Source organism: Bidens hawaiensis, unplaced genomic scaffold, assembly GCF_021521415.1.
Source record: "Bidens hawaiensis isolate Kalapana, Puna unplaced genomic scaffold, B.hawaiensis_p1.1 tig00023273_1, whole genome shotgun sequence".
NCBI classification, from domain to species: Eukaryota; Viridiplantae; Streptophyta; class Magnoliopsida; order Asterales; family Asteraceae; genus Bidens; species Bidens hawaiensis.
Window position 1 is genome coordinate 18,837 of NW_027493653.1, and position 72,089 is coordinate 90,925.

General features: G+C 37.0%; 3 protein-coding genes across 3 annotated transcripts; 1 reads left to right on the forward strand and 2 right to left on the reverse strand.

Moving 5' to 3' along the window:
* Window positions 1-36,189: 36,189 nt before the first annotated feature.
* On the forward strand, window positions 36,190-37,762 carry LOC143567249 (abscisic acid receptor PYL3-like). Its single transcript, XM_077053713.1, has 3 exons — window positions 36,190-36,343; window positions 37,107-37,322; window positions 37,392-37,762. The coding sequence occupies exons 1-3, from the start codon at window positions 36,215-36,217 to the stop codon at window positions 37,608-37,610; spliced, it is 564 nt and encodes a 187-aa protein (XP_076909828.1). The 5' UTR covers window positions 36,190-36,214; the 3' UTR covers window positions 37,611-37,762.
* A 7,112-nt stretch (window positions 37,763-44,874) lies between these two features.
* On the reverse strand, window positions 44,875-47,521 carry LOC143567243 (uncharacterized). The gene is made up of 4 exons (XM_077053707.1): window positions 47,170-47,521; window positions 46,257-46,274; window positions 45,891-46,144; window positions 44,875-44,913 (listed from the first exon to the last, which is right to left on the reverse strand). Exons 1-3 carry the CDS (start codon window positions 47,519-47,521, stop codon window positions 45,981-45,983), a joined length of 534 nt encoding a protein of 177 aa, XP_076909822.1. The 3' UTR covers window positions 44,875-44,913; window positions 45,891-45,980.
* Window positions 47,522-66,882: 19,361 nt separating this feature from the next.
* LOC143567250 (putative GABA transporter 2) lies at window positions 66,883-70,130 on the reverse strand. Its single transcript, XM_077053714.1, has 7 exons — window positions 70,018-70,130; window positions 69,618-69,848; window positions 69,309-69,406; window positions 69,021-69,207; window positions 68,377-68,507; window positions 68,066-68,302; window positions 66,883-67,304 (listed from the first exon to the last, which is right to left on the reverse strand). Exons 1-7 carry the CDS (start codon window positions 70,097-70,099, stop codon window positions 66,915-66,917), a joined length of 1,356 nt encoding a protein of 451 aa, XP_076909829.1. The 5' UTR covers window positions 70,100-70,130; the 3' UTR covers window positions 66,883-66,914.
* Between the last annotated feature and the right edge of the window lie 1,959 nt (window positions 70,131-72,089).

Here is a 72,089-nt window from a genome sequence, read left to right on the forward strand (position 1 = left end):
ATTTTGGGGGAATTCAGAATTTCAATATGAATGGGTTGATGCGACGGGACGGTCGGGTGGATTGGTTTCATTATGGGATCCGAAGCTGCTGGTGAACACAGTGGTGGTCAAGCACAGGAACTTTCTAGCCGTTTCAGGTGTGATTAAAGAAAGTGGAAAGGAAGTTACGTTCATCAATGTTTATGCCCCTCATAAGTTGGTAGACAAACGGTTGGTATGGAACGATTTAAAGAGCATTATGGAGGCGGATGACAAGTACTGGATCGTGGGTGGTGACTTCAACTGTGTTAGACACCGAGACGAGAGGAGGAACTCAAAGTTCAATGCGGTTGCTTCTTCGGAATTTAATGAATTTATTGAAGAATCGGGTTTATGTGAATTTGTTTTGAGAGACCGTAAGTTTACTTTTCTTGCAGGAGATAAGTTAAGCCGAATCGACCGAATTTTTGTTTCGTGGAACTTTTTTAATGATTGGCCCAATGCGGAGTATCGGGCATTGGCTAGGGAGAAATCGGATCATTGCCCGTTAGTTTTAAAGGTTGTGTCTCGGAACTTCGGTGCGAAACCTTTTCGTTTTTTCAATTCTTGGCTGCACAGGAACGGTATCGAAGAGGTTGTTAGCCGGTCCTTGTTGAGGTTCAATGGAATGGTGGGAAAGCCAGATGAGGTGTTTATGTCTAAGTTAAAGAAGATAAGGAGAGGAATTCAATTGTGGATAAAAGATGTTTTGACTAATGAAGTGGAGGAGGAATTTTGTTTAAAAAAAGAGGTGAACGACCTGGAGGTTATATTGGAGAGTAGGGAGTTGTCTGCAGAGGAATCTTGGATTTTTGAGGAAGGTAAAAAGCGATTGAAGGAAATTGAGGATTTCAAGAATAAAGATCTCAGACAGAAGGCTCGGATCAAGTGGGCGAAAGATGGAGACGAAAACACCAGTTTTTTCCACGGTTCGATTAATATTAGGAAAGCTCGTAATTCGATTCCTGGCCTCATGATCAATGGGAGATGGGAGACGAAACCGAGTGCAATAAAAAAAGAGGTATTCGGTTTTTTTAGAAAAAAGTTTACTGAAGATATGGGTGAGCGACCGTACCTCGCATGTTACGGGTTAAAGCAAATCAAGGCGGCTGATGCAGATGAGATGGTGATTCCTTTTTCTGAAAAGGAAATTAAGGATGCGGTGTTCGGTTGCGGGAGTGATAAAGCACCGGGTCCAGATGGATTCAATTTTCGGTTTGTGAAAAAGTTTTGGTCTTATTTTTCACAAGATTTTCGTAGTATTTTTCAACATTTCTTTAACAATGGGGTGATTAGTCGTAGGGCGGGGTCGTCTTTCATAACTCTGATCCCTAAAGTGAGCGACCCTGTGGAATTGGGAGAATATCGGCCTATTAACTTAATTGGGATTGTTAGCAAAGTTATATCTAAAGTCTTAGCCAACAGATTAAAGAAGGTAATGGATTCTCTGATTAATGAAACTCAATCGGCTTTTATTGCGGGAAGATATATTTTAGATGGGCCATTAGTCGTCAGTGAAGTTTTGTCTTGGGCTAGAAGAAGTGGTAAAGAGTTCTTTATGTTTAAAATTGATTTCGAAAAAGCCTACGACAATGTGAATTGGGGATTTCTATTGATGGTGATGCGGCAAATGAGGTTTCCAGAACCTTGGTGTATGTGGATTTATGGGGTGCTGTCATCGGCTAGGTCTTCTATTCTTGTTAACGGGTCTCCTACTTTTGAGTTCGCTTGTGGGAAAGGTATGCGCCAAGGAGATCCTATTTCCCCTTTTTTGTTTATTATAGCTATGGAGGCACTCTCAGGTCTTATCAAAAAGGCGTGTGATGTTGGTCTATTCAAGGGCGTTGATCTTCCTAATGAAGGTCCTAGAATTTCTCATTTGCTGTATGCGGATGACGCAATGGTTATGGGTGAATGGTCGGATTCGAATTTCCGGACGCTTAAAAGAATTTTGCGGATTTTCCATTTGTGTTCGGGCCTAAAAATTAATATTAACAAGTCGACCCTTTTTGAAGTTGGGAAAAATGGGGAAGAGGTTAGGGTGAAGGCGGGAGAGTTGGGATGTCGTCCGGGAGTAACCCCGTTCAAGTATCTTGGGATTCAAGTTGGTGCTAATATGAACAGAATTAATAATTGGGAGCCGGTGGTGCAAGTGTTCAAGAACAGGCTTTCGAAGTGGAGATCTAGAGTCCTCTCAATTGGTGGAAGGGTTGTTTTGATAAAAGCCGTTTTGGAGAGTCTCCCGTCATATTATTTTTCATTGTTTAAAGCCCCGGTTGCGGTTATCCAAAAGCTTGAGGTGATGATTAAAAAGTTTCTGTGGGGAGGAAACTTGGAAGCTAATAAAGTCCACTGGGTTGGATGGGATGTAGTTACTCGCTCAAAAAAGGATGGTGGGTTAGGCTTGAGTAAGTTGGATGATTGCAACAATGCGTTATTACTCAAAAGGATATGGAGATACCGAATGGAGGGCGATGCTTTATGGAGGAAAGTAGTTGATGCTGTTCATGGGTCTAAACGACGGTGGCAATCTGTTCCGTGTAATAGGAATGTTTCGGGTACTTGGTCAAAGATTGTTAAAAGTGGTTCTCGGCTTATAGTGAATGGATCTAGCTTTAGTAGTTTGATGCAAGGTAAGGTCGGGAACGGATTGAGTATTAAATTCTGGATTGATCCTTGGATAAATCCCCTTCCTTTGAAGACTTTATTCCCTGCACTCTTCCGTCTCGAAAAGAATAAATGGTGTATGGTCGCGGATAGAGTCGGCAATAATGACTTTGTTGGTGCAATGACTTGGGAATGGAAGAAGTATCCGGCCACTGTCCAAGAAATAGCTGAGGTTGTTGAGTGTTCTCAGATGGTTTCAGGTACTACACTCGACTCGAGCCGGGATTTGTGGGAATGGAATAAGGGTCGATTGCAGCAACTAACGGTACAGGAAACTAAGTCGTGGATTAAAAGTTTCAATTCAGATGCTGTTGGGCATACGTTTCGATGGAGTAGTTGGCTACCGGCTAAGTGCAACATTTTTATGTGGCGAACTTTATTAGATCGGATTCCTACAAAGGTTGCCCTTAGAAGACGGAATATCTTGGTAGGAGACTGCAAGTGTGTCCTATGTGGAGAAGTTGAAGAGACGGCTGAACATGTGTTCACGGTGTGTCGATTCGCTGACGGAGTTTGGAATGGAATCGCTCGGTGGTGTCACATTCCTCCGATCTTCTTATTCTCAATTAATGATATACAGACTATTGTTGATCAGTCGGGGAGTTCGAACCGGAAAAAGGAGCTGCTTCATGGCATCTTGGTGCTAACATGTTGGCGCATTTGGAAGGCGAGAAACGAGAAGGTGTTTACGAAGAATAATACAAAGATTACTGAGATTATTTCGGACGTAAAGTCGATGGGTTTCCTTTGGTATAAAAGTAGGGGTAAATGTGATGTAGATTGGAAGGGTTGGCATTCTTCCAATCTTTCAATTTTTTGATGTAATTTAGCCGTTTTTCCTTGTTGTGGCTTGGAACTATCTCCGTCTTGGAGTTAGTTCGTTTTTTGGGTGTTTAATGAAATTTGCCATTCAAAAAAAATCAAAATACACAAAGAAACATGAACCTGTAAACCAACTAATCAATTAATTAGACTCCAGGGTGTATTCGGTGATCAATTCATTATTTTTTCACCTTATCACGTTAGTGTTACATTAGCCCACTCCACTTTTCTTTTACATAATATCAAAGAAATACTCCTCAAATTGCTTCGCTTTTAAATAAAATAATTATTTTAATATATTAAAATTCTAAATATACCTAAAATTATTAAAATAAAAAAGAACATAATATATATATATATATACACACACACTAGGCTAAGGACCCGTGTGTTACACGGGTTGATCAATTTAAATTGTATAAGTCATAGCTATATAAATAAAAAAAAATGATAAATAAAGTCGTCTAATTCATTTTCAAGGCGAGGTGTTATCTTAAAAATGATTTTTAGGGGGAAAAAAGGCAATATGGGCAATAAGAGAACAATTTACCCTTTAAAGTGTGGAGCCAACGAACTGAAAAGCTTGCTAAATTTTATCTTATTAATTATCCAGTTGAGCATGATTTACTTTAAAACTGTAAATGTTACACATTAACAAACATATACCTATTGCATATTTGAATAAACTATAGTATGGCGAAAGTAAATGAAATATACAAACATTATAATGTAGACTTTAAGTATTTGATTCAAATCAAAACAATGATATGCCAATCAAACTACTCTTGCAGCAAAGGCATCTGTTGACTCTTAATTCTTTTTGTAGTCTTCAACTATATGATCTGCAATGCAAATACAGATCCCACTATTGCACTTGTATTATTTGTTGCTTTGACCTAACCCAAATTTATTGAACGGTTTGAACCGTATAATTCAAAATGCTCCAAGTATAATTTGAAGATGACCAATGTGTGTTGTGTAACTTGCAACCATCAATTTTCACATTCAAGTCTAATTTTCAATTAAGTGTGCATGATTTTGCACACTCTTTTTTATATATATAAGTTGGTTTATATATAAATCTTTTCATTATTATTTTGACCTTAATGATTCCACTATAAATCATTATCCTGGGTACCATCATCACAAGCATCTGGAATAGAAGATGTTTAAAAGCATTTGAAAGCTTTTTACCCTTATATAAGGCTTTATAAGTAGAAACAAATATTCACCTCCAAAGCAAACCGATTGAAAGAAAGAACAGTCAAGAAGCTACAATAATGATCTATGACCAAATTATGCATCTTGATTCTAAGAAAGAAGGCATGCATGGACTATTAGTAATTTAGTATATGTTTCTAAGTTATAGTTCTTTTTATAAAACGGCAAATTTCAGCTTCTTCCTTGTGCCTATGATCTAGCAACATGATTAACTCCAATCCATATATTTACTGTATTTCTAGTAGAATTCCTTATATTCATTTCAAAGAGCACAAATTATGAACATTTAGACTTTTATCAATTTGTCCTTTATCCCCAAAGTAAACTGTTGTTTTGACATTTTATTTCTACCTCAGTTGACTTGTTAGTCAAAACCGTTTTGTGAGTCAATATGTAATGATACTATATAATTCTGGTAATTTTAGAAAATTCCCTGATAATTTCAAAGATCTCAAATTAAGGATAAAATGAAATGCATATAAAATATAGAAAAAAAAACGCTCACAGTTCAACCCAAAGCAGCCCACTTGCTACCCAACCTGGCTGAACTCGTGACCCATCTAGTATGTCAAGACTAAGAGGCTAAATAAATAAAATTAGTTATAATAATGAAACACGTTGAAAGAAATTAAACTTTTGTTTTGCAAACATAATAATGTAAATTAAATAGCCTAACCTTAGCAAATTCGGTTGTTGATATTCAACAATTTCTTTAGAATCTTCAGCTTGTTTCTTGTAGAATTGATTCAGAAATCTTGCTAATAAAACATAAATTGTAAAAGATATTAGGTAAAATTGAAATGCATATAATATCATTATGTCGTCTAACGGCAAATAACTTGTCACCGATTAATGCATAATTTAATTGTTTTAATTTTCATATTAAATGGAAGTTAGATCACAAAAGAAGCAAATCAATTTTGCAATAAAAATTTGACTTTTAAAACAATCAAATTCACAATGAACACATATATAAAAATATAAAAACAAAAACAAACCTCAATGGCAACATTTTTCCATTTCCAGCATAACTTATCGGAGTTAGCCCCAATTTCTTTTCAGATTGAAGTCTTCACCATCATTACCGATCACCACCATATATAACAATCTAAAAATCGAAAACCTTCACCAAATTGTCCAAACATTTTGTTTGAGAGAGAAATCGATTGATCAATTGTATAATATCGATTAAGAGGTGGTTTGATATTATTCGTTATCAATCGAAACCCTTCACCAAATCGACCAAGCAAAACATTTGTATGAAAAAGAAATAGCATATAGGACGTAGCCTTCTGAGATGCAAGCCGGAGATGGAAAACCCGTAGATTGTGTATTGTTTATTTTGTGAATAAACCCTAAAAAATACATGGGCGGGAAAATAAGAAGTTAGATGATCATTAGAATGACAGGTGGCTACGGAAGAGAGGCGGCGACGGCGGTGGCGATGAAGGAGGCGACGGCGGTGGCTGTTCAGCAGAATGAAGGCGATGGCGATGGCACAAAAAGAACCAGATCCGATTTTGATTTTGATAAAATCAAGCTGGAATTAAGGTAGGTGATGGCGTAGATGCTAGCAGGAGAGAGGAACTGGAATTAGGGTTGATAGAAAACGAAAAAAAAGAATGAAAAAACTGGATCTAGTTATTTCTATTGGAGCGGGTTAAATCGAATGAGATACCATTTGATGAAAATGGGTTACAATTGATGAAAATGGCTAAGAAGATGACAAGTGGCATCTTGAAGTACTTATTTATTAGTATAGACTAGGTTATAACCCGTGTAATACACGGATTGGTAATAAAAGAAAAACAATTAAAAAAAAGTTAAAAACATAGAGAAAAAACAGATATATATTAGCAAACACTTAAAAAATAAATTGTATCTTAAGCAACATAAAACTTGATATAGATACAACACAAATAATTACAAATTAACTCGAAATGAAAATAAAAATGGGTTTATGAACTAATTCATAACTCAAGACTAATGGCTTGAATTAACCTGGAACAAATTCGTTTGGCAAACCATTTAATTTTCCGAAATTAAATCCATAAAAAGTATTTTTTATGTAACTAACTTTAATCTTAGCCTGTTTCAATACCTGAAAGTCCTTTGCAAAAGTTTAGCACTTGCAGGTTGACTTTTCTTTGTCAACCGCCAATCTATAATCTAAATTTACCTATTAACCAATTAACCTTGTGCAAAATGAACCTTTTTACAGTGTTTTAGTCAAAACTTCTGAAATTGCTACACCAGATTATTGTATTAATCTTCCATCAAATAATGCATCTTCAACTTGGTTAACTTGTTTTGACCCACGGATAGACCGTAACTTAAATTGACCGGTTGACAAACAGAGTTTTCATAAAGTTCTTTTCTGGCCCGTTAACATTTTTGTTAAAGAATTTTAATATGATTAATCCATTTTAGTCGTTGTCCCGTAATGAAATTCCAGAAGTACTGTTGCCTGCAAATCTTCAAAACCAATCACATAGCTAATGTGTATCACACTCGTAAACACATCAGAACTGTTCCGTAGCAAATAGGAACTCGACCCGCAACCTACTAGTTAACCAGTTTGAAACTCCTTTTAGAATTTAGTGAACCTATTTAAAAAAATCTAATAAAAATATAATCAAATAAATAGCATAAACTTATAAATTGTAGTATTAAAAAAGTCAACAAATCATCACCTTTAGAGTGTTGAAGCTCCATAAGGTTAGTAATCTTGATTTTGATATGAAATTGTCAGGTAACTCGTTAGAAATTCCATTCAGAAAATTACCACAAGCAATTTGCAACAGAATTTCATAAAACAAAATTCCAACAAACACAAAATTATGGTGTTCAAATTATGAACCAAATTAACCATCTGAATCAATTAAAATATGAATAGGAATCAATATATGTATCATCAATTTCAATGGTTTAATTTTTATCGATTGAACTTAAGTTGATCATTTATTTGCAATAATTAATCAAACTTCTGTTCGTTTTGATGATGAAAACGATGATACGATAAATATTTCTGGAATTTAAACAAAATCGTTCACTACGATGATGAAGACGATAATACGAATATGTATAATAGGATTACATATTAAAAAGGGTATAATCATAAATGACTAAAGTTGTATGCTAGATAATACAAATAATTAAGGTTGTTGGCCTAATCCCTAAACCCAAGGTTCTTTCTTCATCTACCAAAGACATCTTTAATTTTTTAAAAATTATAAAGAACCTGGTTGACAATTTATAAAGCAAAAAATGACAAAGAGCTTGATCGATCATTGATAAAATAACAATAATGATATGGTAGAACTTTAAGTCCCTTAAAACACATGACACATATAGTGTTGCCAACATCACCTAATCAAAGGAACAAAGATCGGATTACACGTATAAAACCAAAAAAAAAAAAACAATATAATAAATGTTTCAAATCTTAGTAAACGATTTGGTTTGCGATTTGTATAATGGTTCATAGCAGGTTAGATAGAAGTGAACATTGCAGATTAGAAGCAGGTTAGTCAAAATAAAAGGGCATAAATTTAATAGAATAGATGGTCTAAAAACACACTAAATCATACAAACATAAGCTGAACCGACCAAAAGCAATTTCAAATGGTATGAACTCAAGTGTGTTCACAAGTAAAAACAACCATGTAGGTTAAATTTAAGTGATCACAATGAGTATTCATGAAAACCAAAACCTTAACAACACAAAATTAAGCCATCTTTAAAAAAATTAGGATTCATAATTCAAGCATATAGCTTTACAGATTAGTAATCAAATGCAATTATTTATGCAAGATATTCAATAATCTGATTAATTGAATCTTTATATTGGCATAATCGGATTATTGTATAATTGAATTATGGTATAATCAGATTATATAATCGAATTAGGGTTGAGGAGTATATGAATCAGATTACTAAGATTAAATGAATCGGATTAACGATTGACATCAGATGTTGAAGATTGATCAATTGTTTAACGATCTACATCAGCTTTGATACATACCGTTTAAAGTTGAAGATTTACCAATTTCAATATCTATTCTATAATGACGAAGATGGATTCTGTAGAGGCATGATTTGAGTTTGGATTTTGATTTTGAAAAGATACTAAAAAAATGGAAAAAAAAAAGTAGGAAATGACACGTGGCACTTTGAAGAGATTTGGTGAAAAACCCACTCTTTTATTAGATAGGTATATATATATATATATAAACATTACATTACACTTAAAATACTAAATAAAAAACATGACTCCAAGCATTCCCGGGAAACCGTGTTTAGATTCACGCGTTTCGTATAACTGTTGAATGTCATTTCGATTGGGTTTTCTCATATATTTTTGCCCATAAAGCCGGACAATATACTTACAGAATTTGTGCGTACTTTCTCATACGGATCTCTTGGGAGTTCTTAAGTATTCATCCCAAGCGCCTGATGTTGTTCGGCACCCTAATTGACATATTGCAGCGGTGCACTTTTGGTAAGTAATAAAACCTCAGCGTTCTCTTACATCCATTGCTAATCTAAAAAACGGGAGGTAGGCTTCTAAATCCTTAGTTGTGTTTATGAATAACTTTTTGCTCAAACGAAAACGTATCTTAAACATTTTTTCGTCATATACCGAATTGTCGGCAAAGTAATAAGCTACTAGGCACTCGTGAACTACTTCACGTTCTTTGTTCAAAGCAGTTTTTCTCATTATGATAGCGACCGCATCAAGCACGATCGTATGTATAAAAAGCGGAACGACAAAAGTAGATTCGTCATCAGATGAAAAATCCATAATAAAATTGAATTGAGGGTTTGAGTTGAGAGAAAGAGTTAATGGCCATTTTCGTCCCTGTGGTTTGCTACTTTCGCCACTTCAGTTCAAAGTTTGAAAATTTGTCAATTTAGTCCTTATAGTTTTAAACTTTAGCCAATTACGTCCCCCCGTCTAACAGCATCCAACTATGCCGTTAGTTTAAGGGGTATTTTTGTCTTTCTCTTGTTTATTTTTAGTTAATGGTCTGTTTCGTCCTTGTGGTTTGATACTTTTGCTACTTCAGTCCAAAGTTTGAAATTTTGTCAATTTTATGTTTAATTTAATTCAGTTTTTTGTTTTTTGTTTTGTTTTTTGTCTATAACCCCTAAGAGCATAATCTAAACCCAAAACTATCGAGCATCGACCAAACCAGGTCTACATTTACTCTGTCGACAACAATAATCATACACCCCCCCTCGTATTTAGTTTCTTGACATTTCCTAAACTCTCCCCCCATGATGGAATTCATTGGTAAAGTGGTCAAGGTAATTCCCTGAAACTGTACTATACCGATAAAACTAAAATCATTTCTTTGGTTAACATCTAGTGTATCGATTTTCTTCAGCAAACATGGAAATGCAGGATATTCGACATCCGGATGTTGATATCGACCAAGATGTTTGCTATGATATGTTAATCTCTAAACCCTAACTATTATGCATTAATCAGAGAAACGATTTTAGTTTTTTCGGTATAGTTCGGTTTTAGGGAATTACCCTGACTACTTTACCAATGAATTCCATCATAGACTGAAGTAGGAAAAAAAACTGAATTAAGCTAAACATAAATTTGACAAAATTTCAACTTTGGACTTAAGTAGAAAAGTATCAAACCATAGGGACGAAACTGACCATTAACTAAAAATAAACAGGAGAAAAACAAAAATACCCCTTAAACTAATGACGTAGTTGGATGCCGTTAGACCGCCGGGGGGGGGGGGTAATTGGCTAAAGTTTAAAACTACAAGGACTAAATTGATAAAATTTCAAACTTTGGACTGAAGTGGCAAAAGTAGCAAACCACAAGGACGAAAATGGCCATTAACTATAAAATGAATGTTTTATTTATATTAGATAGAACTTTGATTTTGGTCAATGCGGGTTTTTAAAATTATCAATTTTGGTCAAATAGTTTATTTTAGGCTTTTTTGTACAATAGTTTCAATTAACTATCAGTTTTAGTCCAATTCATTAACGCCATCCACCAATCGTTAGTTAATACAACTTTGAGGGGCTTTTTTGTATTTTTCACAAACTTTTAATCATAAGAATTTTTGGGTTTTCTACCAAAATTAAGTTTTATACTTTTTGTTATTTTTTAGTATTACGGTTTCTTATATTTGTTTATATATAAATATTTTACACTTTTTATTTTTAATAAATATATTTTTTTCAAAACTGACGCCTTTATGCTAGTGTATATTTTTAATAAATACAAACCAAGACGTCATTCCCATTTTGATGGGCTGGCAAGGTGATTAAGACATGAAATAATTGTTTCAAACTCTATAGAGTACAAAAATTTAGTTGTTCGAAAAAAAATACCAACCAAGAATTAAAACTATAAACAGATTTTCAAAAACCCTCCGTCATTTAAAAAGTAAAAAAACAATATAAAATAAATATATGCTCTTTTTACCATCGAGAAATAAAAGCAGAAAAGTTAAGTTTTCTAAATTATTTATAGTTAGTAGAAGTGTAGAATTAAAATGGAACTTAAAAAAAATAAATGTTCTGTTTTTTAAAGCCTATATATTATTACGGCTATAAAAAGTAAAAATAAAAGCATTCAAATATAAATAAATAAATACACAGTTGCATAAAAGCTCTAGTTTCAGAAAAAAAAATATTTTAAAAAAATAAAGAAGTATATATTTATATATAAACAAATATAATAAACCATAATAGTTAGAAAATAACAAAAAAGTATAAAACTTATATTAGTAAAAAAAAAGAAATATTCATATGAATTAAAAGTTTGTGAAAAATATAAAAAACCCCTCAAAGTTGTACTAACTAACGGTTGGTGGATCCCATTAATGGGTCGGATTAAAATTGATAGTTAATTGAAACTGTTGTACAAAAAAAAGTCTAAAATAAACTATTGAATCAAAATTGATAATTTTAAGAAACCACAGGAACAAAACTAAAGCTCTCTCTTTATATTATTTGATAAATTAATTAACTTTTTTTAATTGTTACTGTTGTCTGACGGTTATTTTGAAAATAACAATAAAAACGTACTTTTTTTATACCGCAGCATGAATCAGTCAACGAAATTCCTTCCAAATGTTTTGCCGGTGGTTGGCCCCAATATGAGGGGGGTGGTTTTGTCACTGGCCCCATGCCATATTATCTAAAAAAATCGGTGATTTGTTATTCATACAATGTACTCCTTAAGACCAAACGCTATGGTGTGTTGTGGTGTGGAAAAAGCCCCCAAAACGTCCTAGTACCCCCTCCCCGGGGGGGGCGTTTTGGGCTTGAAAATGTCTACATTTTGTACAAAACGTCCGATAGAGAAGAAGACGGGGCCAAGGAATGTCTAGTCAATGAAGAAGAAGATGAATGACACTCACCAGTCAATATTATACATGGTGTAATAAAAATATCATTTTTACCGTGTCAACACAAATGAGTGTTGTTTTAAACCAACTAGATTTTACATGAGTTTTTTTAGTTTTTAAGTGACATAAAAGTTACAAATCTCTAGACATGTCCACTTTATATGAGAGAACGTTTGTTATTTATAAAGACAAAAATGGGCTTTATTCAGTTGACAAGCTGATGGGATTCTAGTGATAAATATGTGGGGCTGAAACAAGATATGATCTGGATGTATATATATTTGAATTAAAACATTTATGTTTTAAAAACATTAATCGCATACTTCAAACATTAAACGAGTCAAACAAATGCCCTATCGTCTTGAGACATCAATATGTAAAAATGGCGTCTCACTCATGAGGTTGATGGTTCGAGTTTTATAAGTAGGATTAGAGAAAGTGTTCGCTATAAAAAAAGTAAACGAGTCAAATGAGTTGTACACGACTTTACGTATAAATAGCTCATGGCTTGAAATAAACTCCTCGTATGAAATCAGCTCCTTTATTCTATGCGTCCAAATTGAGATTGGCTTAGCTCTTTTACAAAGCTGACTTTGGCTTGTCTCAGCTTGGCTTGTAAACAATTCTACTATTGTGTGAACTTCTAATCTTGTATATTCTTGTGTTCGGGTGGGCAGGGGGGAAACACGCCTGTGTGGATCTTACAGGAGTGTCTCCTCTTGTTGGGCTCAGGGACCGTGGGTTTGTTGTGGGTCAGGCTGCGTTGAAGGCTGAATCGGGCAAAGTTGTTAAACACGAGAAAGCTTGTTTAGATAATCAACATGTCTTTCTACCATTTGCCTTTGATACATTTGGTTTTCTGGCTCCAGAGGCTGTGAAATTTTTGAGTAGGGTTTAGCGCGTCGTACACGGAACCTCTTCAGCTTCTAGGTCCCAAAGCTTCGTTTTTAGCAGGATTGGCTTTGCTGTTCAAAAGGGGGTTGCGGCGCAGCTTGTTGCCCGTTTGCCTACCACTTTATTGTAATCGTTTTATAGTAAATTATATAAAACTTCGATTGTGATACTTCACATAATAATTTTTATTAGTGGAGAGTTTAAATAAAAAAAGAAAGATAAGAGTTAATTAAACCCAATAAATGCTTAAGGACAGGTGTCCTGCCTATACTAGTGGTTACTATTATTATTATTATTATTATTATTAAAAAAAAAAAGCAAACTTCAACCGTAAACCATACCTCCTAATTAAATTCTGTTTTTGACTTCCAGCAGAAATTTAGCCAACACTTCAGCCAACAAAGAAAGTATACCGAAGAGCAATGAACAATCCTCAATTGCATTCGAGAAAAAGATGAATCTTTGCCAGACTTCATCACTCGCTTCAACTCAAAGAAGCTAAGTCTGGGTAATATTAACGAAGATCTTGTTCGCGCTGCTTTCACCCAGGGCGCGAACGACCCAGAGCTCATCCGCACCTTAACGGGTAGAGATGACATGCCATCCACATGGGATGCCATCATGACAGCAGCTAAAAGCTTTGCGGAAACGGATAAGCAACTGGGTAGAGATCTCCCCCAGAGCACAAACCTCTACACCCAGAAAACAAGAGAAGACAACGTCCTTACCGCCCGACTAAACAAAAAACGGAAGCTAGGCATTTGGCAGTCAAGGATAAACTTTGACACATCCGGCTTGCAACATCGGTTAGGCGGAAGGGATAACGTACAGTCGAACCAGAACTCCAGATGGACGCCACTCACCAAAAGCGTCACCGAGATATTCGCCACTGAGGAGCTACCATGGCCAAAGGCTCCAATAATCCGACATCGTCACAACGCTGATCGGAGCAAATACTGTGACTTTCACAGGACAAAAGGCCACAACACTGAAGAATGTACAGACGTGAAGGACATCGTCGAAGCATACGTCAGAGATGGGACGCTCGCGCACCTCGTGGCGTAACAAACGCTGAGCAGGCTGATGCGTGTAGAACCCCAGCTGGGGAAAACACGAATAAAATTGCAGCTTCAACGCCGGAGACTACATACTGCGTAAACAACGAGATCCCGAACCAGGTGCATATCGGCTCGATGGCACTCCCATCCCAACAACATGGAAGGGAGCTCAATCACACAGTTTGCATGTAGATCAATTCCAAACTTGTAAATAAAAGGCCCAGAGCCACTTCTAATGGAAATGATTCTCCTTAGAACATTGATGCTGATGATCTTACATTTATACTTATGAACTTTCCACACTGATATGCCGGTCTTCACCGCATACATAAGTGGGGAAGTCGTTGCTTGTGGAAGGCGGCAAAACCCGCATAAACACAAAAAACGGCAAACCTTCACGCAGGTCAGTCATAGGTAAAGTTGGGTCATCCCAATAAATGAAAGTGCCGGTCCTAACCGCACAAATCATGATGGAGGAAACCGAACTAACCTATTGACAACCGCGCGTCGAACGGTTAATTTATTCAAAACACTGATGCCGGTTTTCACCGCATAAATAAGTGTAAAGAAATCGTTGCTTGTGGAAGGCGGCAAAACCCGCATAAACACAAAAAACGGCAAACCTTCACGCAGGTCAGTCATAGGTAAAGTTTGGTGATCCCACTAAATGAAAGTGTCGGTCTTAACCGCACAAATCATGATAGAAGAAACCGAACTAACCTATTGACAACCACGCGTCGAACGGTTACCCTATTCAAAATACTTAGAAAATTTCTAACAGAAGGATGAGGAAAACCTCCACGCAGGTCAGATATAGGTAAAGTTTAGCCATCCTACCAAGTGCAAGTGACGGTTTTACCCGTACAATCACGAAGGGGGAAGCAAAACTTCAACCTATTATCTACCACGTTCAAAGGTTAACTTATTCTAAACACTTAGAAAATTTCTAACAAAAAGATGAGGAAAACCTCCACGCAGGTCAGATATAGGTAAAGTTTAGCCATCCTACAAAGTGCAAGTGACGGTCCTACCCGCACAATCACGAAGGAGGAAGCAAAACTTCAACCTATTATCTACCACGTTCAAAGGTTAACTTATTCTAAACACTTGGAAAATTGCTAATTTAAACTAAAGTATGCATGAGCAAGTCATATAACGTTTATAAAGCAAGTCATCCAGTGAAAGTAGCGGTCTTACCCGCACAAAGATTTATATTTCATAATATTTATTACAAGAATGGACGGGTAACTACCCGCCTACAAGAATATAAATCTATACAAGCTAAACCTATCCTAACAGTGGGAAGGGATCTTAGGGTTCAAGCTTCAGGACCACTCCCTCCAAAGCCACTTGTACCCGCACCATCAGTTGGCTGTGGCGGTTCAAGGAAGGTCTTTAGAATGGCTAGCCCATCTTCAGCAGCAGCAACTTCGTTCACCTTCTCCACCACCGGATGCGGGAAGGCGGCATACTGATTCACTGCTTGGTCATATATAGCTTCAGTATCAACATCATATAAAGGGAAGTTGGAAGGCGGGATGCCTTTCTCAACAAACCCTAGACCAAGCAGGAAGCCGGCCTTTTCCCCATCCTCGTGAGAAGCGTTGAGGGCTGCGCTCATGGCATCGTCGTATGACGTGTCCGTGAAGACTCGATGCACAACCTACAAGAAAAAATACAAGTATCAAAACCTTTTCTAGTTACAAAGAAAAGCGTGAAGACATTATGAAGCTAAGCTTACCTGCGACAACGTTTCTCGAAGAAGCCATTCCTTGGTAACCAGAGCTTCCTGGAGGGCAGCTTGAGCTTGGTTACGGGCGCGTTCGGCTTCCCTTTTGTTGAGGTTGGCAAGCAACACTTTTTTAGCCGCAGCCTCTTCAACGCCCTTTAGCTTCCGCTCAGTGTTGTCAAGCACCCCCCTCTGGTCCAATATCTCTTGGAGCTTCTTGGCGTCTTCCATCGCCAAGGCATCATGAGCCTGTTGGAGCGCCTCTAGTTTGGCTTTAAGTTCCTCATTTTCGAGGCGTAGAGGCTCAGCAACAGCTTCAGCCCTGGTGGCCCTCTCAGTTGCGTTCCGTGCAGTTTCCTTAGCCAGCCGAAGCTGTTCGTTAACAGCTTGGGCAGCCTTGGAACGGGCCTCGAGCCGGGCCTGAACTTCAACCTCGAGGGCCTTGAAGGCCTTCTCCTTTTCCGCAGCCACTGCAGTAAGCCTCTTGTTCTCCTCCCGGACAGCCCGCGCCTGAGCTACTTCTTGGATGCGAGCTGCTTTTAACTTGTCGTTTTCACGACAAAGCAGCTCGACGCGCGGCTGTATCCGGGCCAGGAGAATCCGAAGCTCATTGGTTAGCCTACCCTCCTGGTAGCTAGCCATTGCTTCCCCCAACGCACCACTGGGAGCTGCGTGACGAGCCCACTCCACGCACTCCACAGGCGTGCGAAGGGTTGTTCCTCGGCGGATGTTCCAGCGTGGAACATACACTTCATTGGAATCCGACACTGCAAAAAACAAAAAGCAGTTAGGAAAAGATGATATATACATAAAAAAAAAAAAAAAAAAAAAAAAAGAGGCCAAAACAACCCTATGCACCTGTAGGGTCGACAACAGGCCGATAGCCGCCAAACCCATCACCTGAACCCAAGGGAAATCCATCCAAGAGGTCAGGCAGATGGGAAGGAGGCAGAGGTTGGCGAGAAGCCCCGAGCATACCTGAAGGATCGGCCGTAGTTGCCGACGTCGGAGGCATGGAGGCCGCCGCGGTAGAAACCAACGGAGGTGAACTCACCGGAGGTGAACTCACAACCGTGGTCACCGCTGCGGAAGAGCCCGCAGAAATAGTCACCGCCGGCTCAGTGAAAGATTCAGTAAATATGGCACTGACAGCCGGCGGAGATCTCATCACAGTTGGAACAGTTGGCTCAACTGGGTGGGCAACTGAACCAACTGAAGCAGGCGCAGTCGCCTGGGTCACCGCCTCAGGTAGGTTGACCAAGCCTACCGTCGTGGGTCCGGAGGTGCTCCTCCCCGCTCCACCCTGGAATGCGGTAGCATCCACGCCTGCACAAAGAAGATATAAGTATAATGGCGGAAAGATATGAAGTTAAAAGTAAAGAGTTTGTACTTACGGGTTTTCTTGAGCCTAAAAGTGCGAACAGGCGGGGACGAACCCGATGGAGCCGGCCTCTTCACGCCGCTCACCATCGTCGTCCTGGGCTGCTCGGAAGGGATAGTCGTCTCAGCCTCCGGAGCAGTGGTCTTTTCACCACCTGGGTTCCCCGCCGCCTCCTCGCTCTCGGTCTCTGAATCAGACCGATGCACCGGATCGGCAGTGGAGGCAACCTTCGCCTTCCCCTTCCCGCCGGCAGCCTTCTTCTTCCGCACCAACGGAGGACCATCTGCGGATTTCTCATCAGAAGATGACAGGATTAGAGGAATTCCAGCAGAGGTTTCAGCATTGAGAGGTCGAGGGTTGAATAACGCCTTACCTGGCCGCGTGGCGCTCAGAATAGGGTGGCCTGGCTGGTAGACCTCCACAAACCGATCCCTCGTTTGCTCCAAGATGGGCAACTCGTTCTCATCGAGAGCACGAGTACCCATCCGAGCGGGACCATCACTCTCTCGCGGCTGCAGGAGAGACTGCAAGTCGTTCCCCTCTGAAATAAAAGAAACAAACAGTTAGAAGACAAACCTATATAAACAAAGAAGACAGAGCATACCGTAAGGGACAGAGTTCAAACCGTATTCGAGGACGATGGGAACCTGTGACGCCTCCTTCCACACCCGGCTCATCCCAAGCATCACCATCCCAGACTCCGCAAAGCGGTACACCGGAGTCTGGATCCGAGAGATCTTGGCGAACCATTCCGCCTCCTGGTAGTTTGGGGCGTGAAGGGTGGGGAGTGCTATCCCATTCTTAAACGTCATCGCTATCGAGACGACGCGAGCGGAGATATAAAAAAACTCCCTCTTCCACGACCGAAGACTGCGCTCGGTTGCGCAGATCTTCCGCCCCTTGATCCGATTGACCAAGGTGTACCACCCCTGGATGCACCTCCAAGAATAGAAGGTCATCAACCGGTCAACATGGGGCTCCACGCCCAGAATGAGGCACACCCACTCAAAGTGGCGGATCTTGGCGATCGCCATCGGGTGTACCTCCGTCAAATGCACACCGTGCCTCTCCAAGACCGGTATACAAACTTCGTCAATGGGAACCTAAGATTCCCATAAACGAAGAATGCAGCATACACCCCTATTTTGCCTTTGGGGGCATTGTACACCGTCTGGTGTGGCTCCGGAAACTCAGGCTCGAACGGCTCGAGCATGAACTTCCGGACGATGTACTGAAAAAGCTCGGCAGGAAGAGCGCACTGGCACTCGCCAGCAGTGCTCTTGTCGTCCTTATCGGAAGTGGACGACGGATTCTCGACGAACACGTCAGACTCCTCGGCAAAAGAAGACATGTTTGGATGTACAGAAAAACGATTTCAGAAGAATGCTCGACGGAATAGTGAGTATTCGCCGGAAATCGTTTAGAAGATGAAGAGAGAAGTGAAAGTGTGGATTGCAAAGGACCCTCTCCCCCTTTATATACTCATCGCAATTAATGCAATGAATTTAATGCGGAAGAGAGAGAAATCGCAGGTGCAATGAAACTATGACACGTGGCAAAGAGCAAGCTGGCAACAGCTGTTTAAAGGACGCGTGCCATTAATTTCGCGGCCACGCGCCCGAAAAATCGCGCCCACGCGCCTGAAAAAGCGCCTGGAATGACCATATACTGTCACGTCGCCATAACTTCCTGCACGTCCTGACTGTCAGAAGAAACCGTTGGACGACGTTTCAACAGTTTGGACTATTCTTATCCTTTCACCAACTCTTCGAATTTCAAAATTTCAAAAAGATTCAAAAGTAAGCGGGAAAATTCCCCTTACCTTGGCAACCAAGTAACTATAAGACAGGTGCGAGTACAGTGTTAAGGCAAAACCCTTCACATACTTAGCACCTGCAGGGAATTGAAGCCAAGAATACCTCGGCGACCAACTATAAGACGGGTGCGGGTACAGTGTTAAGGCAAAACCCTTCACATACTTAGCACCCGCAGGGAATTGACGCCAGGAATACATTGGAAGTAAAGTAACCGTAAGACGAGTGCGGGTACAGTGTCAAGGCAAAACCCTTCACATACCTAGCGCTCCGCAGGGAATTGAAACCAAGAAGGATCTTCTGGGCCATGCTTGCCGAAACGGGAATAACATTCCCGCATAGCGGGAACGTCGAGAACTATATTGTTTGAAGCTCCAAGATGGAATTGGTGGTTTTAACATAATTGATCACTATGTTCAAAACTACCAAAACCTCATGGAGAATCCACGCAAGTGGGACTCAACGCTCCTGACTTGCGAGGAGGTTACAGACCTACCCGCATCATACCCAAAGATCAAGCAGGAAAGTCGGGAATTTCTGCAAGTGACATTAGGACTTCCGCGGGAAGAATCCCCATGGAAAATCTTAAAACTAAACCCTTTTCAAAAACCCTTTGCTTAAGTCCAAAAGTTCACCTCACTTATTAAACATTCATGAGAAGAACATTGGACTGGGGGGACTTGAAGAGGTAGGTCCCAGCAGAGCCCAGTTGGACCCGCAGGACTCACCTTGAAGAGAGACGTCTGCGCAGAAACCAACTGGATCCGCAGGACCCACCATGCTCAGAGACGTGACGTCCTTACGCGCATTACGCAAGCTGTTCCCGCATGAAATGCCTCCCAATTGTAACACCCCGACCAAAGGCGGATTATACATCGGGGCGCCACATATTGTTTCATTACTCGTGGCACTATTTGGGTGTCAATATTTAATAAATATATTCATTCGCGCGCACGCAACGTAAACACATGATAACATAAATCAACATAAATCAATATATTATAAGGCAAAATATTCGAACAACAATAACTTGTCTTGATACATTTTAATCTAGGTCCAAAAGTAAAAACGTCCTACGTGTCCACAAGCTCCAAATGTAGCTACAGCAAACCTGAACATGTGTTAAAATAAAACGTCAAACACTTGCGTGTTGGTGAGAAATCAAGTTTAATACAATACATAGATAACAATAAATCTGCGCGCAACACGTGTATGTCTGGTGTTTAACAAGGGTGTAATCAGATTGTGATCAAGCCTAAATAGATCATAGCTCATAGTTCAAACCGTGCTCCCAAATGAGCACAAAAACAAGAAAAACATCTGTGCAAGTGTAAACAAAGAAAACCGTAAACGATAGGTCTCCCGTGTTCATCTAATGGATCCATGAAAACTGCGGAATAGGCCGAACAAAGCGGTTAATGATACACACATACAAATAAACAGCCAAGTAAACGTCCTCAACACATGGGATACTGCGCGACTAAAGTTCATAAACAAGTTTAAGACTCAAGTTTGTACGAACACATGAACATCCCAAAACATTAAAAATAAAAAGGGATTAGGTACGAGATTACTCACTTGATAAACGATGCGGTGTAAGATAAAGCAAGAACCAACTTTAAATAAGCACAAGTTAACCTATAATTAAAGATTATTGATTTAATGATTTGTTTTAAGTCTTGATTATAAGTTAGCATAATTAATAAGTAAATTATTATATATAATATATATATACCGGAAAAGCAGGGCAGAACAGGGAGGAAGACGGAGGCAGAGAGGGAGGCGGCAGAGAGAGCAAGGAGGAGGTTAAATTAAGTGTTTGTGTGTGATGTGTTAGGAAATTAACATTATTATTTATAGGGAAACCCTAGGGAACACAATCCCTAGAAAAGAGGAAAAGATCTCAAAAAGCAAAAGATTCCAAAAGCAAAAGATATCAAAAGATATGGCAGCTGCAGGGGACAAGGAAAAGCTGACAGGTAACAGTAAACAGGCATGGGAGGGTCAGATAAAGGTACTGGTCAAGCATGGAAAAGCAGATCTCAAAAGATAATGTCAGTCACTTTTTTTGTCAACCAATGGGGTTGGTGCGCATGCTGCGCCAAAAGTGGCCTTTCAGACATAAAATAGGTCAGGTCAACAGCACAGAAGATAAGACAACACAAAAGCAAACAGGCTGGATAAAACAGAAGAAAAGATAAGTCTAGCGCGAGAAAGCTGCGCGCGAGAAGGCTAAGGCGCGCCGCGGGAAGAATCACATTTCTTAGCGCGCCGCGGGAGGAACTACAATTCCTAGCGCGCCGCGGGAAGAACTATAATTCTTCGCGCGTCGTGGGATGAACTACGATTCATAGCGCGCTGCGAGAAGAACTACAAATCCTTAGCGCGTCGTGGGAAGAACTACCGTTCTTAGCGCGCTGCGAGAAGAATTACAATTCTTAGCGCGCTGCGAGAAGAGTTCGTCTCGCGTATCGCTGGAACAGCTGGTCATCACGCAGGCTTCCTTGTAAGGAGTCTGGCGCGTGGAGCTGCGCAGACAACCTTAGGCGGGAAGAAACAAAGGACAAGGAGAGTTAGGAGAAAAAGAGGGAAACAAGGCTGAGGGGTTAAACAGGAGGGCGGGACGGCGACAAGAGAAAAGGAAGGCGGAAAGAAAGAGAGAGAAAGAGGCGGGAAGGAAAATATTATTAGTAATATATATATATATATTAAATGTCAAGTTTTAAAAGAAAATAATTAAATTTTTAAATCATAAAAAGAATCGGATCAGAAAACGGGTACCTGGGTCGGGTCGGATTCGGGCAGATGTCACACCAATGGTGAAGTACTCCGCCTGTTCCCGCAGCTGCGGATACAAGCCATCAGGGAAGGCCACCCGCGCAGCAAGGCTACACGCACAAGGCACTTAGCTCTCAAAATAATTCAGTAATGTCACCTGAAGAAGGAATGAGCAAAGCCGGGAACAATCCCGCACAAAGGCGGGAGGGGGAATACTCCCGCCCAAATGAGCCAGTCCGTACGATACTGGAGGATCTTTTGTACTGTACCTGACGAGGTATGGGCAAAAGATCTGACCAGAGATACGACAGCTCATTGACAACAGTATGGCGAGCAGCATGCTCTTGTACTGTATGTCACTATTAGCCGCTGCCTACTCACCAACTCCTGTCATACCACGTGCATAGCCTGCAGTTGATGGAAAAGGAATAGTACACAGCAGGCCTGGTCACTGTCAGCCGCTGCCTACCCACCAACTACCAGCATGGCACGTGCGTAGGCCACAGTTGGTAGAACAGGAATACTGTTCAGCCGGCTACACCTTCTTGGAAACCTACATTCGGCTATAAATACCCCAAATGGTATGATTATCTGATATCTTATCATCTTATCTTGTATCTTATATATTATACCTGATATCTGCTCTAGCAATCTCTTAATATACACTTATATTCAAGAGCAATCTAGTCTGATTCTCACGCCGGAGGGTGGTCACAAGGAGGTACCCCCCCCCCCTTCTCAGTGACGAGCTCACGGTGTCTGTTTTGCAGGTTATCAGAAGAACCATCTTTGTCGGGTCTAACCCCTCGTGGGAAACATCTATTTAACCCCCAGATTATCCGTAATCTACCCGGGGTCACTTAGTGTTTCTTCAGACTTCGTCAATCATTCAAGCTGTCTCACACTTCATAATCGTCGTAACATTATAATTTATAAGTTAAATGTCGGCTTCATCTTGCAATTGCTCTTAAGAAATCAATCAATCAATCTATCATAATGCATATATATATGCATAGGAGAGCTCGGCTCAGAAACATAAATTAGGTGACAACTACTTGAACTTCTAGAACATTGTTTTATATGTGCATTAATTTAAATTCTAACACGACTACTAAATTACGTTGTGGTTATATGACGTACTTGAATCGATATACGCATGTATAGATATATCTGTGTTTAGTTGGCATTGTGGTTTAATTGTATGAGAGTGATGATTAAGACTTGGAATTTTATGCTTTTATTTTATGGTCTTAGGTTCGAAACCTAACTTAATGGGGTTTTCCCATAGCGATAAGTGTTCTCCCTGATGATGTTATTGGGTGAGTCAAACCTTGAGTGTTAAAATCAGTATAGATAGTTAACATCTCGTTTCAGAAAAAGCCCACCCAGAGATTGGGGGTAGTTACAAATGATGTTAATAAAAAAGACATATTTATGCGTATTTTACATATTATAAACATGCTCACGTGTAGACGGACTGTAATTCTATTTATCTATAACTAGTGTTTTACTCGGCGCGTTGCGCCCCGCAGGGGTAAAACCCAAGCATTGTCGGTCCCAAAAATTGAGGCGGTAAGTCTAAGAGAATTCGGTCAGTTTCGGTTTTAGTGCATTATTGTACCGGAACTAAAACAAACAATTATAACCCCCCCCCCCCCCCCCCCAAATTGCAACACATAATTAATGCCACATAGACCAATAATGATCCAACGACCCCAAACCTTACAATTGTTATTGTTATATATAATAATTCTCTTATCTAGACGCGAACACCAAACTTGTTACAAGTAATTGTGACGAAAGAAAGTAGGGAAATTCATTAGTTAAAGAGAAAATAATTTAAATGCATTTAATTTTGTAATGTTTTCTAGACATGGGCGGGTAATATGCATAAGTCACAAATCAAAATAATTTAATCACTTTATTTTAATTTCAAGATTATAAATATAAATATATATTAAAAACCAAAATCTTCATGAGTCACCAAAATCATCATTCATGAAACATACAATTATATGCACCATGTTATTAACATGAATCACGTAAAGGAAAAAAGGATAATACCACCGATCACCATTCACTAAACAATAAAAAAGTCAAAAATGTAAGGAGATGGTTGGATCTATTTTGTAAGGGTTCACATAACAATTAATATAATGGGTGTCGCTTACTAAATTACCTTATTATTGTTTTTAAAATTTCTGATTTTCTTTAGATTTTTGTTTTAATTTGCCTGGAAAAATGTAAATATCACTTATTATTATGTTTTTTTAAATTATTTTTTTCAAGCTTTCAAACTCATGTCTTATGCTACGACCTTCGTTTTGATTTATTTATTATTTTCTACATTTTATGTTGTTTACCGTTTCAACTTAGTAATTATTTTCTATGTGTTATGTTTTGGTCCAATTTTTGTTACTTAACGTGTTTACGAGGCTCAATGTTTTTACATCTAATTTTTGTTTGGTTTAACGATTCCGTAGCAGTCTTAAAACTCGTTCAAGATAAATTAGTGAGAAACAAATGTTTATATATAATATATTCTTTTTTAGACGTCAACTTTCTTGTATTTAGGGTATCGTACCCTTCAAATTTGAAAAGCTCCGATATCCCACTCTGGTTGGACTATGTTGTCTTAACCAGATCCACGTTAGCTTCAGAGTTTGGCTTGGGCGTTCCCCATACCGCCAACTGTCACTTGACAGTCGTTATGTCGCCACAAGAGCAGAACTATCGGCGTAACACAAGGTGGGACGAAAACCTGGGTGGACTTAGAGTTCGAACGACAACCTTTGCATAAGGCTTAGTTCAAATCATTGAGTTTTCACTGGAGAACTCAAGCCTCCTACCGTGTGAGGATGTTTATACATAATATATGCCAGCCCAAATGTGTGCACTCAAAATAAATCAAAGGAGACATTATAAATTGTAGCGTTCCCAGCCCAGGACTTTTTGATGGGCATTATAAGAGCCTTCAATTATATCTTTAAGAAAAGTGATCCAGCATTTCAGTGGATTATTATTTATTACACTTAGGAACTAGGAAGTATTATTGCCAAATAAAAAAACTAATTATAAAATATAAAACCAGCTGAAAGAGCATGAGATGAATGGTGTACCTATGATGCACACCAACTACTAAGAGAGAAAGGGGTTGTTTGATTTATTTATATCTGAATGAGTCATGATATAAATAAGCCTCTGTCTCATTTAGCAACAACATGAGTCTGACTAATTCAGACATAATTTTAACTATTCAAATGTTTTTATGCCTGAAACTAAAGAGACTGGAGTCTGAATGAATCAGATGTTTCCATTTGAATGGTTCTATTCAAATGTAAACAAGCATCCCCTAAGTCCCTTTATAGTAATAACATATTTTCGATCATAATGCAAAGCAAGGTGCAAGCAGTCTGCTTTGATTTTAAAAAAGAAAAAAATGTTTCGGGTCAAACCCAATTTTGACTACCCATTTTGCCCTTTAATAACAAATTAACAAGCAAGACACAAGTTGTTTTATGTTTTGATTTTGAAAAAGATTTGTATTGAAAAGGAGCATCGCTAATTTGGGTTCGATCAGATTTTTGATGGGGTCCTATAATTTTTAAATCCGTAAATTCCGACCCGATAAAGACCCCATAAAAGTCTTTGGGGCTAATCCGACCCATTTCAACTACCCAACCTGACCCATCAATTTGCCACGTGCCCCTGTACCAAGCACCGAAGTAGGAATGGACAGTTGTCATGGTGATTTTGAGCAACGTAGAGCATGAAAACCACCCAAAATTTGATATTTAATGGGCTTTCCCATTGAGGTACCCATACCGGCATCAACCCACAATAAAAATATATTTATAAAATAAAATAAAGACAAAACTCTCTTTCTCTATGACATCTATTGTTGGTTATTTTAGTGTTATTAGATTAACTTGTCGATCAAATAAATAACGTTGGATATTAAATGAGTTAGGTGGCGCGGGAGTGCGGGCTCGTTTAACAATAATGTTATTTAGGCTTTGTTACTTGGTTCAAGTAATTATCTACTTGGGCTTCATTATAATGATAAGTGGGCCTCTAATTAAATATTTGGGCTTATGTGGGATAAGAGAAAATAGGAATCCGTATATATATGTCGATGGTTTCATTCTCTAGAATTCACTCACTTGATCGATCGAATAGATAGAACAGAGAGAACGATGGTTACAGGGTTCTCTAGTTCTTCATCCATATACAAGAAACAATAAATTCAATTCCATGAACAGTTCTCTGTCTTATCCGATAAATCATTGTGTGTAACCCACAAATAGGTTTATTTGATAGTGATTACACGATTCAGAGATTAATCCAGGCAATTGTTCAAGAAACCAAGATTGAAATCAAGATTACAGGTTTGCAATGATCAAATTAATCATACAGGTACGCAATTTTATACAACATCTATACCGTTCCTTTATGCAAGTATTTTGGGTTATGAGTAAAGGTGAACAGAAAATCGAATTAACATAATCGAAACCTAATTAACCGAAAAAACCGCACCGAAAAAACCAAAGCGAAGCATTAACCGACGGTTAATTTTTTGTTTTTTTGAAAAACCGAAATTTCGGTTTCGATTCGGTTATCCATTTTCAAAAAACCGAACCGAACCGAACCGATTGATGATGATAAGGAATGGACTAAACTTTTAAGATAAATAAATAAAATGATAAATAAAGATCAAGACTAAACTTTTAATGTTTTTTAATTTTTAAACTCAATTTAGCAACTTTGTATTCCTATAGTTCCATGTAACACGTGCCTATTTTTGTTTTTAGAGTTCAATATATATGTGGACTGTGATACTCTAACACATTCTTATACAAACTTAAAATATGCATTTTCATTTTTTAAATTTCTTTGCAATTCCAACACAAAATTGGAAAAAACCCGAAAATAACCGAACTGAAACCAAAATTAACCAAAAACCCGAAAAACCGGAAAACCGAAAACCGAACGGTTTGCATATTCAAATAACCGATTACTTCGGTTTCGGTTTGGGTTTCGCCTAATAACTGAACCGAACTGAACCGTGCTCGGCCCTAGTTATGAGAGTTACAAGTGTGATGTGAGAGAAAAGGGTATTTCGAGCATTCTATAAATTGTATTTAGTGTAATTTAAAATGTTTTGGAGTACATTTGATATATATATATATACATATATATTTTTGGGTAAATATGATATTTAGCAAGGTATATTATGAAACTTAGATCCTGCATTTCTGTGTACAATACAACACAATTTATGTGTATAAGCATATACATCGATCATAGATTACTAACCTGTTTCGGGTGCACACAAAAAGCTGTCTTCAGCAAATGATTCATGCGTTTTGGAACATGATATATAACCTCAAATGAGTTAAAAGCTAGCACACAAAACTTTGTATGTACTTAATTGTGAAAGTTGAAGATGCATCGTGCACGTGCGTATAAGTTACTATACATTGGATTAGGGTAATAACATTACTTAATAGCGTTTTGACTATTGAGAGGCTGAGAGCGTATATAAACGAGAGCGTTTTTAGCGGTTTAGAGTGTTGTGAGAACACTCTATCTGCTATAATGTTTAAACGACAAAAACCGACTTCAACTAAGATCAGTTCCTTACAAACCGTTTCCTGCATTCAAATCTCAAAAATGGTTCCAAACCGGTCTTCCTTACTCTCGGTTACGATTTACGACTTGTTTCGGGTCGGTCAGTTCTGGGTTTTGGTTTCTCAAACCAGTTTTTGTGTGCAAGCTCTAGTTCAGGAGGAAATCATAAATAATTTATAAATAAAATAACTGAAATCAAATAGTATTAAAGATTAAAAAACACATACATAATAAAATTTTACAATTATAGTATTACACTACAACAATATAATCGTCCTATTCAATTAGCACACCAAGCCCGTTGAACGGACCAGTTCGCAGGTTTACGGTCCAGTTTTCAAAAACATGATCCAAGTGTTTGATGGGCTTGTAATGCACGAGCCCAATGAGGTAGCATTTTCACAACACATATGTATCTATTCTAATAAAGTAAAATAAATGTGGACATTTGTCATGTTTTGGTTAATTCTCACAATTTTTTCCCTCCAAGACTAATATACCTTAATATAGGTAATAAATCAATAATTATTCACTTTCCTTTTACATTATATTTATATAATATCTATGTATTTTTTTTTAAATATAAATATTAACATATTATTTTACTATATTTTCTCAAAATACTTGATGAATTCCAAAAATAAAAAACAAATCATGTTTTTCAAATTAAAATTGTTTCGGCTTTTTTTTGTGAAACTTAAATTTGATTTTATGGGCCAAAAGTTGGTAAATAGATTGTTTGGTACAAGTTAACTACATTTGGGTCAAAATTTGTTACGGGTCAAAAATGAAAATTTTGAGTATTTTTAAAAGTTTGAGAATGCAAAATAAATTTATCGTCAAATTTGTTATGGATTTTAAGTATTGACTTTAAATTGTCAAAAGTATGAAAGTTAAAATTTTAAACATGATTCGAGTTTCAATTTTATTTTTATGGGAATTTTTTGAAATAATCAAAAGGTTCAGGATTTAGCAAACTGACTATTTTTTCCTCAACTATTAAAATTTAAGAAAGAGAGAACTTCAATTTTGGTCACTATGATTTCTTAAAATTATCAATTTTGGTCCAATAGTTTATTTTAGGCTTTTATGGTACAATAGTTTCAATTAACTATCAGTTTTAGTCCAACTTATTAACGCCATCCATCAACCGTTAGTTAATACAACTTTGAGGGGATTTTTTGTATTTTCACAAACTTTTAATCATAAGAATTTTTGGGTTTTCTACTAAATATAAGTTTTATACTTTTTGTTATTATTTAGTATTATGGTTTCTTATATTTGTTTATATATAAATATCTACACACTTTTTATTTTAAAAAAATATATATTTTTTTTCAAAACTAAGGCTTTTATGCAATTGTATATTTATTTATTTATATTTTAATACTTTTAATTTTTTTAACCTTTTATAGCTGTAATAGTATGTCGAATTTAAAAACATTGTATTTAGTTTTATTTTGATGTACAATTTTAAGTTAAATTATGTACCATTATTAAATACAAACCAATAAGTCATTCTCATTTTAATGGGCTGGTAAGGTGATTAAGATATGAAATATAGAGTACAAAAATGTTGTTGTTCGAAAAAAATATACAAACCAAGAATTGAAATTAATAAATAGATATTCAACAACCCTTCGTTAATTAAAAAGTTAAAAAAAACAATATAAAATCAATATATGCTCTTTTTACCACTGAGAAATAAAAATAGAAAATTTAATTTTTCTAAATCATTTATAGTTAACAGAAGTGTATAATTAAAACGGAACTTAAAAGATAAATATTTTAAAGCCTAGATACTATTACGGCTATAAAAATAAAATATTCAAATATAAATAAATAAATATACAGTTGCATAAAAGCTCCGACTTCAAAAAGATTAAGTAAAAAAGTATATATTTATATATAAACAAATATAATAAACCATAATAGTTAGAAAATAACAAAAAGCATAAAACTTATATTTAGTAGAAAAAAAAAGAAATATCATATGAATTAAAAGTTTGAGAAAAATATAAAAAAAGCTTCTCAAAGTTATATTATCTAATGGTTGGTGGATGACGTTAGTGGGTTTGACTAAAAATGATAGTTAATTGAAACTATTGTACCATAAAAGCCTAGAATAAATTATTTGACCAAAATTGATAATTTTAAGAAACCACATGTACCAAAACCAAAGTTATCTCTTTAATAAAAGATTGCCAACCCCATGCCTATCAACGTTTAACTTTTATCAAATTTGAACTATTTATGTTAACATTAATTTTTTCTTCAATAGTGATCAGAACGTTGTATGGGAAGCATGCCATATAATAAAATCAATTTATGTACACATTGTATAGATACAAGCATAGATGTGATACATTTTTTTTCATATACGCTATGTAATTATTTGTTTTACTTAAAATTTTATAATTTGAATTATTCCGTGTGTGACACGGGCTCTAAAACTAGTAATTTAATAATAAACAAAAAAAAAGTTCACAAGAATTTGTATGTGGTTTTCTATTCTTTATTAAATATTTAACTTTTAATATTAATATAAATAGAGACATATATAAGTTTACTAGGTTAAAACCCGCGTAATACACGGGATTGTAATAAAATAAAATAGCAAAAAAAGATAAATAATATAAATAATTACAAAATGTGAAACATGAAAAGGAAAAAAATATATATTTACAAGTCGCTTAGGTTTTTTCTTTCTTCTTTTTTTTGTTGCAATTGAAGATTTTAAAGCATTTTAACCCTTAATTTAACTATTCTAAACTGAGTCAAAGACTTTTTATCATCCAAACTTGGAAAGTTTTTTGTTAACAACTTGTCTAATTCTAAATTTTGACTTTTGACCGATTAACTTTTCTGTCTTAATAAACTTCAACATTAGTATTAATTTTTATAAAATTAAACATTAATATTTTGTAGTAGTTAACAAACGTTTTTACAAAACTTTATTTTAACCTGAAAACACCAACAAAAATCATGTAAAAAAGACCCAGTTCAACAAATAAAAAACTGAAATCAATAAAAGATCATATAAAAAACGTCATATCTTAAGTTAATAATTGCCAAAATGATATTGCCAAAATATGCACATTCTAAAAAAACGTCAAATGTTAATTGCCAATTGAAATAGTTATAAATTTTTTTAATAACTACATAAATTGCTGTAGTGATCGAAATTGCTTAAAACTCCTAAATGGTACTCTTTGTTAATGAAAGACATTATTATCAACTCATATTCACTTTTCAAACATCCAGAAATCTAAAAAAAATAAAAACGTGAACAAATAATTATGAAAAGAAAAGCAACCATATTATCACTTAACACCTCAATATGATTAAGCAAAATAAAGACCATATCCATATCACCACTCATGATGCAACCAAAAGTTAATAAGATACAACCAAAATACAGTATGCAGACCAAATTATAACTCATCTATCATAAAAACGGTAGAAGATGTATAAGTTTTTTACATTTTATGTTGCCCTTGCAACAATCCAAGAAGCATGTCTGCACACAATAAACAACAAAAAAAAATATTCCCGAAATATGCAAGAAAGCTTAAATCTTTAATTTATGTAGCTATGAATTCATATTCAAATATAATGGAAAGGATTTTAAAAATGGGAACCGAATTTTAAATCCTTAACTGTTGTAACTATGTTATAGTAAATAAATATTAGATTGACTTAATTTTGAAATACCAATAATATGGGTATAATCAAACATATGACATTAGTTACTTTGAATATATAACCCACCATAAAACTCGACATGTTACATAAATCGGGAAATAATGTACGCTATGCTATGTTTAGTGCTATAATACCATGGGATATAATTAAAAAATTAATAATCAACTTTAAGTTCCCAAACCAATCTTTAGTTTTGTAAACAAAAGTTACCCAAAATGCCATTTGGGTGTGCTATAATTAGAAAAGTTAATAATTTGTGTTTTTTAAGAAATGTGTAACAAATAAAAAATAGGTAAACACTAACATAAAATATATAGAGTTACTCACCATATATAAGTTACGTTATAGCCATTTACAACTGGTATGACAACTACTATAACAAAATTATGACTTTCAGTTTGTAGATGGTATTGAAAAGTACCTGCAGTTTTCCAATATAAGCTTCAAATTTCACCAAGCTTCCAGAATGTCTTCAATATAAAATCTGTAGAATGCAATATGGAAATTGAAATCCATCAAGAAACTATATAATTCAATAATAGATCTGTAGATAACATTATAATCAGAAGATTATCTTTTACTATAATTATCTTGTTCTCTTACAAATTTGAATATACTTTTAAATGAAAATAATTAATTGAATAGTATTTTAATTGAATATATAAAAAGATAGGCTACTTACTAAGCACATGAAATATTACGCTTTTACATCTTCCTTGAAGTTAAGAACATATGTCTTGTCCTTCTTTGCATAAAATTCAGATGCAGCAGCATCCATTCCAATCACAACCTATAGAAAATAAGAAAGTGAAAACCTTTTTTAATAAATATCATAAGGCATAACACTGATGTTAAATATATAAAAGAATAATTATTATAAACACAAAAAACTAATGTCTAAACAACAATGGTGTTGTTTTTTATAGGTGCCTTTCTTTTGGTCAAGGTTACTATGATTCCACTTTTCTTTCACCTTTCTCATTGCTAGTATACACAAATACAAAAAATATGACTTCTAGCTAGTAGTAGAAACACAACTCTAAGAAAAAGAAATGAACAAACTTAATTCATTCATCTTACTTTTACAAACCAAGGATGCACAATGCTTTCTTGTATACTCCGGGATAGACCACCAACTATGTAACTATCTTCACAAGTGCACCTTTTAAGTTCTGTTGGATCAAATACACCAAAATTAGGACCTTTTCAGAATATAAAGTTGTTAAAGTAAACCAAATAGAATTCAAAGATCAGTTCACTTTTCAAATGTTCATTACCATGAGATTTGAAATTTAAACCTACCGGAAAAACGCAAACCCGTTTGGCAACTGAGTAGCAGAATCACTCAGCTCATAAAACAGTTGATCATTACCTATAACTGTAATACAATTATTTATTATGCAAATGAACAAAAATACATAATTCTAATACTACATATCCACTTGAAACCTAAAACCATAAACAAAACTTCAAATCCAAAGTCAAACCTTTATTTGAAATGGACTTTGATGTAATGCTATCACATAAATATGAGAATGTTTAATTTACCATAAAAATATTCTATTTGAACACATCCTAACAAATTATAGGTCGGAGACATGATAAAACAAAGCAATAGAGGGCATTATCATAGAAGATTCAATTTCCGTCTTCATACCCAAAGAAATCCAATATGGAAAAAAAAAATGAGGTTCTATCAACAAAGCTAAGTTTTGAAAAAAAATAATAATGTTAACAAAATTTCAACAAATCTCGTATCAAACAAATCAACGATAAAAAGACGAATAAAAAAAAAACCTAAAATCAAACTTTCTGATTGCATTTGTCGGTGCTAAACAAAATCAATGTAAAAACATAATTATTTAGAACAGAAATACCACCACGATCAAATCCAGTTATTCAAAAGGGGCTAAAATTAATGAACCCTAATTATACCTGAGCATTAGATGAGGGTATCGATCGAAAACAGAAGACGATGATCGATATTGTTGATTGTGTGAAACCGAATCTGTAAACCAAAGTTAGGGTTAGTATTATACTTCCAATTCCATTGTTGAAGACGATTGAATATGTAGATGATTAATACCTGATTTTGTTGACGACGAATGCAGGGTTAAAGATCAGTGGCAGACGGCGTTGTTAAATCGTTAGGTTAAAGAATTTGGCATACAGTTACGACCATATCACCACAATTTCACATGATTTTCGCAAAAAGAAGTTGGCATACACTCATCAATATTAATCACATAGAGGATTGGGTATGGATTCGTATATGATGCAACTTGTACTATCATACGCTTATTTCATGTGTGCAATATTTTCATAATAAAGTGCTTTTAACCGTCTATGAACGATGTGACATCTATTTGAAGAAGAGAAGACAGAGAGTGATATTTCATGAACGAATATTGCTATTTTTCCATGAAACCGTTTCACCAATTATTAAGATGAAAGGTACACAAGTAGTAAATTGGTATAGTTGTATTGACTAGAAACATTTGCAAATTTGTATAGACTCAAGCACTCAAAACATGGGTTTATAAGGTTGCTAACCTAACTTATTACCAACCAACTAACTTATTACGAACCCTTATTGATAATACGTTCAAGCATGTTTGAAATAACACCAAAAAAGTTATTTTTGATTCAAACAAAGGCCACAAAAATTATAATCTCTAATATAATTTTATTTGTAAACCATTTCATTAACTCAAAATCCTTATAGATAAGGTTTTAATATTGCAACAACAATCTCATGTAATATGTTTTAAGAGTATAAGATAGGGTCATTTTTCTATTAAAAAAATAATACATAAACACTAATGATGCCGTCGTTAGTAATAAGAAATATTCTAATACGATATCGTTTACAAAACTGACTAAAATGAGTATAAAATACAAATTTCCATCTTCCAAAATTGAATTGAGTCAGTCTTTTTAGCGAGTATTTAACAAGTCTTCATGTAGCATCCTTATCTTGTGTCTTTATTACATTTGGTCTTTGACTAAGCTCCTTGACTACAATAGTAAGCAAACAAAATGTTGACGGGTGTGGTTACGGATTCACGTTCAACACGGCTCTCTTAAAACATATTTTGGGTCTTTACTAAAGAGTCGGTCTGTCTCCGAAGGTACAACAGTCGAAACAATATGTATTGCCGGGGAATGGCACGCACCTGAGGTTACACCAGATAAACTTTTAGTGTTTGAACTTGTGGAAAGTAATAAGAATGTGAACACAAATCGAATGAGAATACCCCTCTCTATATGGTCCCTAACATATGGGTCTTCAAGTGCTTTTTTTCTTCTGTTTTTGTTCTTCTTTGACCCAGACAAAAAGTCTTTTATTCAAACAAGAACCTAAGTACTCACGATTAATGAAGAGTTTAACAATAAATCTCACCTTATTATGAATATAATTATGAGGAGTTTCACGAGATTACATAAAGAGTCTCACATTTATATCACATTCATTAAAAATTCCAACAGTGGCATCTATTTAGAGAAGAGAGGAGGGCAAAGATCTTTATTTTACGAAACATAGATTATAACCTTTTCATGAAACCCTTCAAATGTTTCATCAGTTATCAAGGTAAAACAAACATATATGAATACTAAATTTGTATAATCCTATGGACTCAAAACATATATAAGCATATAGACTCAAAACATCAGTTTATAAAGTTGTTGATGTAACTTATCGCAAACCATTACCGATATTACTTAAGTTTTTTGAGACATTGAAAAAGTTCTTTTTGATACAAACAAAGCCTTTAGATCACTTCAAATTTAAAAGAAAAAAAAAATAGAAATTAAAGTAACTTGATCTTGTTGGTAAATGTATTTGTAGTGTTATCAGGTTGTTTTTAATCGGGATTCACAGAAAAGTTGAACATATATAACCTTACGTGGGAACTATTTATCAGCATCGAGTTAGCATCGATGATTTCCCCTTAATATACATGTCCAACTAGTGACATTTATATCCATTACATGAAAATGTTGTCATGGTCTATCCCTTAGACGAGGAAGGTCAATGATCTGATTCTGGTTCACATGATTTCAATAACAACTTTTGCATATTCGTTTTTGTTTTTCTCCGATTGAACTTATGAAATATCATCAAATATATTGAGTTTAAAAGTATCCTACATGATTTAGAAATATCCAGACTCTGCAAGAAGTTATAAAATATACAAGTCTCTTATCACGGACGGCTTCACAACTTTATAAACCTTATTATTAAAACTCTCTTCATCATTGATTCTTCTATCTCTAAACAAGAACCTATATATTCTACCCAAGTCTTATCTCCAACAATGAAACATGAATCCTATAAACACCACTATGAACCATCTTCCTTTACCTCACGTTTTATTAACAAAGGTGAAGAATCTTACTCTCTAAAGTGATGAGCATCTTTTAATATACCTTGTTTATATGAATAGACAACATACCATCTTCTAAACATAAATCTTTGGCACATCTTGTTGACAAATCATATGTCGGCCTAAAGAGTCAAATAATTTAAAACCAAGGACCACAAAATAGTATTCCAAGGCCCAATAATATTTATTTATTTATTAAATATTAAATTTTATTAAATTTCTAGGGCCCAAAATAGTGTGTAAATTAGCTAGTAGTGTGGTGGTAAAGGAGAGACTTGAATAACTTGATATTCCATGCGACCCAAGTTCGATTCTTGCCTGGCTGCCTACAACTTTCAGTTTTAAAGACACCAGGATGATGGTTGGAGACTAGGTGAATATATGAGTTTTACTAGTTGGATCCTTAAACTAAATGGGTTTTATCTCACCGTGCTGTCGTACCTTCGGGCGAGTTTTCACGGACGTTAGCGTTAAGTGAGAATTTTTTTCGAATCAAAGGAACAGTGTATCCTGATATAATAAATTTATCTCGTAAAAAAATAATAATAATAATATCACATGGAAAGAATGAGGAGAGAGAAATTAAACACAAACACAAATGCACAAATAACCAATTGGCGTGCGTCGTCATTATCTTCCTCTAAAAAAGTCGTCAACGAACGATCCAACCGATTTCTTTCTGTTACTTTACCGGCAACAGTTAACAGTTTCTGTTAGATGGCTATCACCGGTGACGGTACGAATTTGACGGAGAGTGATTACATCAAGAGGCATCATAAGCATGAGGTTAGAGCGTGCCAGTGTACATCGGCTGTTGTTAAACGCATCAAGGCGCCTGTTCATCTGGTAATTGATAAATCTATGATTGATTGGTTTAGTAATCGTTATTTACTGTGGATCTGAGCTTAAACGTATGATTTGGGCGTGTATTTTTAATTTCAGATCCGTAGATGTTAGCTCGTCTTATAATTCGATTGATTGAAGCTAATTTGACCTAACATGAAAGTGAATTTGATATATGTCAGCTAGAAGCAAATGTAGCCTTTAGTCAGTGCTGTAAATGAACCGAACGATCAGCGAACTGTTTAGTGGGAGGCTGGTTTATGTTCGATTTTTTTAATAAATGAACGAACATTTTCGTTTATGTGATTAATTTATATGTAAAATTAATATATGAATATGAATGTTAATAAAAGCACCAACACAGACTTGGTAGCCGTAACGAACCATTGACACTGACCATTTTTGGATAGCTAAATCGAATAAAACATTGTTTGTGTTCATTAGTGTTCGTGAACCGTTCATGAACAAGTTCATTTCCTTAATCAACAAACGCGAATGAGAAAGGCCGGTCGGTTAGCTGTTTGTGAACCATTTGCTTATCCGATAAAAGCTTAACGGACGAACATGAACAAGGCCTTTTTCGGTTTGTTTACAGCCCTACTAAGTGTTAAATTTTGGATTTAGAAAGAAGCAGAAACAGAACATAGTAACTAAGTGTGATTGAATGTGGAAAGTATCTAATTATAAAAGGAGTTAATCTTGATTACATGAACTTCAAACACCGATACAAGATCATAAATTGATGGTTTATGCGTGTTTGTTTCAGGTATGGTCTCTTGTTAGAAGGTTTGATGAACCACAAAAGTACAAGCCCTTTGTGAGTGAATGCAATGCGCAAGGTAATCTTGAAATTGGAAGTGTTAGACGAGTAAATGTTTGTTCTGGACTTCCCGCTACCACAAGTATAGAAAGATTGGAACTTTTAAATGAAGAAGAACACATATTAGGCATGCGGATCGTTGGTGGTGATCACAGACTCCAGGTAAGTACCCTTTTAAACCCTCTTTCATCTTAAACATGTCAGTACTTAAATACTTGGTGCTTTATGCAGAATTACTCATCTGTAATTACTCTGCATCCTGAGGTTATTGAAGGAAGGCCTGGAACTTTGGTGATTGAATCATTCATAGTGGATGTGCCAGATGGCAACACTATAGATGAGACATGTTACTTTGTTGAGGCACTTATAAAATGCAACCTTAAGTCACTTGCTGGCGTGTCAGAGCAGGTGACTGTGCAAGACCGTACTGATTCCATTGTCCAGGTGTGATACTGTAATTCCTTTTTTGCATGATTCATTGTATATATAACATTAGTGACGACCACTTAGATTTCATTTGTCTATAACCACTTCATGTGTGAAGCATACTGTCAGCCTCGTCATCACGTCTGTTTGCTACCTTGTCTTGATTTTGTGCTTTAATCGAGTCCAAAACAACAATATTTATTTGCACATGTTTCCTATGTTTTTACCTTAATGTTGTATAATATGTTTAATTTGAAAGACTTAATATATGTAATTCGGGCTTCTGATAGATCTTTTTGGTGCTAGCATAGAGGGTCTGGGTGTCTGTTTACCCTCTATCTGACCAAGTTTTGTATTAGTAAGTGCATTTAACGGAAGAGTTTTTTTGTAGTTTGACTATTTATTGTTGTTGGGTAAAGTAGTTAAAAGTTTTGTGACTCTTATATGAAAACTTCTGGTTCTGCCATTGGGTGTTAAGGTAAACTATAATTAGCTCAACAGTTTTACTTATATATGCTAGATTTGAACATTTGAAGGAAGATTCAAGTTCAATTAAAAAGCTTGAGTAACTTGAAAATATAACAAGTTTGATTTGAGCTTGACCCCAAATATTAACACACAAATAGGGTTGTGATATGGTCTAAATATCTAAAGAATCTGAACTCGCAGTTTCTGATAATTTGGTATTTGCGATTGAAGTTTTAATGGCCAAGCTGAGTTATAAGCCAACAAAACGGTAGAACACATTTTAATAAGTATTTTTACTGTTAAAAGTTTTAAAAAATGGTAAAATATGAAACGTGAGTATAACATAGTTTGAAAGATGGGTGAAAGATGGACAAGGAGTCAAGGACGGTGACGTGATGCTGAGATAGTACATAATGGTGAAAGATAGGGTGAGCATGCAAACCGATAATTGAACTATAACCGGAAAAATCCAAAGATAAAGAGTAACCAAATGTTTTGGTTCGGTTTCGGTTATAAATATCCGCAAAACCGATATAATCGAAACAAACCTGAATCAATTCTTTTTTAATCTTTGTATCAAACCATGGGAGATTTGTTAGTCTATTAGTATCTGTTCATTTGTTGAAACTAATCAGTCAATGTGTTCCAAAAATGCGGTCTACAAGATTGTATTCCGAAACATAGTCCTACATTTCTAGAATTCTAGATACCATGTTTAGGGGACAAACTTCTAGCTATGTTTGCTGTTTAGAATGTGAGCATACTTTAATAGCATATGAACCATATTTAGAGAACTTAGTGAATCATATGGAGCCAAACATTGTTGAGTAGTAATAGTAAGCCTACAGTGGATTCATTTGATTTTTCTTCATGGTTGGCTTATGCATTTATGTGGAGCAATTACACTATCAAGTTGTCAAGAGGCATGTGCATCCAATGGTGTTAATGTGGTCACTGACTATGCTTAGCTGTCGGTCGTGCTTGGATAATCTTGAACCAAGTTCTTCACCAGATGATCACCATACAACATTAGAAAATGAAAACACATCTATAATTCAGAAGTTTGTTAATGGTAATGATGTTCTCTATGCCATTACACACTTAATAGCTTTCATTTTATCACACATTAAAACCATGATGGAAAATATAGAAAGACTCTATAAAGGAAAGGCTAGTTTTGTATTGATCCCACAATGAAGTACACCTTCCGTCCCATTAAAAGTGTTTATATTTCCTTTTTTATTTGTTCCATTATAAATGTCTACTTTCAAAATTTATTAGCCAATTTCCAAGTTTACCCTTAAACACCACAACTAGCATTAATAAACAATATGGTGGATCCATTTTTCAAGGGCATTATTGTCATTTGGTTAGCAAAAAAAGTAATCATTCAATCCGCCTTAAACTTTGTGTTTTTCAAACTAAGTCACTTTGACCGGGACGGAGGGAGTATGAAAGAAAAGCCAAAGGATTTTCCTTCCATAAAAGGAGAACCCCTAATTCATGCCCTTAGCTCCACAACAAATAAGCTTGAAACTTGGTTTTAGATGACGAATCTGGGTCTAATTTTAAGCTCATATGACAAGACCAGAACCAAACTGAGCCTATTGTGAAAACTGGAAAAAAAAAAAACTCTTTTTAGAAACTTACAAACTGTGATTTCGGTCTTTGGTTCGGTTGGAATTCAAAGTCGATAAATGCACGCTCCTAATTAAAGATGCCAGTTTGGTGTATAAGAGAGTTTGACCACATGTTATGATGTGAATGGTCTCAAAGAGAGGTTGACAAAATGGCTCTAAAAAAGCTTAAAAGATCCATATTAGTACCGGTTTTGAAAATAAATGTTAACCTATGTTTGCTTAAAAGTATTCTGTCGATTTATTTGTTTTTTTTAATAAATTTTTTGCAAACAAAAATAGCATAACTTAAAATACTATTGATACACAGAGAAAATGCAGGCCCCTTTTTTTGGGCCTCAAAACTAGACTAGCCCATAAAAATAATGAAAGGGTTTTGTACTAAAGAAAAGTTTTATATTGGGGTTGGCCCAAAAGGGTAACTCAACCTACATATAAAATGTTTGGGACGTTATGCGCCATGCGAATCGGGATGGAATTTTCTCGGTGCAGAGACTGGCAGTGTGGTGTTTGCGTCGGTAGCGAACCCACCCAATCCCATCCCGAATCCACTCTGCCCACCCTTATAATAATAGTGAAATCACTAGCCCTTTTGAAAATTACATATTAAAAATATATTAAGCATGGTTCCCGTGTTATTATATAAATTAAATTACAACAATTGATCATTTTCTGGTATCTTGTCCCTTTGTTTCCAAGGTGCGGTCTCAAATCATGGGTTGGTGCAATCTACTGTTGTTTCGTTGAGTACCATTGAGGAGTTGATAAAGTTTACCTTTATAATTAGATAAAAATAGTAGTAGCTAGAAACCCCCATCAAGGGTCATTAAAACACTTGTTACAAAAAGAGAGATGAACCCTTGAAGCTACTAAACACAAGAAAATTTTAAAATTATTGATTATATATTCAGCTAAATATGCTTCTACATACATCTCCAATGGATGCAATTACTTATGTACAGATATTACAAATACAAATAAAAAAATAATAAACAAATTAATATAAATCATAAACATACTAATCATATATACACATCTTTATTTAACACATGCATGAAATTGATTAATTAAGGTGGAATTAATTAAGAAGACCATTAGCTTGATCCTCAATCAAAAGTATGCTTAAGAAACTTGCGGATGTTCTTCATCACTCCAGCTTTATGATTCTCAATCTTCTTCTGTTTCAGTTGATGATTCAAACTCGTCATCTTCACTCTATCAAACACATTCTTCGCCTTCGACGTTACATGGATATTATCCTTCTTATAGTTATCATTCTGGCTGTTGCGGTTCTGGTTGTTATATTTATTGCTATTGTTATTGTTATATTGCCATGGGGTACTATAAAGGTGCTTTGCCTTTAACCAATTTGCGGGGACTTCCCCACGAAAAGGTTTAGTTTTCGAGGTGTCAGCTTTTTCAGCTGACACCTCATCTTTCCTGCCTGAGGCCTTGGGTTGCGGGTATGGGATTGTATATTGCCTGTGCTTCATGCAAGGCCTGCGGTGTGTCCCAGTTTGTTGTGGACCCCGGTTAGGTCTTATGTGGAAGTGACGGTTGATCGGATGGAATCTTGAGAAGTTCGTACGTGGTGTAAGGTCATTTGTAGGTTTTTCGGGTTCGGGGTGAAGAATCTTCTCACCGGGGAGAAGAATCTTGGAACGGCCGGTGTATTTGGGTAGTTTGGATGCATCGTCGGTCGGGTTGGTTACCTGTGGCTTGACGGTGGGGCGGGCGGCGCAGACAGTGTATAATAACAATAAGGCAAAGAAGGTGAAGGTGGTGGTTTTGTTTTCCATGGTTAATATGGAGGGTGTTGTTTAGGTGTGTGCATGGGTGTGGTTAAAATAGGGTTGGTCATTACGGGTAGGTTTAAAGGTCAGTACGGGCAGCGGGTTGTAGGGGTTATCATACATGTGGTAGGACATTTGTTTCTTGATTGTCGTCCGAAGTTTATGCTACCACAAATGTTATTACATAGTTTGTTCTTTTTGTAGTAAAAATGTTTCCATTCAGTCTGTTACCATGTTTAAATATAAAAACCACATAAATAATTGTCCATACTCTAGTATGGATGTTTATCACCAAGAGGTCGCATACATACATCATTTTCAATGTAAATTTATATTATGAAAGTGACAAAAACAAAGGTTAAATAGGACCATATACTAAATATATATTGTTTGCTAAAAGGTATGTTGGTGTATATATATAGGACATAGACTACTTTATCTTAACAAGAACAGATAAACTATAAGCCAAATTATAATAAAGTAATAACAAGTATTGTAAAGTTATTAATGTGTTTTCAATGTTTATAAATAATTTCCATTGCAGGTGATTAAGATCTTGCATGTTTGAGTTTGTAGCCCGATAGGTTCAAAACATCTTGTAGTATATTTCATGTTACAGTGTTAAAAAAGCTTTTGAAAACAAGAGAACTAATGACAAGCAATCTACTTTCAACTTACATAAAAGCTGCAAGAAGTCTTTGAAAGAAGAAAGCGATGACACCATACCAATATCTTGAAGCTAACATACCGATTTTGACTAGCTAAGATTTTGTAATATCAAGATATTGAATTTTCATTCTGCCCGAAGGGCTTGGCTACACTCTTTTATACGAGTTAAGAGCCAGAAGCCCTTGAGGGAGAACGAGCAATCAATGCCTCAAGAGAAGTCTTTTTAAAATCTCCCTCTTATCCCATTGGTATTGAGAGCTTGATATTTGATAAACCTCGTTGGTCAAGTGCCCCTTTTATAAGCCAACAAAATATGGATTTATTGCCAAGAGAGAAAATAATTTATTTTGGTGGGGTCACGCATGCCTTTGGGATTTGTCATCTAGTGGTACCAATGAATCTTTGGTAAGATTAGAACTCACAAAAGAAGAATTATTCTAGGAAAAGCATATCTACCTACAAATCATCAATCCACAAATAAGCATGAGTAGCATCCTTTAATCAATTATTTATGTTTCATATGAACAACGTATACAGATTGCATGAAGATTACGTCGTATCAAAAGTAAGGATGAAGAAAAAAATGCTATGAGAATATATAGTTATATATCCATGTTTTATTTACATATGTAAAACTTAATCTGTTCATCAAATAACCTAAGACTTTAAGGTACACCAAGTTTAAAGATAGCATTGATGTTGTGTTTAAAGATATATATGACTTGATCACGATGATATATAACACGATCAAAGTTAAGAGGGACACATGGCCGTGTTTTGTGATCGTGGCGATTGCTTAATGTACTCTAAAGTCAAATCTTTCTTGTTATTTACTAGATGGTACTAAGTCTCTTTCAAGACATGTCATTTTTCCATACTCTTTCCATGGACCACATATCATTTCTTTTAAATAACCGAAAGAACAAATGGAAAGCAAATTAAAGGGAAAAATCGGAAACTTGTAGATGCTCCACTACCAATAAGTGCACGACCCTTGGGATACATGACAAGTCACAAGAACTTTTGATCATAAACCATGGGAGAAACCAGAAGCAGGTTCGATCAGGTCCATAAATCGTTCGACCAATAAAAATGTTACATTGATAAGGACATCAAACATATGTACGTGTTTTCTTGTATACGACCCCTTGATGACGAGTATTGACGTTAATGTAAATAAATTGTTTCATGATCATGTCTGAAAGATATATATATAAAACGTTCTAATTCCCAAATCCGACACAATCAAGTGACCAACACTGTATTTGACATGATTAGTAGCTTATAAAATAAAAGCATATTTAAGGATGTGGTGCCATATTTGACATTCTTAGAATCCATTATCTTCCTTGATGCTAGTTTTGAGTGGCAACATATCTTACCATCTTGCATATTGACATTCCTTCATATCTCAAATTCTCAATCATCCACCATCTTTTATATAAATAGTTTTTTATATTTTAGAATTTCAATTTTATGGATGTTGAATACTTGAATTTTATAAATATAATTTATTATTGTTTTCTCGTATTTCTTTGGAGCTAGTGGTAATAGAGAGACTTGGTGTTTCCATGTGACTCAGGTTCTGACTTTTACTAGTTGGATCCTTGAACTAAACGAGTTTTATTTCACCGCACTACCGTGCCTTCGGACGAGTGTTGACGAGCATTCACCTTAGGTGAGGGTTTTTCCCGGATCGAAAAATGAGTATATCCCGATGTGGTGAATTTATTAAGTAGCCAATTTGGAGGATTTGTTGACTGTTAAAAAAAAAGTTAAAGTTTATTGTAATTTACTTCTTTTTTTTTGGTATTAAATAGACTATGGTTATTCTCTTCTAATTTTGGTAGTAATCGTATTTAAATAGGATTTATAGTTATTCTCTCCTATCTTTTGGTGTAAAAATAAATAGATTTAACGATGCAAGCACTTCATTGGCATCAATGAAACTCAAGAAAGCTTCAGAGTGAGATATGCTCTTAGATGGCATCAATAGTGTATCAAGACAAGAGCACTTCTGACTTCTCTAAGTATCTTTTTCAAAGGGTTGAGGATATCTGCTCAAGCCAAAGTCTCTATGTGATGCGATATCATTGGCGAAAAAGTGCAAGACAATTCAAACTCTGCATTGTTGGTACTGCTAGCATTATTGGGTACTATCGGTACTCGACAGTTGCAAGTCTGGTTTGATTCACAACATTTAGAAGATGGGTTATTAATCTTAAAAGAAAAAACAGCTATTTGCATTATCCAAATGTAGCAGTTTAGCGGCATCATACACTCAATGACCCAAACACACACAATTACTATTGGATGGTAGTAAGCATACAACATTCCTTAATCATATGTGGTGATTAATGCCAGACCGAACATGCCCTTCGTGCAAAATAGAGATGTTTGGCTTTGAAGGATCCTGATATACATTTACATTATACAGATTATTAGATTAATATACTTGTGTATATAAATATCATTATGTCAATCACTTCACAATTTAATAAGTTGATTAATAATAATAATAATAATAATAATAATAATAATAATAATAATAGAGTTTAAACAAGTGGATGCAAAAATCAAATATGCGCCTCAGTAAATCTCGCAAGGCTGAATTCGTTGCGGATGTAATAATAAGAGAAGTTGCCAAATTGCTAATTCACTGCACGCTTGCAAGATATAGTTGTGTCGCTCCTCAATACAAATTACATTTTATAAAGTATATACCAAAACAGAAACTCATGTCAAACATATATATCTATACTATATATAATACATGAGACAAGGGTAATTAATACACTTGATTTTAAGAGTTTTACAAATCCTAATATATAAAGTATATGTGTAAGAAGGGGTAAACTTGTCTTTTAAACACAATTCACCTAACTTACAAGTTTGTCCCCTCATCTTTAACCATATTATGTTTTTAATTTTAATCTTAAACTAACTTCCCACCACGATTTTTAAACGGCCATAACTTTTTCGTACGCTAATATTTTTGTAAAAAAAGTGCACCATAAAATCGGGCATTTTATTCTTTTTAATTTGAGTATGATATTATTTTTTCAATTTTTAAAAAATTAATAAGTTACGTAGGGGTGCTCGATGTCAGTTTTTTATGGTTTGTAAGTTAAACTTGTGAGCCCAACCATTAGTATCGATTTTTCGTTGTCCAAACCAAAATTGAATCTTTGAAAATTGAAACCGAATCGTTACCAATTCTCTTATAGATAACAAAATAGGAAAATGATAATTTTAGCTACATAAATGGTAAAGATTAATGGAACACCTAGGATGCGAAATTATAACAAGAACGAAGATTATAAAAAATCATACTGGAATTAGGTTAATTTAAAGTTGCAATAGTCATTTTTACTTGTATTAAAAAAGACTTTGTTTATTTATATCTTAACTAAATCTAATATATATAACAAAACTTGTCAAATACTAAATAATAAAAGAGATTAAAATGCATACAAATTTAAGTTGGTCTGATTTAATATGGCCGGTTTTTAGCATAATCCGTGAACCAAACCTTTAGCCACGGTTTTAAAATTTTGAAACCAATCAACCGAGTGAAAGTAAAAAAAAAAAAAAAAACCGACCGTGCAACCAAATTGATGACTGGTTTAAAAGGTTTAAAGGCTTTAAACCGAACCATGAACACTCTTAATTGTTATGTGATTCGCAGGGTTTGCGTTCGGACACCCTCCGCATCGCGCGGGCACCCGCCTAGTAACATAATACAGATTGCACATTATACATCAATATTTGTATCATCTAATTGAGACAACAAATTCCATGAGAAATTGATAACTTGGAGACTGAAGTTAAGCAGATGGACTGTTTTCATCCGCTTCCTTTGCACGGTTGACTTTCCTAAGAGCTTGTCTTAGCCCGATAACAATAAACAAATTGGTCAACGTGAGAAGTGATTCCGCACCACCATGCAACCAATCCACATTTGATAACGAAGTTCCATAATGCACCTTAGCTGCTCCAAAATACCCATAAATCTTTTTATTTTACATATTCACAACTAAAACAATATTCATTTTGTAAACTAATTTTATAAATGAAATTGGAGTTTGGAAAGAGGAGATTACCGTATATTCCTGCTGGGACTGGATGTGATGAAAAGAGGCCAAAAAACATATGAACAAAGAAACATAGTAAGATCAAATGTATTTCATTCAACAATAAATGTGCTTCAAAAGTAAATATGTCAAACAAAATTTGACAAAAACTCTTCAATAGGGGTGCAAACGAGACAAGCGTAGTTTTGATTTACGAAAGCTCGAGCTCAGCCTGTTTTGAGCTCTTTTTCTAAAGCTTGAGCTCGGCTCATTAGTCGTTTCTTAAGCTCGATCTCGACTACGGCTGGGATTGTTTATTATTTCTAATTAATTTATTTACATTTTAATTATTTTTATATATTTTGAGAAAAACCTTAAACGAGCCTCAGCTCAGCTAGAGTTTAGCTTTGTGGCCTGTTAACATGTAATTAATGCATAGAAGTCCTAAGATTCAAAAACTTAAAAAATGCACCTGGCTCCTTAAGGCTCGACGAGCCTTAATGATATTCCCATACTAGGCTCGAGCTCGATAAGGCTACGCTCATTGCGAGCCTTTTATCGATCCGATCTCGAGTAGCTCGCGAGTGGGTCGGATCATTCGCGCCCCTACTCTCCAATTAGGATATAGAAAGATGATTGAAACCATAACACAAGCAAATTATATGTATCAGTTATGAAATTAATGCAACAAAGGGCTCACTATTAGAAGTTTATCATAACAAGCCACAGTTTTCAAAATAAAGTAATTTTGAACATATTTTTGGAATGTAAATGAAAAGAATTATGCATGAAACTGTTTCCAAAATCCAAATAAGATGTAGTTTCACAAATACCATAGTTTAGTCAAGATATCATGATTAGTAAGAACATAAAACTAGCACAATTTAGTTAGGCATTTTAACAAACACTTGGCGGGCATAAACAATGAAGAAGAAAACTTAACTGGTGGCACCCACAAAAGCAAGCAAGAAGTAGAAGCCAAAAAGGGTAAGCTTGGGGGCAGAATTGGATCTAGTGATGAAGTACAAGAATCCAATGTAGGGGAACAAGGAGACAGCAAAGAGTTGCGAAGCTATGCTCTGTGAATCAATGGTGGGTGACCATGGGTCCACTGGAAATGGTAATGCGTTTGCGGTGAAATTAGGTTGATTTCGAGTGGGAAGTTTGTGGGTTTTGAAGTTGAATTGGTTGATTCGATTGGGGTAATGAGTGGCACGCGTTTGAAATAACGAACACGAAGAAGTAGAAGACACTAGTGTCGGATTACAGTGCAAGGATTGAAGACAGTTGATCATTGCTGTGAGATTTATCAACACCACCAAGTTCAGTTCAGTTCAGTTCAGTTTCCTTATCGTGTTTGGTTCTTTGTCGTGTCTTTTACACGTGTGGTTGGAAAACACAAATTTTTTTATTGGTTTAAAGAAGCAAATGATAGTAGTGTAATTACTAACATTAAATTAATTTAGTGCTTAAATAATTATACACTACAAACAATAACTACTCTAGTTCAAAAAATTGGAAAAATTCCCAAAATAATCATTATGAAAACAAATTTCTAGTTTTAGGTGTAATTTGCAAAAAATTACAGAAATATGTATTATAAACCAGTCGTAACGAGTAGTTTGTAGAACCAATTAAAACTTGTCGCGTGTCCTTAAAATGAACGTAACGAGTAGGTTCACTAATCATTTACTCGTCACGACTAAATAAGTTCATGCCTAGTAATCAACGCCTACGAGTAATTCATAAGTCCTTTAGTCGCGATGACTAGTTTACCTGGTTTACATTACCTATACGAGTAGTTTATTAGTAGTTAACTCGTCGCGACTAGTTTAACCTTATAATCTACTCGTACGGACTAAATGACTTATGAATTACTCGTGGGCGTTGATTACGAGACATGAAATTTATTTAGTCGTGACGAGTAGATGATTAATGAACGTGCTCGTTACGGTTAGTTTAATGACACATGGCAAGTTCTAATTGGTTTTTATAAACCAATCGTCACGACTAGTTTATAATACATATTTCTGGAATTTTTTATAAATGTTACCTAAAACTAGAAATTTATTTTCATAAATACCTATTTTGAGAATTTTCCCCAAAAAATATATATAACTAGTCTAGTTATACATGAAATCACTCTACTGATTAAGTAATAATACACTACAATTAATAATTACTCTATTTATAATAATATTACATTACTAATAAGAGAGATTTCTTGGTGAAATCAGTTATAAAACTGGCCAGTCGTGCTGGTAATAATGATTTTGTTTTAAATTGGCTTAAGCGGATACCTTCCAAATGCAATATTATGTATGGCGAGCAGAGATGAATAAAATTCCTACGATAGAAGCGTTGAAGAGGAGGAATATATAAACCCATGCTAGTAAGTAGTAAGTGTGTTTTGTGTAACTTGGCTATCGAAACTGCACAACACGTTCTTATCAACTGTTTAGTGGCTTTGGTGGGTCGAAAGGCGCCACAGTTCTACTTCCGTCTCCCGTAGTTCCCCCCAGAAACATCCGTTTGCCTACTTCTACTCTGGCCGGGGGTAACAGTCTTTTTGAGAACCAAGTGGCCCTTGAGGAAGACCTTCAGAAAACCCCTCTAACTCGGGGAAAGGAATTCAAGCCCTTAAAATGAGTCAAGTCTATGATAGGTACCAATAGTCTTTATGGCGCGTTTACCCCTTATGCAAAGCACCAATGACTTCGGTCTTCTGAAAGGGGCTTAGGGCATATCATCAAAGAAAGAATCCCGAGGAAGGGGGTGAAGCTGAGGTTAGAAAAGGTTTCTCCCGCTGTTGCTAGTTCTTCCGTTGTTGGTAGTTCCTCAGGTCGGGTTGTTTCTTTTTCAGAGCTTTTTCAATTCTTTCAGAACCTTTCGTATGCGCCTATTGGAAGATTGGGGCTACTTCCTCTCTTTCCGATCTCATTCAGATAATAAGCCAGTCCGGTTTATTAGATAGTGAGTGGGTAAGAGAGGTGCTTGGTCTGTCTCCGAATGTGGGCCTAGAAGCATTAGCCGAGTCTCTGAATATTCCCGAGGGTTCTCAGGAGAAAGACAACCTTAAGGTGCTAACGGAGCTTCCACGTCTCAGTCCAAGAAGGTGCTTGCTTTATTGGTTGGCAGCTTGGTTATAGTCGTTATGAAGAATGAAGGAGCACTGCTGCACTTCCACGACATGGGAAAGGATCATGGGATGAGGAAAAGAAAGAAAAGGTGCAAGGTGAGGAGATATCGAGAGGTAGAATAGCTTAAATGAGTTCAAAGGAATTAGTTAAGACACGCTTCTTTAGCACAGGCCACGGAGTGAAGTTGGAAGGTTCAATGAACTACGCGAAGGGCAAATCTTGGGCGCTATTGTTGTCTATATACAAGTGGCGTAGGCGAAGCTGTGGCGACTCGTGGAGTAGACAGCGAGCTCCGCTTGAACAGAAAGCAGCAAGCTGCAAGCACTACTCTAAAAGTAGTGAGCTCCGCAACAAAAGCGAAGCGGGCCGCGGTAGCCTATTCAGTTTTTCAGCTGCATCGTACCGTACTATGGGAGGGGTTCGTACCTCCTTTAGATAGAGCCCCCCTGCTCCTAATGTAGAGCTAGAACTACTGCTACCGTGGAATCCGCGGTCACACATAAGTATCTCGCCTTCCAAAAAGGCTGCTAATTAGCACTAATCCTAATGGGGACCATCGATCAAGAAGGACTTCGAAGACTGCAATCGAATTGATCAAAAAAAAGAAAGAGGGCCAACTCTTCTAGTTGCGCCTCTAACCTTACTACGCTACCCTGATAAAAGGTCGAATTCAGCAGGACTGCAGGCACGAAATGCCGATCAAATCCGTTAAAGGAAGCCTAATCAAAGCGGGCAAACAAGAAGATCTCGAAAGGCGAGAGGCTTTCATAAAGACGTATGATAAAAGGAGGGTCGAGAGAGGCTTATTGCACGATCCACCCAACCCAGCTAAGCTAATCAATGCTGCATAAGATAAGAGAGTGGGAGGCCGGCCCCCCTCTGGAGGTGCACTCCCATTTATGAACATATACAAAGGGCTAAAGAGAGAAGTCCATGGAGAACTACCAAATCCAATTACTTTGATTTGTTCGTACCATTATGTCATCGATCACTGCTGGGTCGGTTGGTGAGTCACCCAAAAAAAGCATCGAGAAAGGGAAAGCATATATGTTTTATGAAATGATCAGCGGTTTCATTTATGCTATGCCCTGCATCGTGTTCGTCTGTGTTTATTGAGCTTCAGCGCCATGCGCTTTGCTTCGCTTTATAAAAGAGAGAGAGCCTTGTCTTGAGAGTGAAAAGAAAGGGCAAGCGATAGAAAGGATAGTCCCTCGCGCGTTCGCGAGAACTACTAGAATCTGTGACTGACCCTGTGTTCAGCACATGAGTGAGCGTTACCGCGTATTTAGTGGAAGCAGATAGTTAGGGACTGACCCGGTACCACTTTGAGTTACTGCCCCGAAGTACTAGACCAGCTCCTGTTGAAGAATAAGGCTTTTGGTTTGGGGCTATGCACCTTGGTTCTAGCAGCGCCATCTCCATACCTTCCTTCCGTATCCGAGGTGGGCTCTTTCATCGGCCTCTCTTGGATTTGCCCGAGTGAAACGGAACGCTCGTCATTCGCAGGCAGTTACGGAGACTTTGCTTTTAGCTTTTAGCCTTCCTAGCTAGCCGACAAAGGTCGAACTTTCTTACTTCTTTATTGAAAGCGAAAGATAAAACTGACTTACTGAACTTTTTTATTGAAAGGGTATAACTAACTGGCTAGCACCTTACGAAGTAGTATACTTATTTTGTTTAGTAGTAGGAGGCTTCACATACTCTTACTATCTTTCTTCGATGATAGATCTTTTAAACTTTCATGATAGAGTTGGCTGGGGAGAAAGAAAAAAGGCGGCTCTTCAAGGCGTTGTGATTTTCGGCTGTATTTGAAAAGCGAGAAAGGAAAAGATTTTTGAAGATAAAGTAGTGAAGATTGATGATATCATCCGTAGCATTAAAGCTTTAGGTTTTTTGTGGTATAAATATAGATCTAAATATAGAAATATTTTGTGGTTGAAATAGTGTTCTTTTGGCTTGATGTAATTTTGGTTTGATGGCTGCTCTCCTGTTGGGAGAGGGGTTGTGTTCGTGTTGTTGGTGGGTGGTGCGTTTATAAAATTTTCACAGTTTGAAAAAAAAAGTCATTAGTATTACAATTATGTCAATGTGCCTTTTCTGCTGTATTAATCAATTCACACACTTAGTAGAATAAAATGATTTATACGTTAGCTCATACTTATAGGAAAAGGTAAAAATACAAAGAGAGAAAAAAAAAATAAGAAGTGTGAGAAACATTTGTGCTCTAAGAAAACCCTAAAAAATCAAAAAAAATAATAAAAAAATTATAACTCAAAATATAAATAAAAATCAAATAAATAAATAAATAAATGTTTGTCCCGTCTTTCTCGTTAAAAAACGAAAAAAACATATTATCGAGAAAAAAAAGACACAAGAACGAAAATAAACAAAACACACAATGTTATATAAAAAAAGACACAATAGATCGCAAAATATAACACAATGTCGAGCAAAATATAACACAATTTTGAGTAATATAACACAATATGACATGATGCCAAGGAAAAATACACAATCAATGACGAAACAAACAAAAAAACACTATGATAAATAATAAAAAGACATAACGATCTTTTTTACTCAGTATTGTGTTTTTTTTAGAAAGAGAAAGACATGAGAAACATTTTTTTTTTTTTACTTTTTTCTGTTTTTTTTTATTTTAAATTATGATTATTTTATTAATTTTAAGGTTTTTTAATGACCACCTACTCTTATTATGTACATGAATGTGACTTAGATTGACTAAAACTAGTTGTATTTGGGACTGACATAATATATCCAATCCACTGACCAAATAATCAATATCCACTCTAAATAGTAAGTAGGGTTAACACTTTTGTTCGTACCACCCTTACTCTTGGTCTATTTGATAGTCGAGAAACTTTAAAACTAACTAATTCAAAATATTTTTAGACAGTATAACTCTCATAATAGGTCCCCACAAATTCATAGTGAATTTTGAAAATATTTTCTCTTGCAGACTTGTAGCAATAACACGTTGTCCATTGCAATGAATTTTAATCGGATGTCATTCATACATTTATTTTTTGTTGCTAAAATTTCAAGTTTCTAGTAACTTTGACATTATTATAATCAAAAATATGTTTTTTCAGAATCAAATTAATTCGAATTTCAAATTGGCTGTTAATTCAAATTTAATGTTCTGTGTGATGTTCTTAAATGGGCAGGGATTTCTGCTAAAATGGAGGCCTCTGTTAACTTTCTCACGGATCCTATTGAAGGGAGGTCTACTTTACGACCAGCTGATATTCTTGTGTTCGGGTGGGCAGGGGGGAAACACGCCTGTGTGGATCTTACAGGAGTGTCTCCTCTTGTTGGGCTCAGGGACCGTGGGTTTGTTGTGGGTCAGGCTGCGATGAAGGCTGAATCGGGCAAAGTTGTTAAACACGAGAAAGCTTGTTTAGATAATCAACATTTCTTTCTACCATTTGCCTTTGATACATTTGGTTTTCTGGCTCCAGAGGCTGTGAAATTTTTGAGTAGGGTTCAGCGCGTCGTACACGGAACCTCTTCAGCTTCTAGGTCCCAAAACTTCGTTTTTAGCAGGATTGGCTTTGCTGTTCAAAAGGGGGTTGCGGCGCAACTTGTTGCCCGTTTGCCTGCCACTTTATTGTAATCGTTTTATAGTAAATTATATACTATCAAACCCTTCTCCTAAAAAAAAAAAATTTCGGATCGAATTTTTTGAATCCACTTTAGACTCAAATCGAATTTTTCTAATCTACTTTGAATTCGCATCAAAACGGAATACAACTCAAAATATTAAAATTTGAAGAATTTGATTAAATAACTCATATTCGAAATTCGATTCATTAAACATTAAGTGTTGTTGTACTCGTAATAAATAAATTTATATAACTGAATGACCTCATTTGGTATCAAAATTAATTTCCTTAGTATTTCTTTCTCTTAAATAAGAGCCTTTATTCTTGACGCTAGCCATATTTGATGGCAAAAGATCAAGTACCCTCCTACTAGGGGTGTGTTTTTTAACCATACCCGAATAACGAACCCGAATTGAAGCGGCCCGAGACCCGAATAACCTGAACCGAATTCACCCGAACCGATTAAGCTCCTAACCCAAATCCGAGACAAAATATTCTGGTCGGTATTTGGGTTGAAATACCCAAATTTGGGTTGACCCGAATAACCGAAGTATAATACATCGATGCATGTATCCCTAATTTTTATAGGGTAATTTAGCGGTGAAGTAACACAGTGACCTATGTATTCTTGTTCGATTGTTCTCAAGACTCCAATTAATTTTGGATATATCACATCCCAATGCATTAATTACTATAAAGCATGTTGAGAATGTATATTTAGTTCAAAATTTTAAATAATATAGTATTTAAACCAATATGTATTGAGCATGTTTCTTCAATCTACACAAGTATTGATCCGCAGGCTACGACACTCCTTCATCCGATCTAATAAATGCTTGTATGATAAATTTCATGTTTTGCTAAATAATATATGCTATTGTTGAATATGGCTGTATATTATGGTTTTAAAACGACTTGGAATACGGTTTTTTAATTTATGATATTGTCAAAGGTGGATATATTTTTTTAATTTGTTAAACCCGAAACCCAACCCGAATTAACCGGACCCGTTCAACCCGAAACCCGAACAAACCAAACTTATTTGGGTCGGTTCTTGGGTCAATTTGTTTTGAGCTCAAACCCGAACAACCCGACCCAAACAACCCGAAACCCGAATAAATAACCCGAAGAACACCCCTACCTCCTACCACAAGAGCATATATTAAGACAATAATTGCAAAATTAAAATACGAGTTTATACTTTATGGCATATAATTTGTTTTCTTACGCTTTTGAAAGGTTCGGGAGATTTTTCATGAAGTTTAAGTATGCATGCAGCTCTTTTCTCTCCAATGCCCTACAAATAGTCTGGATCAACGCAGTTGATATAGCATTCCTTCACATGCATCTCCATTGAATAAAGTGTTGTGGTGCTCGTAATAAATAAAGTTACATAACTGAATGACCTCATTTGGTATCTTAAAATTAATTTCCTTAGTATTTCTTTCTCTGAAATAGCAAACCTTATTTTTAACGCTAGCCATATTTGATGCCAAAGATCAAGTATCCTCCTACTACATCAACGCGGTTGATATAGCATTCCTTCATACGCATCTCCATTGATATATATACTAAGGGGGTGTTTGGGATTGCTTATTTTCACCAACTTATAACTTACAAACTTTTTAAAAAGTAATAAGGTGTTTAGGATTGCTTATATTGTGAGAAAAAAAGTTTCATAAGTTACACTTTTGTAACTTATTAACTTAATGAAAAGTTATAAGCAGGTAAAATAAGGAATCCCAAACACCCTCTAAATATATTATATAGTCAAATTTTTTATGGATATTTACACAATTCACTTGTATACCAACATATAAATAATAAAACAATAATAAATAGCATCCGTAGTATTGAACAAGACTTTGGTTAATCACATACAATAGAATAAACTTAAATTTTAAGTATAACACATGGTCCTATATCCATGAAACTATATATGTAACAACCATGTCCATATGTAACTAAAGTTTCAAGCATATGATATACCGAGGGAAGTTGGCACAAACCGAAGAGACCGTGTTCTTGTCACCATCTGCTTCATCTCGGGCGAAATCAACTCGAATTCTGGTACCTCCGGTATAGTGGAAAGAGGGCCAGAAGTGTCATAGGGATAAAAAGCTTCAACTTTTGTTGAGCTATTATGTTTAACCCGGAAAACTGACCTGAGGAGTTTGTTGAATGAGCGGGTGAGTTTGGAGTGTTTTTTGGAGGTGGGATTGTCATCGAAAGGCGGTGGTTGATGGCGGGCAGAGGCGGAGGAGAGGCGGGGCATTGACATGGCTCGGACGGTTAGGGCGGAATCTAGTTGTTGTAGGAAAGATTTGAGTTCGTAAGAGTCGTAGAGAGAGCTTTCACAATCCCATACTTCATGCTTGTGTTTTGTTTTTGGTGTTTTTGTGTTTGGTTTTCCATTTTTTTCCTTTGAAACACTTCAAACTTTGTAATGTTGTGATATATATAGAGAGGGGAAGAGGAAATGTATTTCTAAAACTTATAACGCCGGTTTTATTATATATTAGTGTAACCGGTTTTATTAGGCATAATGATAATTAATAATGATATGATTACATGTGCGCATATAATAGCTGGTTTTGTTATATATAATAAATTTTTTTCTAGAAAAACATAGAAAATAGTTACGGTTTTACCATACAAGTTTAGAACAATCGTCAGTGATTCTACGAAATCCTAAAAGGAAAAAAAAAGTAACTTTTAGTTTTGTAAAAAATCTTAGATGATCCGCAAAATCCTAAAAGGAAAAATAACTAATTTTTTTTATTTGACGTCGATTAATCACGTCCATGGTTGGTCAAACACATTGGTAGACTCGTTCATGGTTGGTCAAACACATGTTTAGTGATACGGCTAAGAGTTATTAGACCCATTACAATTGAGTGTAATCCACCAAGATCTATGATCAAGTCCCATCATGTCATTCTAGGGTCAATATTGTTCAACAAGGACTAATGTTGGTAATGCATATTAGTGAGGGACGATGTTGGTTTATGGTTAACTAGGGTTAATGAGCATCTCCAATGGTCAATAGAGATCATTGGGGATGAACGAGGACGCGGGCCAGTGAGAGTTGGTATTCATAATTATTAATAACTAGTGAGGGTAGAGTAATTTATTGTTAATTTATGTTTAATTGGTCAAGTATGGTCCATCATGCTCCATCAAGAGCTATTACAACCAAATATGACTCGCTACAATCCATTTATGACCTAATACAATATTAACCCATGCCACCTATTACGTGTATGTGGAACCAAGGGTTGAAACCAATCCTTTTAACCGGTTGGTTGGGCAGGGGACTAATATATTCCCGAAACAGGTATTTTGTGCGCCAATACTTACTTTGACGAGTGTTGTATGTATATATGCATATATAATTTTTACATTATTTATAACGTTGTATGGTTTTTAAATCTAGCCCGATTATTGTACTGATAAAGTGACAAGTTCATTGTTCGGTCCGGTCCCGAAACATCAGTTTTCTAGTAGTTTTTATAAGTAGAGGGCGCATTCAAACCAGTTTGGGATCTCAAACAGGTATCTAATCCGAACCGATCCAATACTGGTTTTGACATAAATTCCGTTTGCTTGCACATAGGGTAGAGTTTAGGCCCTTGCGCAAAAGGTGAGTATTATCTGTTTTGTCATTTAAATAGCATTGTATGTTGTGTTTTTACCAATATCATGTTTGAAATTTCACTAACATTATCATTATCCAAAAGTTGTAAAAATTTAAACAAGCTAGCATGAGTTTGATTATAGAGAAGAATTACAAGTGCAGGCTGAATGCAAGAAAGGACATTAATTAGAGGTCACGAGATTGGAACAAGGACCATTAAATTGTAAATATTTATGGTGACAGTGATGGTCATGTTGCAAGAGGTGTTTGTTGCCTTGTGCCTTGTTTTCAATTTGTATTTTAAGTTTTTAATCGTTACAACGAAATAAAGCAACAATTGAATGACTTCCCGCATCAGGAGTTGTATTGTGACACCCGGTAAATTCCCAATCCCTTAAACTAAGTAATCAACCTAATAATTAGGTGATTGTAAATATTATGCGCGCCATGTTAGTCAGCGCGTGCATCTGTTATGTGCGCCCTGCGCGAGCGCGCCATGTTAGTCAGCGCGTGCATTTGTTATGTGCGCCCTGCGCAAGCGCGCCATGTTAAGAACCAGCGTGCACATATGTTATATGCGCCATGCGCGAATGTTTTGGCTTTATGTTTTCATGTAACTTAACGTTATGTTGTCTATGGGTTGACCATCCCGCATGATGCTAAGGCGGGTGCATCCTAAATCGTTTATGCGCGTGCGGAAGGGAACTAACCTCCCCGCATGGCGGGAACATTGAGAGCTAGTTTGTCTGAAGCTCCAAGATGGAATTGACTTCAACATGACTGATCACTATGTTGAAATACCAAGACCACCTGGAGAATCTACAAATGAAACTCAATATCCCTAACTGCGAGAAGGTTACGCACCTACCCGCAGCAAAGAAATGTCCTACACGCAGAAAGCTATGCGCACAAGGTGATGCGCACAGAACACTTAGTCTTTTCTCCAGACATAAGGAGATTACTCCCGCCCAAAAGGAAACAGTAGCGTGTTTCAGAGATTTTCCACTTTTTACTGTACACTGACAAAAGTACCTGAAAAAGCACACTGTAACATGAAAAGTCAACTGTCAGCCACCCTATTCTCACCAACCCCAGACCTGCATGTCCTGTCCAAATCAAATCAAGATCTTTTGTCCACTCCTCCACTTTTAAATAAACAATAAACAATAATAATTTCCATACTTTATCATCATTACACCTAGATATGACAAGATTTCAATCCCCTAAAGCAAGGGATTGTGTTCCCTTGAGTTTGCCTATAAATATGTAACCTAAATTATCACTCAAAACATACTCCAAAGAACTGCAAACTTGCACTAATCATCTCCCGAGCATCCGTTATTTTCGATTCCGTTCCAGTTACTAGGTAAGCCGAGGTTATAAACTTGAGATCTACTTTCCAAACCTTATATTCTCCTATTTCTTGATCTTAATATATATACTTCTTGTTATTTAATCGTATTCTAGACCTTCGATTCCGGGGCCAACACCAAGAAAACCCGAATCTCGATTAATCCCTTAACAAGAACCACAGGTGAGTCTCACAGCCCCTATTTTCACTGTTTTCACTATTTTTAAACTGTTTTCCGGGACGAGGGACACGTACTTAAATAATGTTTTATCATGGTATACTTACAAGCTATGCAAGCGATTATGTGTTTAAGTTATGTTTCATGATGAGTAATGCAAACGGTTATCTAAGGTTTTCGATGTATGTGCGCTAGAACTCGAGTAAGTGATCACTTTACCATTGGAACTCTAAGGGTAGGGACTGCTGGTTTGATCCACCCACTCGTAGGGGTCGCACCTCTTTGCATGGACGAGTGCCTAGTATGGTCATGGGGCAGTACTATGGGTTTGAGCCCGCTCGTAGGGGTCGCGCCTCTTTGCATGGACGAGCGCCTTGTTTTCCGGCACAACGTCCGCGCGTAACCCGCGGGACGGAATTATTATTTTAGCTCGTAGTGGCAGCGCCACTTTGCATGGACGAGCACATGTTCCTGAAACGTTCGCGCGTAACCCGCGGGACGGTATTACTTATTTTAGCTCGTAGTGGCAGCGCCACTTTGAATAGACGAGCACAGTTCCCAGAAATGTTCGCAGCGTAACCCGCGGAACGATTTTATCAGAATATGTTGATAAAACTATGTTTTACCAAGCATGTGTTTTAATGATGCTATCAGAATTATGTTTCAGAATGATTTGTATCAAGATTATGATGCAATACGATTTATCAAGTTACTAAGACTTGTGAACTCACTCAGTTTATACTGATTCAAATGTTTTTACGTGTCTTTCAGGAGATAACTAGGTAGCGCATGGAGTCACACTTAGAGCACCTCACGCTGAACATCTAAACTAGCTTTTTGGAAGATTTTAGTTCTATCCCTTCGATGCGCGTGGTTGTTCCCGCCGCGCATGGGGATATGGCGTGGAAATCTTCAACAATTTTTATACTTGGATGTTTTTATGTAATTTTTAAACAATGTAATGTATTTGTATTAAACTTTTCATGCGCAATGAAAATCTTACTTTAAATGTTTGCAATGGCCCGTGCTTAAGTATCAATTCCCACTCGCGCGCAGCCCGGCTGTTTCCGCCGCTCAGGGCCGGGTGTGACAGATTGGTATCAGAGCACTGGTTATAGCGAACTAGGAAAAGAAGTTTTAACCTAGACTATAACCGTTGGGGAATCGCATGAAATATTTTTCAAAGAAAATATTCTCAAAAGAAACTATACACACACTTAGGAACATGGGTCACACTAGTAAATAATGATAACATTATGCGCTCAGAGTACATGCGCTAAGTCTGATATATTTTCACTCTTTTAAAGCAAGAATGCCTCCAACTAAAGCCAAAGGAATTACCATGACACCCGAGGAACTCGCGGAAATAATCGCGCAGGCGATTGCGACACATGAGGCCAGCAAGGCCGAATCAAGTCAGGGTCGTCAGAATGAGACCCCAGAACCCGAATCAGGAGCCTTGGACAAAGGATGCTCCTATAAGACATTCATGGCCTGTAAGCCTTGGCCATTCAAGGGAACCGAAGGGGCCATTGGGCTCTACAACTGGATTGACAAGATGGAGACAGTTCTCTCCATTAGCGGATGTAGTGAGAACCAGAAGGTCCTTTACGCGACCTGCATGTTCCAAGAGGCAGCTTCGTCTTGGTGGAAGCTTCAAACGAAAACATTGGGGCGAGAAGTTGCTCTCCACAAGACCTGGGAGGAACTGAAGGAGATGATGATGAGAAAGTTCTGCTCTCGCGCAGAAATCCAGAGTCTACAACAGGAATTCTGGAACCACACCATGGTAGGAACGGATATCGACGCCTACAACAACCGGTTCAACGAACTTTGCCAGTTGGTGCCAGACATGGCAAACACGGAGGAAAAGAAGATCGAGAGGTATATTTTTGGGTTACCTCCTGTTGTTAGGGTTCCGCTCAACGCCGCAGCGCCTCCAACCTTTGATGAGGCGGTAGCGCGGGCCATCACCCTTACAAGGGATACGATCCGTGCGGGTATGTTGACTACGCGCGGAATCGAGCAGCGAACCTCTGATCCCAAGAGGAAATGGAACTCTCACCACCGAGGGTCCGACTCCAAGCAGCCACCGTTCAAGAAGCAGGAAAGCGCAAGGGTTTACGCGATTCAGGCCGCGGAGCCACCACGAAAAGGATACAGCGGGCCTCGCCCATGGTGCAGCAAATGCAAGTATCACCACGAGGGTGAATGCGCAAGAATCGAATGTGCCAAATGTGGCAGACCAGGGCACAAGACGATAAATTGCCGTGTCAGAGAAGCTGGAGCAAGCGACAACTGCTACGCATGCGGGAAGCCAGGGCATTTTAGTCGGGATTGCCCGCAAAAGGGGAACCAAGCTCGCGGGAGAGCTTTTGTGATCGGCGCAGGCGAAGCTAAAGAAGAGCCGAATGTGGTAACCGGTACGTTTTTGCTTAACGGACATTTTGCATCTGTCTTATTTGATACTGGCGCTGACCTAAGTTTTATATCCACTGAGTTTAAAGACTCCCTAGGCCTAGCAACCAGTAGACTAGACACGCCTTATACTATAGAACTAGCCAATGGTAGGCAGTTATGCGCGAACGAAAGAACTGAACAATGTGTTATAGTCATGGGAGGTCACGGGTTCAATATTAACTTGTTGCCAATAGACTTGGGAAGTTTTGACATTGTGGTAGGTATGGATTGGTTAGTCGAGAACCGCGCGGAAGTTATTTGCCATGAAAAGCAGGTTCGGATCCCACTGTTGAACGGAGAAACCTTGGTAATTCAAGGGGAAAGAAGGGGAGTTGCGATGAAACTGATTTCGTGCCTAAAGGCGCGAAAGTGCCTAAGGAAAGGGTGCTACGCCTTCCTGGCGCATGTCGTAGAGAAGAAAGGAGATGAGCGAAGAATTGAAGACTTACCAGTAGTGCGCGAATTTCCAGAAGTTTTTCCTGAAGATTTGCCCGGATTACCGCCGCCGCGACAAGTCGAGTTTCGTATTGATTTAGTCCCAGGAGCTGCGCCAGTAGCTCGAGCGCCTTATCGATTAGCTCCATCTGAGATGCAAGAGCTATCCAATCAGTTACAGGAACTATTGGATAAGGGTTTCATACGCCCAAGCTTTTCACCTTGGGGAGCTCCAGTACTGTTTGTTAAGAAGAAGGATGGTTCGTTCAGAATGTGTATTGACTACAGGGAGCTGAACAAGCTGACAGTCAAGAATCGGTACCCCTTACCGAGGATTGACGACTTATTTGACCAGTTGCAGGGATCCAGTTATTTTTCGAAGGTAGATCTACGGTCAGGATACCACCAACTTAGGGTCCATGAGGAAGCTGTGCCGAAAACAGCCTTCCGAACTAGATACGGCCATTATGAGTTCTTAGTGATGCCTTTCGGGCTAACTAATGCGCCGGCTGTGTTCATGGATCTGATGAACCGCGTGTGCAAACCATACTTGGACAAGTTTGTGATTGTGTTTATAGATGATATTCTGATTTACTCACGGACCAAGGCCGAGCATGAGCAACACCTGAGATTGATTTTGGAATTGTTGAGGAAAGAAAAGTTGTATGCGAAGTTTTCCAAGTGCGAGTTTTGGCTTAGAGAAGTTCACTTTCTCGGTCACGTTGTAAACGAGAAAGGAATTCACGTTGATCCTTCCAAAGTCAAGGCCATCGAAAACTGAGAAGCGCCAAAAACCCCAACTGAGGTGAGGCAATTCCTAGGACTAGCTGGCTACTATCGACGCTTCATTGAGAACTTCTCCAAAATAGCTCTACCTCTGACCGCGCTAACTCAGAAAGACAAGAAGTTTGTTTGGGGCGAAAATCAGGAAACAGCATTTCAAATGTTGAAACAGAAGTTATGTAGTGCGCCAATTTTGTCTTTGCCCAAGGGGATGGATGACATTGTTGTTTACTGCGACGCTTCACATCAGGGACTTGGATGTGTCCTTATGCAGCGAGACAAAGTCATAGCGTATGCCTCACGCCAACTCAAGACCAATGAAAAGAACTACACAACGCATGATTTAGAACTTGGAGCGGTTGTCTTCGCGCTAAAGATTTGGCGCCATTACCTCTATGGTACAAAGTGTATAATCTTTACGGATCACAAGAGCCTTCAACATATATTTGATCAAAAGGATTTAAACATGAGGCAACGAAGATGGGTGGAGTTGTTGAACGATTATGATTGTGAGATTAAGTACCACCCTGGAAAGGCGAATGTGGTAGCAGACGCGCTAAGTAGGAAGGAGCGAATAAAAACGCTACGAGTCAAGGCTCTAAGGTTGACTATTCACGCAGATCTCTCTACCCGCATCCGAGACGCTCAGCAAGAAGCCTTGAAACCAGAGTTTGTTAAAAACGAATGCCTTGGGGGTATGGTTAAGAATTTGGAACTTAAAGAGAACGGCAATCTATATTTCGCTAACCGCATATGGGTCCCTCTCAAGGGAGGATTGCGCGAGCAGGTATTGAACGAAGCTCACAAGACGCGGTATTCCGTACATCCTGGCGCAGACAAGATGTACCAAGATGTTAAAACGCTGTATTGGTGGCCCAATCTTAAAGGCGCCATCGCGACGTATGTTAGTAAGTGCCTGACGTGTTCGAAGGTGAAGGCTGAATACCAGAAACCATCAGGGTTGCTTCAGCAGCCAGAAATTCCCATGTGGAAGTGGGAACAAATCTCTATGGACTTCATCACCAAACTGCCAAGGACACCTGGGGGTTATGACACAATATGGGTTATTGTGGATCGGCTAACTAAGTCAGCGCACTTCCTGCCGATCAAGGAAACCGATAAGATGGAAAAGTTAGCCCGACTGTATATTCGAGAAGTAGTTTCAAAACATGGAGTCCCAGTGTCCATCATTTCGGATAGAGATAGTCGGTTCACATCAAGGTTTTGGAGATCGTTACAAGGGGCTTTAGGTACTCGTCTTGACATGGGTATGGCATATCATCCTCAAACGGATGGGCAAAGCGAGCGAACAATCCAGACATTGGAAGATATGCTACGCGCGTGCGCAATCGATTTCGAAGGTAGCTGGGATACTCATCTCCCATTGGTTGAATTTTCTTACAACAACAGCTATCACACAAGCATTAAGGCTGCGCCGTTCGAAGCTTTGTATGGGCGCAAGTGTAGATCCCCACTGTGCTGGGCTGAAGTAGGTGACAAGCAAATGACTGGTCCAGAATTGATCCAAGAAACAACAGACAAGATTTTTCAGATAAGGGATCGCCTTAAGACAGCGCGCGACAGACAGAAGAGCTACGCAGATGTGCGAAGGAAACCATTGGAATTTCAAGTAGGGGATAAAGTACTTTTGAAAGTCTCTCCATGGAAAGGAGTCCCCCGTTTCGGCAAGCGAGGAAAGTTGAATCCGCGCTTCATTGGACCATTCGAGATCCTGGAAAGGATCGGTCCGGTTGCTTATAAACTCCGTTTACCCGCCGAACTCAGTGGAGTTCATGATACGTTTCATGTGTCCAACCTCAAAAAGTGCTTATCTGACGAAACGTTGATTTTGCCGTTGGAAGAGATTCACATCGACAAACAGCTGCACTTCGTAGAAGAACCTATAGCAGTAACCGATTGGAAAGAACAAAAGTTACGCAGGAGCAAAATCAAGTTAGTAAAGGTTCAATGGAACTCGAGGCGTGGGCCTGAATTCACTTGGGAAAGAGAAGACCAAATGCGCAAGAAATACCCACACCTCTTTCAGAACATGGCTTCTGCCAGCAACGTCTCCTAAATTTCGGGACGAAATTCGTTTAACGAGGGGAGAATGTGACACCCGGTAAATTCCCAATCCCTTAAACTAAGTAATCAACCTAATAATTAGGTGATTGTAAATATTATGCGCGCCATGTTAGTCAGCGCGTGCATCTGTTATGTGCGCCCTGCGCGAGCGCGCCATGTTAGTCAGCGCGTGCATTGCATTTGTTATGTGCGCCCTGCGCGAGCGCGCCATGTTAGTCAGCGCGTGCATTTGTTACTCGCGCAAACAGGTATCTAATCCGAACCGATCCAATACTGGTTTTGACATAAATTCCGTTTGCTTGCACATAGGGTAGAGTTTAGGCCCTTGCGCAAAAGGTGAGTATTATCTGTTTTGTCATTTAAATAGCATTGTATGTTGTGTTTTTACCAATATCATGTTTGAAATTTCACTAACATTATCATTATCCAAAAGTTGTAAAAATTTAAACAAGCTAGCATGAGTTTGATTATAGAGAAGAATTAGAAGTGCAGGCTGAATGCAAGAAAGGACATTAATTAGAGGTCACGAGATTGGAACAAGGACCATTAAATTGTAAATATTTATGGTGACAGTGATGGTCATGTTGCAAGAGGTGTTTGTTGCCTTGTGCCTTGTTTTCAATTTGTATTTTAAGTTTTTAATCGTTACAACGAAATAAAGCAACAATTGAATGACTTCCCGCATCAGGAGTTGTATTGTGACACCCGGTAAATTCCCAATCCCTTAAACTAAGTAATCAACCTAATAATTAGGTGATTGTAAATATTATGCGCGCCATGTTAGTCAGCGCGTGCATCTGTTATGTGCGCCCTGCGCGAGCGCGCCATGTTAGTCAGCGCGTGCATTTGTTATGTGCGCCCTGCGCAAGCGCGCCATGTTAAGAACCAGCGTGCACATATGTTATATGCGCCATGCGCGAATGTTTTGGCTTTATGTTTTCATGTAACTTAACGTTATGTTGTCTATGGGTTGACCATCCCGCATGATGCTAAGGCGGGTGCATCCTAAATCGTTTATGCGCGTGCGGAAGGGAACTAACCTCCCCGCATGGCGGGAACATTGAGAGCTAGTTTGTCTGAAGCTCCAAGATGGAATTGACTTCAACATGACTGATCACTATGTTGAAATACCAAGACCACCTGGAGAATCTACAAATGAAACTCAATATCCCTAACTGCGAGAAGGTTACGCACCTACCCGCAGCAAAGAAATGTCCTACACGCAGAAAGCTATGCGCACAAGGTGATGCGCACAGAACACTTAGTCTTTTCTCCAGACATAAGGAGATTACTCCCGCCCAAAAGGAAACAGTAGCGTGTTTCAGAGATTTTCCACTTTTTACTGTACACTGACAAAAGTACCTGAAAAAGCACACTGTAACATGAAAAGTCAACTGTCAGCCACCCTATTCTCACCAACCCCAGACCTGCATGTCCTGTCCAAATCAAATCAAGATCTTTTGTCCACTCCTCCACTTTTAAATAAACAATAAACAATAATAATTTCCATACTTTATCATCATTACACCTAGATATGACAAGATTTCAATCCCCTAAAGCAAGGGATTGTGTTCCCTTGAGTTTGCCTATAAATATGTAACCTAAATTATCACTCAAAACATACTCCAAAGAACTGCAAACTTGCACTAATCATCTCCCGAGCATCCGTTATTTTCGATTCCGTTCCAGTTACTAGGTAAGCCGAGGTTATAAACTTGAGATCTACTTTCCAAACCTTATATTCTCCTATTTCTTGATCTTAATATATATACTTCTTGTTATTTAATCGTATTCTAGACCTTCGATTCCGGGGCCAACACCAAGAAAACCCGAATCTCGATTAATCCCTTAACAAGAACCACAGGTGAGTCTCACAGCCCCTATTTTCACTGTTTTCACTATTTTTAAACTGTTTTCGGGACGAGGGACACGTACTTAAATAATGTTTTATCATGGTATACTTACAAGCTATGCAAGCGATTATGTGTTTAAGTTATGTTTCATGATGAGTAATGCAAACGGTTATCTAAGGTTTTCGATGTATGTGCGCTAGAACTCGAGTAAGTGATCACTTTACCATTGGAACTCTAAGGGTAGGGACTGCTGGTTTGATCCACCCACTCGTAGGGGTCGCACCTCTTTGCATGGACGAGTGCCTAGTATGGTCATGGGGCAGTACTATGGGTTTGAGCCCGCTCGTAGGGGTCGCGCCTCTTTGCATGGACGAGCGCCTTGTTTTCCGGCACAACGTCCGCGCGTAACCCGCGGGACGGAATTATTATTTTAGCTCGTAGTGGCAGCGCCACTTTGCATGGACGAGCACATGTTCCTGAAACGTTCGCGCGTAACCCGCGGGACGGTATTACTTATTTTAGCTCGTAGTGGCAGCGCCACTTTGCATAGACGAGCACAGTTCCCAGAAATGTTCGCGCGTAACCCGCGGAACGATTTTATCAGAATATGTTGATAAAACTATGTTTTACCAAGCATGTGTTTTAATGATGCTATCAGAATTATGTTTCAGAATGATTTGTATCAAGATTATGATGCAATACGATTTATCAAGTTACTAAGACTTGTGAACTCACTCAGTTTATACTGATTCAAATGTTTTTACGTGTCTTTCAGGAGATAACTAGGTAGCGCATGGAGTCACACTTAGAGCACCTCACGCTGAACATCTAAACTAGCTTTTTGGAAGATTTTAGTTCTATCCCTTCGATGCGCGTGGTTGTTCCCGCCGCGCATGGGGATATGGCGTGGAAATCTTCAACAATTTTTATACTTGGATGTTTTTATGTAATTTTTAAACAATGTAATGTATTTGTATTAAACTTTTCATGCGCAATGAAAATCTTACTTTAAATGTTTGCAATGGCCCGTGCTTAAGTATCAATTCCCACTCGCGCGCGCCCGGCTGTTTCCGCCGCTCAGGGCCGGGTGTGACATGTATACCATGCATCGACCTTTGTACTTACAAGTCTATTTTCTCGTCAATCAACCACGTCATCACTAAACAGTTTGAACTTACTTGCATCAAGAACCAGCTTTCTTATCGAAGAAAACGAACCCAACAACCCGAAGCCCGTAAACACCACCATAATAATGGCATTGATCCAGTAAGTGAATGAAGATCTCGACGGCTTGTAAGTCATGTTGTATAAAAGCATCGGAAGGATAAAATCCAGAGGAATAAAACCCAAAGCTCCAACCACACCATTAATATCCCCAAAAAATGGCAACATCGCCGCAAAAAACCCGCAGAATATCATGTAAAGCGACCGCAAAATTATTCTTGGTATTAGATTTCGTCTCGAGAACATTCCTTGATTCACATCCGCAGATTTCGTTTCCATTATCTCATAAGCTACTTGAGAATAAACCTGTTTCAAATCGAGTTCTATTAGCCATCAAGTATAATCGCAAACTTAAGTTGTAGACTTGTAGATTCTATTTGGGCCCAGTCCACTGGGCTCAAGCCCATTCCTAATCAGCCCATTTACAGGGGAGCTAACCAATACTCCGTCAAGATGATTAGAAACTCGGGCTGTAGACAGTACACTGCCTCTATTTGGGCTGGGTCCAGTTGGCTCAGCCGATTTCTATTCGACCCATAAGGGTTTGGTTCAATACTCCTGGGTCCGGTTTCTGTTTTTTCAGTTCAGTTTCGGTGTTATCATTTGGGATTGAAATTTTTGGGCCGAAAAAAATTTGTTCCAAAAAAATAGATTATTATGCATTCGGGTTTAATATATTCGAGTAAAACTGTTTATTAAATTCTTATTAACTACTAAAAATTCAAATTAAAAATGAAAATCCATATATCAGGTATGGTCCAATTTGGCTTTTTCGGTTTTAGTTACATGCAAAACCAAAGGCAAACTGAAAGTTCAATTTTTACAAAAACATAAAACCAAACCTTCGGTTTTTGTTTGGGTTTGATTATTTTGGTTCAGTTTTTTCGGTTTTGTGCACCCTGCTAGGATTTATGTTTCAAAGTTGATTATTTAATAATTACATTGTCAAAGATGCTATCTAACGTTAATTGCTTTCAAAAGACATCCAAACACCGCCAAATTATTGAATAATTATTTACTTTTTAGAATTCTCATGTTGACAAAATGGTGACAAGTTGAGATCATACCAGGCCAATAGCAAAGAGTTGAAGAAGAACAAATACAACACCTAGCCCGAGAAGCCAGGTCGGGGCTAAGGCGGGCCCCTCATCTGGCAAGAGACTTTTAAGAATGTTTGAGCTAGCTTTATTGCCAAACACATAATAACCTGAGACTGCAGCCGAGTAGAATGTAACAAAAATCACAGAGTAACACATAAGAAGCCCTTTAAACATCTTCCCTGTTACTGGTGGGGCCAATGTAGCCTGCATAATACCTTTTTTAAAACACAAATATAATTTTATCATGATGATGAAGTTACATAGTTTAATGAACTTACTTGTATTTCAGGAACAATCCCGTTTCCAAATATTGCAGCAATTATAGAGATGGATGTGAAGGCGCTCATAACTATTGAAAACTTTGAAGACTCTAATGAATAATCTCTTGGTGGTGCATTCTTTGATAGCCCTGCATTTTAAACAACATGCGTTTTGACCCAACCCGCTCATTTAGACTAGGCTTGTAAAAGAACCAAACGTTCAGTGAAACGGTTGGTGGGAAGTTCGCTTATATTCGTTTATTTAATAAACAAACAAGCAAGAGCAAATCTTTTTGTTCATTTAGTAAAACGAACGAATATGAACACGTGTCCTGTTCGTTCAGAAGAATTCTCAAATTGCTTTATAGGCCAGTTTTAGAGTTATCAACAAAAACCCTTTTCCTATCTATCTATTCAATTAAAATACAAATAGATAAAGAATTTTTTTATAGTTGATTGTATAGTGTATACACGCAAATAAACACAAAAAAATGGGCGGTTATTCTATTTTCATCATACAATGATTCTTTTTCTTCTTTGTATCATAATTCAATCAACTGAGGTTATTCTAAGCTGTAACTTCAATAAACACAAACATGCCTCGTTCGTGTTCATTCAAGGCTCCTTTACAGGCCTAATTTAGACAGAAGTAATAACCGTACCCGCATGGAGACACGCGCCAACCACAATAAACGTGTAGGCTAAACTCAAGAACAGTGAAGCTAAGTTAACGTGTCGTAGAGAATGAAAAGTCGGTAACTGAGATAGAACCATCATCACCACGGTCACCATTGCTATGAATTCCCAAAGATGAAGGGGCCCGTCAGGAGATACACTGGAATACATTATCTGAATTCAAAGGAAATTTTTATTAACAAACCAATATAAAAATGTTTTTTGAGTAGCATTTAATGTGTATGTGAAGTAACAAAGTGTAACATCGATCATACCTGAAGGCATTCACCAGCAAGCAAGATTGCTCCTATGCTTATGCCAGTGTTAATGGCGGTTTGAACAAATATTACAAAATAGTACATCCAACCAGACCCTGCAAAAATCGTTCACGAACATAAATGAATTTAAATAAACAAATGTTAAAAACATAAATAAACGAACAAGACATGTGTTCATGTTCGTTCGTTTAACTAAATGCACGAAATTTTTTGTTCACATTCATTCACTAATAAATAAACGAACTTCCTACCAAATAGTTCACTGAACATTCGGTTCATTTACAGACACAAAGCTTAAAAACATACCCAATACATCAGAGGCGAGTTCTCTGAATCTGATGTGGCGTCTACCCGCTTTCTCACAGTGTTCAAGAACAAGCGACATGAGATAATACGAGTAAAACGTAACGACCCCCATAACCGTAAGCGAAAAGAAACCGAGGCCCCACCCGAGCCCCCTGAACGCATATGGTAGGGTCAGTATAGTGGGCCCCACTATGGCGGTAGTAAGATGGAAACCAGCATGATACCATTCACCTATCATACAACAAATTAATAAATAAATAACTTTAAACAAAATATTAAATTTGAATTTATGATTAAAAAATTTTTCATTAAACTCAAAAAGATTACAATAAAGTGGCAGGCAAACAGGCAACAAGCTGATTAACAAATTACGATAACCAAAGTGAGCAAAAGATTTCACCTTTGGATTCAAGCACGAAAGCTGCACCGGCATCTTGTTGGCGGGTGCTTTCGTTTTCTGGTAACGAAGGAGCCTCTGTCATCAAGAATGATCAGAAAGAAAAATCCATGAATGAAATTAGCAGTTATTTGGATATATATATATATATACAATATGTATAATATTATTAACTAGTAAAGAAGACTTTGTGTGTGAAATAGGATGATAGCTACAGAAAGAGACATGATAAACTAAAATAATTATAATGATTAAATGTGCCTTGAAGAATCCGGCACAAAGCATACAGAATAGAATTGATGATACAGATCTAAACTCTTTATTATTAATAATTATAAATATATATATATATATATGATGAAGCGATTATAACATGGTGAAATAAATATCAAGCTCTCTTTTACTTATTTATTATTAATATTAATTTGTTATTATTGTTTCTAAAAGTGAGCTAGTTTACACAAACACATGGGGGGTATCACGCAAGTTAAATGCAAATAAACAAAGGTTTATTTTAGGTCACCTGCAAGCAGTTGATGCTCTCGTGCACGTCAACGATAATCAGAGCTTTCACGTTGAATTTAATAGATAGATCTCAACATATTGCGTCGTAATATAGCAAAATCCCTAAATTATGAATATGAAGACTAGTGTTGATATTTGAAAACAAAAGGAAGAGGTAATTGAATACCTGAGGCTGATGTTAATAATGGCTGTTGTAGGTGAATCGTCGACATGCAGATTTGATTGATTGATTGATTGATGTATAAGTAGTTGATTAATCAGAAAGAAAAGGATTGAAGAGATGGAGGCGGATTCCTGAAGAAAACAAAGACGTTTCACTCCGTCTACTTGTTTGATTTTATTTTGTTAAATAATCATCCATCGTGTGAATTTAAAATTTTGCCTTCTACAACCGTTTTATATCGACTTAACATCCTCAGCAAACGAGCCGAGCTCGAGTTCGACTAGGCTCGACCTCGGCTTGTTTAACTTACACAGAGCTCGAGCTCAAGCTTGACTCGTTTCGAACTCTATTTTCAAAGCTTGAGCTCGGCTCGTGATTAGATTTTTAAGCTTGAGCTCGGCTCGGGCTCAGCTCGTTACCCCTAATTCCCAGCTCAGATTTAATCTTTGTATAATATTTACACTTTGTTTCATTTAAAGGAGGTAAGGGAGAGATAGAAATGGATTGAAAAAATTGGTTGTGTACTCAAGTTTTATTTAAGGAAGGAAAAAATAAAATGGGTGTCTTCGAGTTTAATTAAAGGAAAGAAAATGAGAGAAGAGTAGAGAAAATGAAAAGTATAATAAGAGAATTTTTATCTTTCCAAATTTGAAAGATTTTGAAGAAATGAAAATTAAATAAAAAGAGGAAGATATCAAAAGAAAAGAATAAAAAGAGAAAACTTTCTTTTCTCTCCTTTTTTTCCACAAATGAACTTGAAACACAACGTAAAATTACGAAAAAGTAAATAAAGGCAAACAAAGTTTCATCAAAATTCCTAAAAATCATGAACTTTTTTTTATGTTCAACAACTCTTATTCATATCTTCCTCATTGATTTTCAGAGACCGGGCACACATGTGAATAAAATATTCATTAAAAAATATATAGTTTATTATAATGAACACAACGTACACATTACATGAAGACATACATGTATACCATACGCATATTTATATTTCAAATAAATAAATTATGTCGGTTTACTCGGATATATAATCCAGTAGACGGGCCATGTTATTGGATAATTAGATATTTTACAAATCTCATACTCGTCCCAAGCAGGGGCGTATCCATCTCTTAAATGGGTGTTTTCTAGGAACCACTCGAGTTTCGAAATAATAGTGTATTGATATATAAAAAATAATATATTGAACCACCTTATAAATTAGAATAGAACCATCTAGATTATAATATAAGTTGCTGGTCTAGTGAATAACTCTTTGAGTTAGTTAACTGAGGGTCACAGGTTCGAATCCGATTTACACTTTTTATAAAAAAAAATTTATGTAGCCTTTTAGGATTTTATAAACCAAAACTTTTAAACAAAGTTGCTCTTCGCATTTCTC

Coding starts and splice junctions, on each gene's coding strand:
- LOC143567249 (XM_077053713.1), top strand. CDS start 36,215: ATGGCTATCACCGGTGACGGTACGAATTTGACGGAGAGTGATTACATC. Junction 36,344..37,106: donor TCAAGGCGCCTGTTCATCTG/GTAATTGATAAA, acceptor TGTTTGTTTCAG/GTATGGTCTCTTGTTAGAAG. Junction 37,323..37,391: donor GTGGTGATCACAGACTCCAG/GTAAGTACCCTT, acceptor TGCTTTATGCAG/AATTACTCATCTGTAATTAC.
- LOC143567243 (XM_077053707.1), bottom strand. CDS start 47,521: ATGATCAACTGTCTTCAATCCTTGCACTGTAATCCGACACTAGTGTCT.
- LOC143567250 (XM_077053714.1), bottom strand. CDS start 70,099: ATGACAGAGGCTCCTTCGTTACCAGAAAACGAAAGCACCCGCCAACAA. Junction 69,208..69,308: donor TTGCTGGTGAATGCCTTCAG/GTATGATCGATG, acceptor CTTTGAATTCAG/ATAATGTATTCCAGTGTATC. Junction 67,305..68,065: donor AACTCTTTGCTATTGGCCTG/GTATGATCTCAA, acceptor GATTTGAAACAG/GTTTATTCTCAAGTAGCTTA.